We start from the raw sequence: 72,089 nt of genomic DNA, 5'->3' as shown, positions 1-72,089 counted from the left end.
ATTCGTTCCATAACTGGAAGCCTGTATATCTCCTACCCTCCTTCACCCATTTTTTGCACCACCCCCACTCCTCCCCTCTGGGAACCACCAGTTTATTATCTGTGTTTATGGGTCTGTTTCTGCTTTTTGTCTGTTTGTTTATTCATATGTTTTGCTTTTTAGATTCCACATATAAGTGAAATCGTATTTTATTTGTCTTTCTCTGACTTATTTGACTTAGCATAATACCCTCTGGTCCACCATCTTGTTGCAGATGGCTCTTGGAAGTTGACGTTCTTACCATGAAGTATTTTGTGTTGTGGATGGGAGGAAATAAGAATAAGACTAGCTACCTTGGGAAATAGATGAAGAAGAAAATACACCAGGATGAATAAAGACAGTAAGCAATGAGGAGTACCGTGGTTTATCCCCTTGGCCCTGAAGGGAAAACGGTCTCTATGAGGCTCCGGGTGCTCAAGGAAAGCTGAGCTTGGGAAGCAGTGAGCTTCCTTATAAGTAGCACATAGAAGGCTGCGTAGAACTTTTGTCAAGTTGAATATAATATAAGGCTGTGATAGTATCTCTGGGCTAAAGGAGTTCGCAGCAGGACAGCATCAGCAATGACATGTCCTTACTGCTACACATTTCCAAGTGACTTGTTGGAGAACTCTCGACAAGACCGACAGAGCTCCCCATGAACCCAATGGCCAAATTGCTGTCACAGAGTAAATGTGATTATGTTGTAAGTAAAGGCCTGTGCGCTAACCTGTCATGCTGCTGACATCCTTCTGGTAAGCAGCCCAAACCCTGCTGACACAAGGTTGTTCCTAACAGAGAAATTGTCAGCCCTAATGTTTTCTGTGCCTTATATCACAGGCCGACGTGTCCGAAGGGATGCCTCTCCAATTAGCGCCAGTGCTATTTGGCATTTATAGCACACATTTCATTTTTTAAGCATTTTATAATCCTATGCTGTGTTTACTCCATATTCCCTCCCCTCCCTGCCCCTGCCCACATGTGTCTTAGGCTACAACAATGCTTTTACTCACATGACCTCAGTGCTTATTTGATTATAGCATCCAGTTTTGACTCTAAAATTTAAAAGAACTAAGGATGCAGGAGGAGAGCAACACAAATAATCAGAAGGTTAGAAAATAGGACCAGGGATAGAAGGTTAAAGAAATTGAGATTATTTAGCTTTGAAAAGAGCTATAATTCTGGGTGACTTACTAGTGTTCAACAGAGTCCATAAGCGCTGTTTTCTGGGAGGTTATTATTAAAAAAAAATTCAAAACACCCCTACACTCACTTGGCCCATGATCTCTTGGGGTTTTTTTTCATAGGAAATGATTTAAGCATTGTTCTGTAATTTATTCACTTATTTTCGGGAGAGAGGAGAGTAGGAAATGAAGAGGATGAGGTAAAGGGAAGGCAATTCCATTCCACGTTTGAGAACCCTTGGGAGCAGACCTGAAGTAGCAGAACAGGAAAAGAACACTCATGTGGAGCTGGAATTGGGCTCATAGGATATCTGAGCCCTCAAAATAAAATCACCTAATTTCTTTCATTTCTTCCCCCAAAATAGAGCAACCTGCTTCAAAGCAGAGCTCTCCACCTTACCCTCCACTCTGACCCTTCATGAAGGCTAAGAATGTGATTAGGTCAGGAAGGACCAGCCATCTGGACTCTCCTTTCAGTAGTACTCAGGTGGCAACTCATGGAGTTCGCATTTATATCTCTAGCACAATGCCTGACACAGATGAATTTCTCAGTAAAGGTTGGTTGAATTGAATTGACTATCCAAACTTTCCAGTTTTGGAATGAGATTCAGGAAGGTATCAAACAATGGAAATAGTACACTTTCAGGAGTATGTTCCAAGTTCAAGGTCTTGACTCTCTGGAGTGGGTTGAAGGTGAAGAGGTAGAGACACTGTTGGAAATTTCTAATACAGAGTCCTAGATTGCAACAACATGATGTGAACTTTGTAAAGAAAGAGGCTGTAGCTTGCAAACATCCAGAAAATGAGAGGGGCTGGTTTTTCGATGTTAATAATTTCCCAAGGAACAAAAGTGATACCATCAAGTTTACTTTTACATGGCCTGGTCTGTAGTGACAAGATGGAAAAGAGAAGTAACTCTTTGCCCAAGATTACCTGGTGTTACAGATTGAGTCATGTTCCTCCGCAAAAAACATTGAAGTCTTAATTCCCGATACCTGTGCATGTGACCTTATTTGGAAATAGGGTCTTTCTTTGCAGTTGATCAGGTTAAGATGCAGTCATGAGCGTGGCCTTTAACCCAATGTGACTGTGTCTCTATGAAAAGTGGAGATTTGGACAGAAAGAAACATGCACAGAGGGAGAAGGCTGTGTGAAAATCAGAGTTCTGCTGCCATAAGCCAAGGAACACCAATGATTTCCAGCAAAGCACCAGGAGCCATCAGAGATACATGGGACAGGTGAGATACGAAAGAGAGCCCACAGCCCTCAGAAGGAACCAACTCTACCAACGCTTCGATTTTGTGCCTCCAGACTCTGGTACTGTGAGACAACACACTTCTGTTGTTTAAGCCATCCAGTATGTGGCATTGGTTACAGCAGCCCGGGAAAGTAATACATCTGGATCAGTCCCTAACTTCTTTGGTAAATGTGACTCCGGTCATGGGTCTCAGCATTAGCACTAGCATCATCAAGGCTCTCTCTTCAAGGAAAGGTAAGTGTTTCATGCTCAAGTTTCAGAGCTTTGCAGCACATGCCAGACAGAATTCCCTCCCTTTCCTCTTTCCATCCTTCACCCCACACTGAACCATAATTTCAGGGCTGGGTGTTTATTTACTTACTTAAAAGCCCTAGATAGCAATAGATCTTACTCTCCAAATGTGTTCTCAAACTTCTCTTTGCCATCTCCTCATTTTGAAATAGCCATTAACACGATCATTGATGCAACATATCAGTTTGGTGTTTCAGCCTCCAGATGTCTTTTTGGGGATGAGTTTACATCTGTTAGAGATGAAATAACTAAGTGTCATCGTTGCTTTTCCTTGTGGAAAATTACTTACGGGCAAACAAATTGTCCTCCTTGTCTCCTGATGCGTTTAAAACTAAGTCATCCTTTTGTTCTATCAACAGCAAAAAACAAGCATCTGTCAAAAACTGGAGTCAGGCAAAGGGGTAGTGACAATAGGGGAAAGATGTAAGCTCATTGCCTTCTGTCTTTACAGATTTATATATAACTATTTTTTGTTTTCCTGTAAGACTAGCCAGGGACAAAATGTTGAAACACTGTTTGTCTGCCCTCCTGTAGCTGCGGCCCCTTCATCTTGCTCACTATCATCCCAAGACAGCCGCTTAATGCCTGTGCAGGCTGCCAGATGTTTGTTACGTCTCATTTTTATGCCACTAAAACTTGAATTCATTACTGTAGGAGTTTAGGACTTTGTCAGCCCGGGGCCTGAAAGCTCTCTGCAGCTTTCTTTCTGCTATTGGATCCATAGGGCGAGCACTCCTGTGCCATGCACAGCCAGAGCCCAGCAAAAGTGCGCATCTCATCAAGGGGGTCTGTAAGGAGGTGCACTTCAGAGGCCATATTGGACCATACGGCCACCCCAGAGAAGTTGGCTCTTGCCCACTCGGCCAGTAGCTAAGTCTGCCTCACTGTTCGCTCCACGGGGCAGACCATGGGCTGCCCAGCCCCACAGCACAGCCGCTCTCTTTGCTCACCAGTCTGCAGTTGTTGTACTGCAACTGGTGAAGGCCTGAGGGTTCAAGAACCAGGGCTCTTTCTGGACAAGCTTAGATGAATACTTTTCTGTCTCCATTTTTTTTTTTTCCGGCTTCATTGTCCACTCATTCCTGCAAGGCACTACCAGGTGGCAGTGTTCACTGACTTACTGCCTTTGCATGCCCAGGGCCCCACATCTGCGCGATGACAGATGTTTACTGCCTGATTTTTCCATTCTGTTTTGGTAAATTGGCCTAATTTAAAGCACAACTCACATGTGATGCTGAGTCTGCCAAAGACAGCTACTTACTTAGCCAGTCAAGTATTCTGTCCTCTTCCTTACCTACAGCTCCCATTTTAGTGGAGGGTAGACATAGGCCCGCTTCACAAAATTCCCTTTGCATCTAGGACTGATCAAGTGATATAATTCTGACCAAATAAGTGAAAGCAGAATTCCACTGGGTAAGGACTCCATGAGAGCTGTTGTTTTCTCATTGAGAGGGAACAGCCCCACTTGGCACTCAGATCTTTTCTCCCCTTCCTCATTTTCCTGCCACGTTCGCAGATGTGATGTCTAGAGCAGTGCTGTGTAATAATACTTCCAGTGATGACGGAAACGAGCTACAGTCAATATAGTAGCCACCTGCCCATGTGACTGCCGAGCACTTGAGATGTGGCTAGTGTGACTGAGGAGCTGAATTTTGGATTTAACTTAATTTAAACATAAATAGCCGCATGTGGCCAAGTCGCTGCCTATCGGATGGCATAGAGACGCACAGAATTCGTTCTTCAAGCAAGAGTGTGAAAGCACCTGTTTTAGGGGCAGCGGCCGGGAAAGGCGAGCTGAGCCCTTTGCACAGGTCCCTAAGCCAGTGTGGCAGCTTTGCAGCCCTGCACTGCTTGTTATATGAGAAGAATAGACCTCGATTCAGTTAAGCCACTGTTGTTGGGTTTCTGTTAAATGGCAGTTTTAGGTGATCATAGCAGGTGCTCTGACCAAAATGTTCGGATACTCAAGTATAGTCTCTCACAGAAGCCAAAGTGAAATGATACAATAATGACACTGTGTAGAACTTCCCTCTGTGCAGCATCTGGCTTTTCATTGAAGACTTTCTCCCCTAATCTAGTTTTTGGATTTGCGTTTCTGAATGCTCATCTAGCCACACACACACATGCCTTGTACTCTAAGCAGAATGGTTAAGCACTTGTGAACCTGCAGTCAGGTTCCCTGGTTTTACATTCCAGCTCTGCCACTTACCCTGCAGTCTTGGGGAGGCCACATCACTTTTAGGCGCTCTGCTTTCCTCATCCACAAAATGGGTTTACCTTTTCAGGTTGTCAGAAGGACGCAAATGAAGCAAGGTCGGGTACAGTGCTCTAAACGGTACCCAGCACAACACAAACATCTCAAGAATGTTAGCTACTGTTAGTGTTACTTTCTAGCCTGTGGGCAGAACTGCTACTGATTTAGAGCATGCATTTAAAAATGTATTTGCTCTAACATCAAGGACCAGAAGTCTGCTGTCTTGCCTCTTAGATCAGTGCTTTTTCTGCTTCCACGGCATTTCAGTTGGACAGAATTTGGGAATAGGGGACCATAAAATCTATATTCTCAGTCCTGTGACGGCTCATTACCTGAGGGGTTCAACCTTCCACATTACTTTTTTTGTTATTTAAGGAATAATGCTTCATCTTTGTCCGTATTCCTCATCTTTCGCCTGTCCATTATCAAAATAGCTTTATGGAAAGAGAACAGGGGCTTTGAAAGCAAATAGGTTGAATCCTAACTCTGTCAATAATAGCTTTTGTGATGTTGTACCAACTAGTCAGTTTCTCAGCACCTGTTTTTCTTCCTCCTCTAATATAAAAATAATAAGATATTGTGAGGGTTAGATTGAATGAGATATATATAAACTAGCAGCATAGGCAATTATAAATTTTAACTCTCTTCCCTTTTGTGAAGCCCCTTTCAGGATAGCTTTTCCCAAGAAGAAAAGTATCTTAATAGTAGTAATTTCTGGCTGGGGTAGAGGAGGGGGGGTTCTAGCTATCATAACTCAAAGAAGATTTAGGGATCATAACTATCATCACAGAATCTTAAGCTCAGAATAGGCCTGAAAGATCTTCTAATTGAGACCTTCTGTACTGATGAGAAAAACTTTACCCAAAGAAGTCAGGGACTCTGAATCTTAGAACTCTAACAGACGGGAGTAGCCAGTCTAATTCAACTTGCTGTCTGTTCTGTAGAAGAGAAATTCTCAGCGACGTACCGCATTACAAAATTCTCATTTCAGGAGATTTCATCTCTTTTTTTTTTTTTAAGTTTATTGAGATATTTATTTTTTTATTTTTTTTCAGTATATTATCTTTATTTTTATTATATTAATTCAACAACTGGCCAGACAATGGATGAGCTTAAGCCAAAATAAACTCGCTATAAAAAAGAAAGATGCAACATTTTTGGCCCATCTGATAATTTCCAGAAACATCTTAAATATATTATCACTAATATCAGCATTTCCATTTTTCTTTTTTTTAAAGTAAAGCTGTCTTTATTCTTTTTTTTTTCAATATATGAAGTTTATTGTCAAATTGGTTTCCATACAACACCCAGTGCTCATCCCAAAAGGTGCCTTCCTCAATACCCATCACCCACCCTCCCCTCCCTCCCACCCCCCATCAGAGATATTTATTTTGAGAGAGAGAGAGAGAGAGAGAGCAAGAAAGCCTGAGAGAGCGTGAACAAGGGAGGGGCAGAGAGAGAGCAAGAAAGAGAATCCCAAGCAGGCTCTGTGCTGTCAGCATGGAGCCTGATGTGGGGCTCGAAATTACGAACCATCTGATCATGACCTGAGCCAAAATCAAGAGTCATACACTTAACCAACTGAGCCACCCAGGCTCCCCAAGAGCTTTCATCTTTTTTTTTAATGTTTATTTATTTTTGAGACAGAGAGAGACAGAGCATGAATGGGGAAGGGTCAGAGAGAGGGAGACACAGAATCTGAAACAGGCTCCAGGCTCTGAGCTGTCAGCACAGAGCCGGACGCGGGACTCGAACTCACAGACTGCGAGATCATGACCTGAGCCAAAGTCAGCCGCTTAACCGACTGAGCCACCCAGGCACCCCAGAGATTTCATCTTTTTAAAGATACTTATCTCTACTCCATGGATACACAGAGGTGACTAAATATGCCAGTCGCGAGCTTCTCAGTCATGGAGATGATCTTTCAAGAACACTTTTAAGAACCAAAGGGAGTCAGAGGAGGTGGCAGGGAGAGGCTCTGTCTGATGAAAAGAGCACCATCTAGCAAGGGGAGACTTGGGGTCACCTTGCAGTGCTGCCACTCATAAGGGCATGACCTTGGATAAGTCACTTAAAAATCTCCCATCCTGTGTTCTTCACCTCAAAATGGGGACACTTTCAAGCATAGACATGTGGATCAGATGCTGTCACGTACCTGGAAGCACTTTGTAAAGTGCAGACTGTTCTAGTGGAGTTAAGTTATCACATTTCCTAGGAGGTGTGAATTAAAATTCTCTCTTCAGCAGATTCAGATCTTCTCAAAATTCTGTGCCCAGGCACAATGTGGGAACACTAGAGAAGGCTTAAAACTTCTGTGTATGGATTTGACCTCTCTACTTGAACTCTAGAAAATTGGCAGTGTGAACCTAAGATATGTCTCCATTTCTAGAAGTACCGTGTCCAAGGCTCTTACAAAAATTGCATGTTTCTTTTCTTTTGTATTTTTGGAATCTTAAATCACAAAAGATCACTCAGCTTCTGAAGGAACTCTTGCTGAATTATGATCTTCTGCGAACTTGCTGGCAATGGGCTCTCATATTAGAAGAGTTAGTGGTTGAAAATGACTCAAGAGTTTCTCCACACTGATTTGGGAAAGCTTTCTGAAAAATACCATCACATCTCTCTCCAGCCCTGGAAATTCTTGCTGCCACGTTTTGTCTGATCCCTCTGATGTATTTAGTCCCAAGGGTGACATAATGACATTACTGAGTGAATTCTTTCTAATTAACTGGCTGAGAGTGAACGTAATTGAACTCAACTGTAGCCATATTTTGAAGGGTGTGTACTTTTATCTCTCAATGATGGTGCTGGGACAAGTGGATTCTAAGCACAAACAAATCGTTCTGTGTGCTGGTTTACAGCTTTGCCTCACATTGCCTGATTCAACTTTAGTTACACTTCAGAAGAGAATAAACACAAGTTCATGCTCATAAACACACAATATAGATAGATGTACATATTAGTAGTTCATATGTTAAAATGATGCTTGTAGCATTGATAAAAATATACATATGTGAGAAGAAATGAACATATAATTTTAATTGAAATATCTGTGACAGTATGGTTAACTTTGATCGGTTTTAGGTGAAGAATAGGGCCAAAAACTGCTTTTAGAATTAAAAATTGGATTTTTGTCTCTGTTAGTGAAAACTAAAATGAGGAAATAAAGCAGTAGAGAAAGAAATGACTCATCTAGTATGGGAATACAAGTAGGAATATAACTTACAGGACAGAAATTTCTAGATGGTTCTATTATCTTCTGAACAAAGAAAGGATACTTGGGTAGTTTTTTCAAGCTTCTCCCCTAGTAATTTTGGAATTTATTAAACTGCTCACTTTTTCTTTTAAATGATATCTTAAGCTAGTATTAATTTAGTTATTTATTGTTACACTTCTTGGTGTCTACCCTTTTCTCTTTACAATAGGTTCTCCAGTCAGGCCTTATTGAGTGACAAACTTGCTAAAGACACGTTTTTTTGTTCTACTTTATCCTATTAATTTTAACAGTTACAGCTGTAGTCCCTCTTGAAGTCCCTGGAAATTTATTATTTTCAAAAAAATTTTCCATTAACCTGTTCAGTCTCCTGTGGCTTAACCAAACTCAGGTCTCTTCAAATGAGGTGAAAACAAATTCAGACTGTGAATCAGTAGATGCCCTCCTCTGTGTACAAAAATGACAACTGTCTCTGAGGCTAGAGAACCTTATTCCTACACTCTGTAATGTAATATGCACTGGCTTACAGCTTCTTCTTCCTGTAGGGAGCATGTTCCTTGTAAAAGAAGGTACAGGAAGATGAAGAAGCAGAAACCCTGCCCCAGGATCTGCTATTCTTTTTTTTTTTTTTTAATTTTTTTAATGTTTATTTATTTTTGAGAGAGACAGACCGAGTGCGAGTGGGGGAGGGGCAGAGAGAGACGGAGACACAGAATCTGAAGCAGGTTCCAGGCTCTCAGCTGTCAGCACAGACCCCGACATGGGGCTCGAACCCACAAACCATGAGATCATGACCTGAGCCGAAGTCAGACGAACCGACTGAGCCACCCAGGTGCCCCGGATCTGCAATTCTCAGCCCACTTTTACATCCTACTTGACTGCTGTAGTAAGATGTTCCACTGGTGGTCCTAGATGAACCGTGCATCCTGGCATTTATGTATTCCTCTCCCATATTGAACTGTGCATCCTGACATTTATGTATTCCTCTTCCATACTGACTCTGGGCTTGGCCCATGCAACTTATTTTGGCCACTTAGCAAGTCTTATGCAAGTAGAAGCTTTGTAAGCCCTGATACTTTGGAATGCCCCTTCTTGGAACCCTGAGACCACATGCTGTAGGGAAGCCCATGCTAACCTCATGAATAGAGCACGTGAAGGAGAACTGAGGCTCCAGATATATAACCCCTGGGAAGTCATTTGAGCCGCCCCAGCTGAAGCCCCAGACATTGTGGAACAGAGACGAACAGTCTCTACTGTTTTCTGCTTGTTGTCACCCACAGAATGGTGGACAAAACCAATTTGTATTGTTTTAAGCCGCTAAGTTTGGAGTAGTTTTTACACAGCAGAAGATAATAGGGGTAAGCGTAGGGTAGCACTTAAGGGCATGGACTCTGGGGCCTCATTGCCTGGGTCTGAAAACTAGCTCAGTCACAAACTTGCTCTGTGGCCCTAAGCAAGTTACCTATTACTCTGTGCCTCAATTTTCTCAGTTGCAAAGTGAGAATAATATTAGGACCTAACTACTTAATAGGTTGCTGTTAGCATTACATGGGTTGATACATGCAAAAGCACTTAGATCAGTACTTGGCACCTAACAAACACCATACAGGTGTTGGCTATTATGTTTCTAAAGCCAGGGTCTCAGAGATGTCAGATTAGTCAGACAGCAGCAACCGAAGGCAGGTGAGAGCTGCTAGTAGCTGCCGAGGCGTGAGAACAGAGTGACGTCCCCGTTAAGTGGCTTGTGGCATATAATCACTGGAATTGATGTACTAACAGTGTTCCAATGAAGGGCTGTGATTCCTCCCAGTCCCTTCCCTTTTGGAGACTGCTCTGATTCAAAGGGGAGACCCCTATGTGCTTTGTTAACACTGAAAGGAAGGCCCAAGGCATTGAGTGTGGATTTAGTATTGTTCTGAATTAGCTCCACAGTGTCGAATAAGTCACTTAGTCCCTGTGGACTCGAATGTCACATCTGTTAAAAGAGGAAGGGTCAGAATTGCTGGCCTCAGGGTTTTTGGTGCTCTTTTCTAATGGCATGATGATAGTTCAGACGTCAGGCCCATGAGGAGGTATTTGGGGGCACATGAGCACCCCATACTTCTCAGATAATGCCAGAGGCTCACTCCAGAGCCTATCCCCCGAGCATACAGAGCTGCCCCCTCCGGTCCTACCACTCGTCCCTGCCTTGCTATCCCCACATCCTACTTCAGTATCTGTATCACCTCCTTGCCAGAGGCAGCAACATGTCTTGTTTACCATCGTATTCTCAGGATCTTGGCTTAGTAGGTGTTCAGTAAATACTTGGCAAAAGAACCAAGTAAATCACCTGGGATTGTCAAGAAGACAGGGAGGTCCTAGACTCCTGCTTCACCCCCGTGTCTTTTTGTTAACTCTCGGGAGACAGAAGGTGCTAAGAGGAAGAGTGAACAGCCTTAGAAGGGCTCTAGCAGGGCAAAAAGTTGCTGGAAGATAGGCATCTGCGACTTTGAAGTCGGTGCAGATCGCTCCCACTCTTCAGAATGTTCTAGTTCCCTGCAGGTTTAAGGAAAAGTTCTGGAGTTCTTCAAATACTTTTACCTAAGTTAGGTAAAAGCTCACTGTGAAGTATATTGCAGAGGTGACCACAGAGCTTTAAAGGTCAAGTCCTTCCCCTCCCTCCCATAGGACCATACATACAAGCCTCAGCCTGACCTGGCCTGAAAGAGCAGCAGGCACTTAGCAGCAGGTGCTCTGCGGATTGAGTTACTCTCTTTATGAAGTCTACTTTGAAAGCTTCCATTCAGTGAACTCTAAATAGATACTAAGCCCCATGCTAAGGGTTTATTCATTTATTTATCCACTTATTCATCCATTCCCAGTGTTCCTAGGACTTTTGCTGGGTCCCCTTTGACAATACAGCAAAATGCTATTATGAAACTCTGCACTATTTCACCGACCTGTTCTGTCAAACCCAGTGTTTCCTTGTGGGAATTCCTTCCCAACATTTCTTGGGACATTTTCATGTTTGTCTGAGTCCCCAATATGCTGAGTGCCTATTTTTTTTAATTTTTTTATGTTTATTTATTGTGGGAATTCCTTCCCTCCTTCCCAACATTTCTTGGGACATTTTCATGTTTGTCTGAGTCCCCAACATGCTGAGTGCCTATTTTTTTTTAAATTTTTTATGCTTATTTATTTCTGAGACAGAGACAGAGTGCGAGTGGGGGAGGGGCAGAGAGAGAGAGAGGGAGACACAGAATCCGAAGCAGGTTCCAGGCTCTGAGCTGTCAGCACAGAGCCCGACACGGGGCTCGAACTCACAAACTGTGAGATCATGACCTGAGCTGAAGTCAGTGGCTCAACCTACTGAGCCACCCAGGTGCCCTATGCTGAGCGCCTATTGATCAGGCATTTTGCTAGGCTCTGGGGCAAAGATTGTAAACAAGACATAATCCCTGTTTTCACACAGTGTGTAAGGTATGTTGTTTTACCTGCTTGACAGCCCTGTAAGGAGTTATTCTTCCCATTTCACGGAAGAGGAAATTGAAGCAGCAGCGGACATTGACCCATTGTGTCCCTCTTTATCATTGAAGTTGCAGTTTATTCAACAAGACAGCTTTTGTTTTGAATTCTTCAGTGCATATGTTTGCACAGTCTAATCTGTTCTCTGTGAGACAGTCTTTCATTCCCTTGCTGCTGTGGAGATTCCACATTCCAGGTCACCAGGGCTGGATGGCAAGGAAGTAAGGGGGGCATGCGGTTCCGAGTGACATGCATTGTGTCCCACCCCACGTTCTTGTTGCTGACACAACCTATGAGTTTGCTGCCCTAGGGAGCTATCAGGTTTTTGCTGAGATTTGTTCTGACAACGCTGAGCATAAGATTTGAAAAATTTATAAAATGAGCATCTGTGAAATTTTGAAAAAAAATCTGGAAACATTTTCCGCTTGAATAAAATCCAGGATCTTTTTGTTTCTTTTCATTTTGTACGAGTTAAAATGCATACCATGAAATGAAGACCCAAGACAGCATAACCCTTCTGGGATGTTTAACTCACCTTCTCTTATTTGGTTAGCCAGTCAATAACCTAGCCTGCTACATAAAGAGCATTTTGTGTGTTTGGGGAGTGGGAGGTTCAGTTTGATTACTTCCTTATATTTGTTGAGAATGTGTTATATGTAAGGCAGAGTGTTATGTGCCATGATGGATCATTCCACTTTCAGGAGGACTGAAGTGACTTTGGGGAATATTGGCAGCTCAAGTGTGTGTGAGCAGAGACTTGAGAGCAAGTTGGCTCTCACCAGGTAGAGATTTTGTGTGGAAGGACACCCATTCTCAAGGCTCAGTGTGAGCAAGGGTATGGGGCAGAGAAAGTGCAGTTGTGTCAGTTACTGGCCTGGAACTTCGAAGGAATGGGACCCAGGAGGAAGGGAGAGAGTCTAAGCTGATTGGCTGGCAAAGTAGACTGTGTTCTCGATGACAGCTGAGGAAGTGAAATGATTCTGTTCCTTAGGAAAAAAAAAGCAGAAGCAGAATGAGTTGTAGCAACAGCAGAGGCAAGAAGGAGGAAAAGAAAGAGGAAGGCGGAAGAGAAAGAGGAGGACAAGAAGGATGAGGAGCCCCAGTTTGTAATCCCCATGGAAATGTTTGCAATATCGCATGAAACTCATTTTAGGGGAAAAAGACTTAGAAAAATACAAAGCAATTGAGAGTTTTCAGGCCTTTCTATTTTTGGCTTTGTTCTTGGCCTACTGGAATGGTTCAAGTGGGTAATGCATGGCCAGAAAGACCAAGAAGGTCTGGTTCAGTCCATGGTGGGTCTTGTGAAGTCCTTCCATGCTTATCACCCAGGTTTGAGTAGAGAGGAGATCGCCCTGGCTGGGCTCTGGTACCCACACACTACTTTCCTATGGCCCAATTCTGCCCTGGATTTGTAAGCTTTGCTCTGAAACTGACTTCAGTCTCCCAGAGATGTGTCCCACCATGGGTCACTAAAGCCTTCTGTGATACTCTGAGTCAGCGTCTATGGTTTCTTTTTTAGCAGTAGAACTGTTCCTTTAAACAAACAATAAATCCTTGCAAAATCCAACTATGTGAAACTGATAGATGTAGTGCGGCTGGCTGAAAGCAGAGACGAGGGGCTGCGTGTGCCCTACCCCCAAGCATTTCTCTGGTGTTCTCTAAGTTCAGAGGGTACTGTGGAGCATGGTTTGGACCCCAAGTTCTGGGCCTCGTCTTGCCAGAATCAGTTTAGTGACTAGAAATGAGTTGGATCCAAGTGAAGTTCCCAGGGGATCTAGTATTAGGGAAGAGAGATGCTGTCTGTATGGTGCTGAAGGGGGTGAGGGTTAGAAAGCTAGTGGTGAAGTTTAAGAGAAAAGATGGCTGAAGACTCATTTTCCATGACTCTTGTAGTTTTCCTGGGTACCATTTAAAAGTACTGCAAAATGCCATTATGAAACCCTGCATTACTTCACTGACCTGTTTCTCCTGTCAAACCTAGTGTGTCCATGTGGGAATTCTGTTGGAACGTTATTCAGGAAACTAATGTTTTTCTAAATCCACAGAAAATCCTGTCAAGAATTTGGGAATAAGGAAAAAAGTGTAATTCTCCTGTGAGAATTAAAGCTTAATGATGAACATAGAGCAGCTACCAATCAGAAAGAATCCACTGACATCAAATTGAAAGCAAGAGCAAGAAACGTTAGCATGTAAATTCTAAGGTTAAAGTTGATATTTCTCGGAACCTGGTTAGGAGCACAGAGGAGAAGTGTCACAATCTAATCAGCCAGGCTCGCTTGTAGCTGAGGTCATGATTAGTATGTGCTCATGGGCCAGCCTGCTGCTAACGGTGATTCATTCTTGCAAATAAAATAAATATTAATCCCATAGTATACTTTATACAAATCCTATGAGTAACGGTGTTCCAAGAAATAATGAGTTTGGGAAGCAAACTATGATCTTGAATTGGCAATTTAGTCTTTGATTCTGTTTAGTGCTATTGATTTTCCTAAGAGATCTGAATTTTATTTAAAAATATTAACCAATAATGTTTGCTGGTGTTTTCTAATGTTCTAATATTTTCTGTAGGCTACAGTTCTTCATAAATACTGCTAAAGGTAATATTTCTTATTAATTAAACAATTTTTAAGATATCCATGATAATGAGCCAAGTATATGAGGAATATTGAAAGGATTTTAAGAATAGTTTATGATTTGTGGGAATTCCACAGAATTTCTGGAATTCTAATTTCATATCCTGAATTATGATTAATATCTATAGGGAATTTGGAAACACTACCTGGTTCAGTCTTGGACTTAAGGTATCACTAATAATTTAGGTGGTCTCAAATCATTGAGATGGATCAAACTTGATCCATAGTATGACAATGACTTAGCAAATGTTTCTCTTTAAGCTTTTAACTTGAAGCTTACATAAGTATTCACAGTTGACTTCAGAAATAAGGATCGTTTAACTATTAAAAATGGAAGGTTCAGGATTTTTTCCTAAAGAATGCATGAATTCTGTAATACATCTTTCTAAATGAGCTCCTGAAGTCACTTGGGAAGTATATATAGAGTTAGCTGTGATGTGGGGTGTGTGTGTGTGTGTGTGTGTGTGTTCGCAATGTGAATAGAGGCAGCCAACCTCCCTCCATCTGAAGTAAGAAAAGCAATACTTTTTAAAAAAATATGTCGATTCCTCCTTAGTTCTGAGTATGATATGGAGTTTCAACATATAAATGGTGAACACAGGAACAATTCAAGCATTGGGTTGAATTATCCTTATGATTTGATTATAATGTGCACGTTTGAAGTAAAACATTTATCATATGTCATTGCTTTTGACTGGCTTTAAACCACAGCTCTACTAAAGGCTTTTTATTAAATAGGGTTTAGTTTGATCATAAAGCAATTCTGCTTCCTGAAATCTCATTTGTCCAGAGGAGCATCACATATTTATACTTAACATTTTGGGGTCAAACAATGGAAGGAAGGTGAATGCTTGAATTATTGCACTATTTATAATCAATGCTTGCAATAAAACATTATCTCTAAACTTGACTATCATTGAATATGGTCTTCAAAAACATATTGGTCTGTCTATTTTATAACTGGGGAGAGAAGCTGTGTTGACTTTTGTTTCCGCCAGAAAAGGAAGGAAGAGATTTCTATGATCCAAGTTGGAGTCTGGATTAGATGGAGAGGATGAGCTTAAAAATAAATTAACTGGAACTATGATTTTTGGCACCGTTCACCCAATATCCCACCCAAAGTTCTAATACTCATCTCCCTGAGACCCATTGTATCAGTCTATAATATGATATGAGATTTAGGTAGTGTCAGCTCCTTATATTATGCAAAATCCAATCATTAAATTTTGGGAGGATAATTAACCTGATTAAAGTCAGTCAAAAGTGTTGTCTCTACATAAGGGATAGTTTTAAGACAGAATTGAGTGAGGAAAAAAAAAAGTTTTTCACAGACTTGCTCACTATTACAAAGCAATCAAATAATGGTGTCCTTAACTGCTGTTTCTTTGAAGATATGCCAGTCAATTCAGCCTTTAAACTAATATAAACAGATTGTGAACAGAATTCTATTACAAATTATTATTTTTTGCCTGTCATACCACAGTCTTAAAAATGTTTCAGTATCATCTCATTTTCAAAACACGGAATTAGCGATTATTGGTGGGTACTGACTGGGCCAGTAGTAGCAGCAGGAGAAGGTTATATTCTGTGAAGAACTTTCAATTCCTTTAGACAGTGATTGGAAAGTTCCTGAACATCCCTGGATCAGAGTAGAAAAACTTAAAAAGAGCTAAGAAATCCTTTCCCTATAGTTTGAGGTGGCAGTTTCTCTATTACATATTTCTGCACTTAGACGGGAGCAATGGACCAAAATTGACTCAGTCTGTCTGTTTCACATGTTGGGAGGGGGGTATGGGAACACATTTACAATAGCAATTCTTTTTTTGTTTGTTTGTTTAATTTTTTAAAAAATGTTTATTTATTTTTGAGAGAGAGAGAGAGAGAGAGAGAGAGAGAGAAAGAAAGCGAGTGGGAGAAGGGCAGAGAGAAGAGGGAGACACAGAATCTGAAACAAGCTCCAGGCTCTGTGCTGCTGACACAGGGACTGCGAGATCTGATGACCTGAGCCGAAGTTGGACGCTCAACCAACTGAGCCACCCAGTGCCCCCCCCACCCCGCTTTTTTTAAATGACAAAGACAGACTGTGGATTTCAGATCAACTAATTTCAAATCACTAACTTAAAAACAGGACATTAGCTGAATGTTTGGACAAGGACAAAAAGAGGTACTCTGTGTTAAAGAGCACTCAATCACCTTCAGTTCTTTGGGGAACAATGGGAGTTATAAATAGGCTGAGAAAGAGAGATTCAGATAGACAGAGCAGATGGGGGGAGCAGTCTTATTCCCCATTGGAGAGAAAAAAATATCCAATTAGAAATATGGAAGTATGAGATTTTTAAGCTGGAAAGGAATAGGAGGCTTCATTTAATGTTCGTTTATTTTTGAGAGAGAGAGAGAAACAGAGCACGAGTGGGGAATGGGCAGAGAGAGAGGGAGACACAGAATCTGAAGCAGGCTCCAGACTCCTAGCTGTCAGCACAGAGCCCAATGCGTGGCTCAAACCCAACAACCGCAAGATCATGAGCTGAGCTGGTCAGTCACCCAACAACTGAGTCACCCAGGCACCCCTAGGAGGCTTCATTTAATCCATCGTCCCTGGAGATGTCCAGTGGGTAGGGGTGGTGCTTTCCAGGGTAAGAGTGGACCTTGGTTTTGGTTTTACTTTGTAAGATGGAGAAAGAGAGGAAAGGAGAGGTGAACATCTCTATAGAGATGGGCTCTGTAGAGCTTCCCATCCTCACATCAATTTGGTGGCTGGCAGGGGCATTAAAAGCATTGCTTTCAGGCTCTTGTGTCCTTGAGAAGAGGGGTCACCAGGGAACACTTTATTTCTCAGGAAGACCTGGGCACCCAAATTTATTTATAGGCCCTCTTCTCCCAATTCAACTGTGGCTGGGTATGAGTTCAGATACAAGGTCAGATTGGGCATTCAAGGATGTGGCAAAGGGGAAAGGGACCTAGAATTCCCTATCTCCTTCCCAGAAGGCCTATTACAAAGCTCCCTTAGTGTAAAGGAGGGAGTAGCAAGAGTAGTTTAAAAGATCAACATGAAAATATTTTAATAATGACAAATATGTTTTAAATTAGTGTCTTTGTATCAAGATTTTAGAAGTATAAATATTTTTTCAATGAAATGCACAACAGGGTTCTCATGTTTTTTTTTTTTTCTCTGCCTGCTCACATAATTCTCTCACTAGGAATTATGAAAACAGGAGGAGAGTTTTTTTGTTTTTTGGGGGGTTCTTTTTTTCTTTTTTAATGTTTGTTAGGTGATGGAGATCCCTAAAATACGGGTTAGACATCTATGGCTTACTTTTATAACATGAATCAGACCCACCCTTTTGATCCAAAAACACAGAGTTGACATTTTTCTCCCTCAGTCAGATACTGTACAGACTAATCTGAAATTAAATATATCTTGTCCAGTGGGGCAAGCTGATGATTTAATTTTTTTCCTCATTGCCCACACAGGGCAAAAGAATTTTCTAACTGTATAAGTTATAGTAGAGACAGAATGATTATAACAAAGTGTCCCCAAAGTACGAGTGACATGGGCCAAAGCTTTAATAATCCAGGCTGATGGGCAGTTATGCTCCATGCAGCCACCAGATACCTTGGTGCCTGGCCTATTTTTGCTCTACCATAATGTGGGGGCATTAATTTTGTCTGCTAAACCAAAGCCGTGTCAGAGGTGTTCATATGCCAGCTAATGGGAAGGAGAAAAGTCAGAAAAAAAAATCCAAAAAAAGAAATCTCCTTCCAAGCAAGTGAAGCACACGTCACTTTTGTTCACATTCTATTGACAGTACTTGGTCACATTAATTTCACAGACACGCGTGGCCACAGGGAGGCTGGGAAATGTGGTCTCTACCAGGGTAAGTATATGCTTGCAAGAGAGAACAGCAGGTCATAATCATGGAGACTTTGTTGTCATTGTCCTAAGGTGGCTTACAAAGAAAAAAAGGCATTTTTTCCATTATAAGTGTTTTTTTTTTAATTTTTTTCAATGTTTTTATTTACTTTTGAAGGAGAGAGAGACAGAGCATGAGCGGGGGAGGAGCAGAGAGAGAGGGAGACATAGAATTTGAAGCAGACTCCAGGCTCTAAGCCATCAGCACAGAGCCTGATGTGGGGCTCGAACCCACGAACTGTGAGATCATGACCTGAGCCGAAGTCGGACACTCAACCTACCGAGCCACCCAGGCGTCCCTTCCATTATAAGTGTTTTAAGAAAATCTAATAATAATTATTTTCTGAAGACCAGCTGTTTTTTCAGCTTCTCTAGGATATTTGTGTTTAGCTATCACTAATTACACACACACACACACACACACACCAAAAACCAAAAACCAAAAACCAAAAAACCCACGTCAAATGAAGCCAATCTGAAAGCATAAAGCCATGTTTTGAGTTTGACATTCCTTAGAAAGGAATCTAGTAGAAAAAGCCTTTGATGTATAATCAGGAGTACAAATATTTAGATCCATCCCAGTTATTAATTCAATAAGTGACCCTAAGTAAGTCACTTAACTTACCCAGGCCTCATCTATAAAATGAAGGGATTGGACGAGATCAATTTTGGCTTTGAAGATTTCATTTACTCTTAAAAAGATGTCATGTACTCCCACATGATAATTCTTGGGCTTTTAGAATCTGTTGATTGTAAAGACACAGAATGAGAAAACACTAGGTTTAATTTAGTAGCGTTTTATTTTTTTTTATTTTTTTTTATTTTTTAAATTTTTTTTCAACGTTTTTTATTTATTTTTGGGACAGAGAGAGACAGAGCATGAACGGGGGAGGGGCAGAGAGAGAGGGAGACACAGAATCGGAAACAGGCTCCAGGCTCCGAGCCATCGGCCCAGAGCCTGACGCGGGGCTCGAACTCACAGACCGCGAGATCGTGACCTGACTGAAGTCGGATGCTTAACCGACTGCGCCACCCAGGCGCCCCTAATTTAGTAGCGTTTTAAAATGCTGTTTATTCAGTCCGCACTTAGTTTCGAGGACAGAGAGAGAGGGAGACACAAAATCTGAAGCAGGCTCCAGGCTCTGAGCTGTCAGCACAGCAGGACTCGAACTCATGAACTGTGAGATCATGACCTGAGCTGAAGTCAGATGCTTAACTGACTGAGCCACCCAGGCACCCCTGTGCACTGGTTAATTTTACCACCCAAAGCTAAGATCATTGATAAAGGCACAGGGTCAGACTGCGTGGTAGGATTACACACTGCAAACATATGGTGGAGTCCAAATACCAGGAAGGAAAGGTCTTCCTTTGTACAGTTTCATAAGATCAAAATTTCTATTTCAGACCAACAAGCAACATCTTGCTAAACGCACTACACAGGAGACATTCCCATTATAATCAAGAACAAGAAAATGGTGCACACTGTTCCTATTATTTATCCTTCTTCTAAAACAGACAAAAGAATTGGTGTGATAATATTGTGGGTTTGAAAGGCCTGTGAGCATTGGAGTGGGAGAAGTCCAGGAATCTAGGGTGTGCATTTTAGATGCCGAAGAGGGAGCCGGGACAGATGTTTTAATTGGGGATTTTAGAGATAGGAACTGTTAGTGAAATCCTGAGAGTAGATAGACTCAGAGAAAGTATAGATACAGAGGAGGAGAGGGCATAGGATGGAAACCCAAGGAACTTCAACGCTGACGGTGAGACAGAGGAGGGGACCCAGAAAGTGACTGTGAGCAAGAGGTAAGTGGGAATTGGGAAAACTTGGTGTCACAGAGCAAAGGAGGAAAGGAGTAGTGGTCAACTACTCCTTGTAGTGTTGGGAGTTGCTGAGAGGCCAACAAGGATGAGGATTTAAGGGTGGTGGATTTAACATGGGAGCTCTAAAATTCTTCACACCCCAGGCCCAGGAATGCCATTCTAGGAATATGTCCTAATAGAAAGTGAAACTGGGCAGAAGGTTTATGGACAATTGTTTGTTATAGCTTTGTTTGTAATTGAAAACAAAATTAAAAACCTAAATGTTCAACCTCAGAAGTTTTAAAAAATCATTTTAGGGGCGCCTGGGTGGCGCAGTCGGTTGAGCCTCCGACTTCAGCCAGGTCACGATCTCGCGGTCCGTGAGTTCGAGCCCCGCGTCGGGCTCTGGGCTGATGGCTCGGAGCCTGGAGCCTGTTTCCGATTCTGTGTCTCCCTCTCTCTCTGCCCCTCCCCCGTTCATGCTCTGTCTCTCTCTGTCCCAAAAATAAATAAAAAACGTTGAAAAATTTTTTAAAAAAATCATTTTATATAGCAATTAAAATCCTATGTTTGAAGGCTATTTAATGGTATGTGAAAGAGATATAAATATGCTAAAATATTAATAGTGGTATCTCTGAGCATAGAGGTTATAAACGATTTTGCATTTTCTCCTTTGTGCTGTCCTGTGTTTTCTAAAATTTTCTCTAATGAACATATCTAATTTTATAGTTGAGGGAAAACATTATTGAGATAGTTGGCATTTTCTTGTTTGTTTTTGTTTTTGTTTGTAAGCAGCTAGGGGATACATTCTTGCTGACCAGACACAATAAGCTTTAATTAGTTTCTTTCTGGCAGGATAGAAACAGAAATCCAAGCTACAGGGAGAAGGATTGAGTCCAAGAAATGACTGTCAGTTTACGTAATACATCATTTCTAAAGCTTAATTCTGAGGGAAGGATGGTCAGAATCTTTGCTAGTATTTCTGTTCTACCCACTTCTCTTTGCTCCCTGATTTTGCCTTCTATTTGGAGAATAATTTTGCTAGTTGTTCTGCAGAATGACAAGGGCATGGCTCTCACAGATGCATGTCCCACCAACTCTTACCTACAACTGGAATCTTCACTTATTTACTGCTGGTTCAAAGCACAAATAAGAGAATTCTTTGGGTCGCCACAATGCAGCAGTCTGAGTGAGCAAAGTCATGCTGGTTGAAGTTGGTGTTCAAAAAGTACAACCAAAAGGTTTTCAGATGGGGGCAGGCGAGTGGGAAATGAGAAATGTTCTCCTATATTGTTACAGCATAATGATGAATTGCTTTTGCTTTTCCAAAACCAGGCTGGAGCTCCTCTGTTCACCTCCATTATCTGCTGCTGGTCTCCAAAGGCGTATTACCATATTAATTCATTGTGTTATACAATTTGGTCAACTAAATGAGCTTACCTTATGCCCTCTTAATGGCATTGGCTTTTAATGTTGGTTTCGTGGGATACATTTAACAAAACAGATGTGTCAAGGAAATGTATTTAAACTCAATTTGGTTTTAAAATGACTCGTGGTCTCTTTAATGAGCCAGGTACTGGAAAAAAAGAAGAGAGGGAGAGAGAGAAAAAAAACATTGCAGGCAACATATTGTGATAAATGTAGAGTATAAATGCTGAAATACCCCCAATGTCCAGGGTGATCAGATGTGTTCTGGAAAGAAAGTTGTGCACTACAATTGTACCATTACTAGATCTGAAGCCTACTCCATTCTTTCTGCAGAAAGGATATAACACTGGTGACTCAGAGGAATTGGCCTGCATGTGAGTGAGACTGAGGTTTAACTGTGTGTTATAAATGCTGCCATGTCATTGACTCAGTGAGACAGCCTCTGAAGAAAGAAATGTGTGATAGTGGCAAGAATGGTGAATGGCCCATGGCATTAGTTCATGCTTGCAATTCAAGTCTAACCGTATAGTAGCAATATGAGCTTAGAGCCTCATATACTTAGGCATGAATTCTCACTTCTTCATTTTATTAGTTGAGTGATCACAAGAGAATCAATTCACTGATTAAGAAGTCAGTTTCCTTGTCTGTAAAATGGGTCGAGCATACTTTAAGCTATAGTTGTGAAACCTAGCAATGCTGTTAAGGACACTGCTTGGCAGATGATAGCATTTAATGAATTATATGTATAACTTTCTCTGTGTGTGTATGCATGTGTGTGCATAAAACCTTTCCATAATCTCTATATCATCAGCTTACCTACCTTCTAATAAATATTGTTAAACCAATAACTGAATTCATGAATTCCATTCCCATTATAGTGTTGGGTTGTCTCCACACATTTGGAGTGGCTGACCACAGAAAAACTCATCTGTATCATATCTCCAAATGCTGAGATCAGGATGGATTGCTGGCCAGTGAGGCAGCCCCAACAATTGGCCTGACCTTAAGGGCAGCCAAGACCATTAGTCTGGACTTAAAACATCCTGATCCAATGGCTACATATTGACAAAACTAATGATTGCTGCTTGGAAAAATAGCAGAGTCAATGTTCTTTCTAGGATGATATGATCAATATTTTTTCTCATGGAAGTTTATAACATCCAAGGTAGATTTTACCATATTCTCTTTTCATCCTGACTATAACAATGGCTAGAGGAAAAATTGTTTCCTGGGTGATGACAAAAAAGAAACAATTCACATTTTCAACTTTTTTTTGGCCACTTCTCCCCTGTAATACATGCACCTTAGGTCATTTGAACTACTCTCTCCCCCTCAGACAGCCTAAGTTTAGATCCCACCTCTAAACTGTTATGGTACCATTCACTTATCAACAACTACATGCATATTTACACACACCAGACATTGTGCCAGGGGCTGGAAGATATGATGATAAACAGCATAGTTGCTTTCAAGGTGCTTATGGACCAGGAGTAAGCCACTTCTCTTTAGCAGAATTCTGCTCACCCTTTTATAGGTCATTCAAACTCTTACCCATCTTTTAAAGTGCAGATAAAGTTGTGTCTCTTCAACACATTGCTGGAGGGCAAATTAGTGAATCTATGGAGGGCAATAGGACAGTATCTAATAAAGTTAAAATACACACATACAATTTAGCCTAAGAGTTTCATTTCAAAGTATTTATCCTATAAATATATTGCACATGGTTAAAATACCATATCCACAAGGGAATTCATTGCAAGAATGTTCATACTAGGAAGATACTGAAACCACTTAAATGTACATCAATGGTTGACTAAATTATGGTAGATACATATAATATAAAACAATGGAGCCAATAGAAATAATCTATTTACTATAATCTATCTACTAATGAGGAATGATCTACAAGATACGTTGGTAAATGAAAAAATAAAGAGGGGCACCTGGGTGGCTTGGTCAGTTAAACGTCTGACTTCAGCTCAGGTCATGATCTCACAGTTTGTGGGTTCAACCCCCACATCAAGCTCTGTGCTGACAGCTCAGAGCCTGGAGCCTGCTTCAAATTCTGTCTCTCCCTCTCTCTGTGCCCCTCCCTCACTCGTGCTCTGTCTCTGTCTCTGCCTCTCTCAAAAATAAATAAACATTAAGAAAATTAAGAGCAGAAGAATATACAGAGTGGGAACAAGCTAAGGAAAAAAATAAACAAATATCTATGTTTGTAAATGCACAGAAAATCTTTGGGAGGATGCAGAAGAAACTGTTACCTGGGCTTGCCTCTGGGAAGGGGGGCTAGAAAATTGTGAGACAAGACAGAGAAGAGTTATTTTTCACTCTATACCCTTTTGTACCTTTTGAATTTTATACCTTGTGCATATATTATCTATTGCAAATAATAAATTCAGTTATAAAAAGTTCTAACTCAAAAAAACCCCCACCCACAAATAAACAAATGATTCTTTTGATCTCTTCAATCTAGGGATCTCTTCCTTCCTCTCTGAACAGGCTCAGTGGTATTCCATATTGGAATCTATAATTTTCTGCCGTGAGATATCTCTTTTACTGTTGGGACATTTAAAATCATGAATATATCAGTGTTCAAGAGGGATGCATACAATATAGTTTGGATGGAGTTCAGCATGGATGATGTCACTTCTGCTAGACATGAAGTGGATATCATGTCCACGGATGACAAGCAGGCACTGGCTGGTTGAAGTACCTCACCAGGAAGTGGCAAGGAAAGAAAAGTACCTGGTGCCTAGGACTCCCTCCAAAGGCCTTAGGTGGTTGCAGTGTGGTCAAGGCTTCTGCATGTGAGGCAACAGAATCTTTTTTGGGAAAAGAATTATTTTCATTCCTTTCTGGAACAGATGGTTTTAATCAGGAAAACACCTTGATAACTTGCATCAAGGATGGAAGATGATGCTTTGAGAGCCTGGATCAGAAGGGGATCACAAAGAAGTAGCTGAACAGCTCTGTATAGAAAATGAATAGGAGTTTGGAAGTAGGAAAGAGAAGAGGAGAAGGGAGGCAGAGGAGGGCAGAGACAGACCCTGGAGCCAAGTGGCATTGCAGGAGACTGAAACTTAAGGAGGAAAGTGGCCAATGGGCAATTCTTGGTGCTAGGGTGACTGGGGAACTCTGGGGACAGGAGTATCTATTAATGTAATTTCAAATTGTCTTTGTTTCTGTCAGTTAAATGCCATTTGTTTGCCCAACTGCCCAGTAAAATGTGCTGCTACCCATTGAATGCTTTAGGTCAGCAGGCTTTGGAGAAGTCCAGGAAAAGACCTAGACTCCATGGCTAGATTGGTGAGGATGGGAGGTAAATAGCAGCAGAAGACTGAGGGAGGATCAAGGTACAACAGGAGCTCACAGCTAAAGGAGACCACGAAGACTCAGCCCCTGGGAAGTCACAGAGAGCTATTTAGGGTGGCAGACCCTGTAAAAACGGTGATAGGAGACTTGAGATGAGGCAATTTTATACAGATTTCAAAGGATGAGATCTCAGACTCACATTTTACAAAGTGAAAACTTCCAGGTGAAAAAGCAAAAAACAAAATCAGTCATCTGGAAGCCTCGCTGAGACTTGCAGGCATTTAGAAACAACCAGGAGATTGACTGCATTCTCCACTATCCATGACAACATCAAACATTGTGGGGAAACAGCCTGTAATCCTATCATTGCCTCTGGCTTAGTCTGTACTTCCCCAACAGAGAATCCCTTAACATTCTCCATCTTTGGCATTTGCCTATTACACACACCACCAGCGGGGTGGTGGGGGGGTGGCGGGGCTGGGGGGTAAGGATAAGTTCGTTCTGAATTGGTTCTTGCTGTTGCTCCAGTGTTTCTTTCATAAACTACAACACAATGTTGAGATTCTCAGATGAGCTTACATTACTTTTCGTAGAACTTTGCAAAGTAGACACTTGCATCTACCCATATATTTTGCTAAATGAAGTATTTGGATTGCTAAGTGTAATATAAAATACAACAATCAGTAAAAAAAAAAAAAAAAATCTGTTTTAAGTTCTTCCATTGCTTTCTCCATGTTTCCCCAGAGTCAGGTACAAGGTCTTGATATAGCTACAATCTGTAAATGCCAGCCCTACCCCCACTTTCAACAATGCCATTCATCCAAGAATCCCAAAGCGTTTTTTAATAACGGACTCATTAATCCTCATAACACTCCTTCATTTGACACATGTAACTCTCACTACATGATATGTTGGTACTTACTCTGGATTTAATTTAACAGGTTTTTCCCCCGTTGTGGGTAGTCATTTACATTGACCTCATTTTAGCTGAGTTATCGCTCAGATTTGAGTAAGTTTGAATGGCCTCATCCCAAAATGACATCTTCTGGCAGATAGAGGAAAACCATCTTGAGAAGCAATTATTATTTTTTTTTAAGGAGAGGTTTCAGCAACAAATGGCCCTATAAATAAACAACTGGATTTTAATCATGGGCTAAGAGGCTGAGACATTTTGCCATTTTATAAAAATGTGAAACTGAATGAATTTCAGAACTCATGGGAGAGAGAAACAGACTTAACTGGCACTGGAAGGTGCTGTGTAGCAAGAGCTTAACCTCTTGTCTTCTCAAAGAATTTCATTGTTTTCATATTTCTGCTTTTTATACTTGCCCTCTTTGATCTCCAGTTTTTTCTGTGGTCGGGTGTCAAGGTCGTTTTCTAGAGCTAAAGTCCAGCTATAGTAGAGCTCCAAACCAGGGTGGGCTGGGGTCAAGTGTCCAGGAAAGTGTGGCTAGTAGAGTGGGTTTGGAAGTGGGATGTGATAATCTGTTGATTCAAGCAAGGAAACAAGTCCAAGGAGAAAAAGCATATGTACAGGAGTTGGCGGGCAAATGGGAGATTAGAGTCAGAGATTGACAATGACGTAGCATATTGCTGGGAAACTTTGGACAAACTTTCATAAGCAGCATTCTTTTGGGACATCTTCTACCCAGTGGTTAATTCTTCCATCACTTTTTTTTTCTTCTTTTTTTTTTTAAATTTTTTAATGTTTATTTATTTTTGAGACAGAGACAGAGCATGAATGGGGGAGGGTCAGAGAGAGAGGAGACACAGGATCTGAAACAGGCTCCGGGCTCTGAGCTGTCAGCACAGAGCCCGACGCGGGGCTCGAACTCACAGACTGTGAGATCATGACCCGAGCTGAAGTCAGACGCTCAACTGACTGAGCCACCCAGGGGCCCCCTTCCACAACTTTTAAAGGCATGGAACTCTGAATGAGACATATCATAAGATGACTCCTCCCTGTGGCTTCATCTATCCACTCTATGAAGATAATCCTCAAATCTCTCATACCAGCCTCTGAGCAGTGATTCTCAACATACCAGACCCAATGCCCCTTTCATAACAAATATTTTCTAATGTCCTTTTTACTATTATGAAATTCATAAACAATGTAAATTATCTACATACATGATTTAAAAATGTCTTAACTGTATTATAAAATATAAGGAAAATTAATAATACAGTATGTATTTCAGTATGCAAATCCTTGGGCACAACTATATCGGAAGACAAAATGAAGTGTCTTAAGTTGTGCCTTACCAAACAATCACAGGGATGACACAACTACAAAGCCAGAAAATACAGGTGTACTGTGTCAGCAGCTCTAATATCATGACTCGTGTTGCCCTTGGTGGTGTGACTTTATGAAATGGTCAGAAGATCTTGGTCAAGTTTTAAAGCAAGAAACATACAATCCGCCACTGATTCACTTGCTAGTTGCATTCCAGGAAGTTGGTATGCTTTAGGAGATACAGAAGTACTTGGCATTTATATATAAAATAGAGTCAAATTCTAGGCTTACATAATTGAATGTTTTCCTGTGTCAGTGGTTTGCAAACTTTTTGGTCTCAGAAGCTCTTTGAGGACCTCAGGAGCATTTGCTCATGTGGGTTATAGATATTGATATTTACTGTATTAGAAATTAAAACAAAATTTTAACAATATTTATGATTTATTTTAAAATAGCAATAATACAATTACATGTTAACATAAATAACATTTTATTAGAAGTAATTACATCTCCCCAAACAAAAGAGAATTTGGTGACAAGAGTAGCATATTTGACAGTTTTGCAAATCTCTGTGATACCTAGCTTAATCAAACACAACTATATTCCTTTATCTGCTTATGTATCCAATCTATTGCAATATGGTATTTTGCTTGAAGTTTATTTTTTTTATGTTTATTTATTTCTGAGACAGAGAGAGACAGAGCATGAGTGGGGGAGGGGCAGAGAGACAGGGAAACACAGAATCTGAAGCAGGCTCCAGGCTCTGAGCTGTCAGCATAGAGCCCAACGCGGGGCTCCAACTCACAAACCGTGAGATCATGACCTGAGCTGAAGTCGGTCGCTCAACCGACAGAGCCACCTAGGCGCCCCATTGCTTGAAGTTTTTGAAGAAAATCCAGACTTAAACTGATATGTATTTGGATTTATTGTAGAAGTGCTATAGTAGACTTTTCAGGTATTGTGGGTAATTTTCTTTGATAAGAAAGATAGTGGTAGTTTCTTAAAGGCTATTCAAAGTGGGATCTGAAATCATATCAATGAATATTTTGTACTCTGTTCCATTAAATTCCGTTGGTCTATCTTGTACTTTCAATCGATCTTTTTTTTTTTTTTTTTTTTTTTTTTAACCAAGCATGATTTTGTAACATTGTACACTGGTCATTTGTGAAGTATTAGCTCACTAGGTTATACAGATCTTCCAAGTGGTGACACATTTCATCATACAAAATCAATAAATCACATTCACTAATATTGCCACCAATCTTAGCAGATCAAGTGCTGAAAAGGTATCAAGCTCATGGTGGCGGGTACGAATTTCCCACAATTCTAATTCTTTCTTGAATGTTTAAAAGTTATTTTCTGTAACATGTACTTTTTTGTCTTCTTGGAAATAAGCAAGAAAGTATTGGTTTTTGAGAAAATGGTCTGCAGGATACCTATCTAAATGATCCTAGTTTGTCTTCCTGTTGGTTTCTCAAGTAAAAATTCCATGAAAAACATGGCTAGTTCAGCTTGCAACTCAAACAAATTGTATTTTGATCTGTAGCATTTTGTCAGACAAAATAGTATAAAGTGTGTACTCAAGAGTCTAGAGTTAATGAAGTTAATAAATTAGAGTTAATAAATTTTATTATTTCACCAAGGACATTCGAAAATGAAAATGGAGGGTTTTGTTGTTTTTGTTTGTTAGTTTAACTACAAGTGCATGGTAGTGAAGAATGCAGTGATCACTAGTGCAATACAGCTTAGTGCTATTACCTTGATTTGTGCAAGGCACCAACATTTTTATCCACAGTTCCTTTTTGTCTCATCACTGTAAGTGTCAACTCAGTAAAAACTGCAAATAATATGATGGTATCACTGTGAAAACAATTTAGACCATGATCATGCCTGAGATGGTCTAAGGGCTCTCCAGAGGTCCCCAGACCATGCTTTGAGAACCGATATCCTACTTGTCTATGTAGGGAAACATGTGAAAGCCACACAGGACAATTCATTGTTGCATTTGTACTGCACACATAGCACACATCATGGCATCTCTTGTTCCTGTCCTCTAAAGTCAGTAGTGTCTTGCCATAATTTTTGGCAACTAAGACTACCCATTGATTTCCTCAGTACCCCCCACCCAGGACTGGAGTGACCCTTTGAGAACTACTTCTTTAGAGACTTGATCTGTGTTAACAACTTGACCAGGAAACTTTTGCATTTGACATGTACAAACCAAATTCACCACTTCCTCATAGATACAAACATGTTAGAGCTGGAAAGACCTTCAGGGTTCACTTAGGTCCAACCTTTACACATGAATAAATTGAGGCGCAAGAAAGATAAGTGACTTCAAGGTCAGAGTAAGATTTAAAGTGACCATTATGGAATAATGGTCCATTCTATCATGTTTCAGGCATTTTATGCAGCTTCTCACTTAATTTGTAGCTATTTCCAGTTTGCTTGTTTGTTTGTTTGTTTGTTTGTTCTTGCAAAAGACAAAAATGAGAATTACAAGTGAGGGGCTTCTCAGAGTTTATGAAATTGGTAAGTGGTAGAACAAAGACCTTGAATCCAGGTCTCTTGGTTCCAAGTGCAGTGTTCTTCCTTCCCTGCCATGGCTGATCTTCTCTTGTGCTTTCAGCATGCACTTCCAATGAGATCCTGCCTTCATTACATTTTCCATATTCACCCTCTATTTTTGATGTTATTCTTTAGTTTGGGTCCTCATTTCCTCTGATTTGGACTTACTTCTTTTAGCAAGGCACCCTGACTCTGCTTTGTTCTCTCTTCCATTCATCCTGAATACTTCCTCCGTGCTCAAGTCATGGATCAGGGCAGGATCCCCAGAAGGGAGAAAATAGAGCACAGGAACCAGGAGGATAGGTGGATCTGGGGACTTGTACCTTATGATTTAGGGGAAAAGGATGTCCTAGGTGTTTGCATTTCTTCTTATCTTGTTGGCAATTCATGAAGCCAGCACTGTGTCTTCATTTTGACAGGAGGAAATTGAGACTGAGAGATGGTAAATAGCTTGCACAAGATCGCACAGCTTGTCACTGACCATAGGGAACTTAGACCTTGACCTCTTGTCTCAAAAGCTCTCTTCCATTCACATCTCCTTCCAGGAACGTATGGGGAATGATGTTTAGGAAAGCATTAGGATTCCTGCCAGGCCTAAAAGTGGGACAAACCCAACTTGACTTCTGGCTGAGAGATGGAGCATGTTTGTTTAGCCAGAAGAGGGCAAGGAGAAGACTCTGGGACTGGCTCTCCAGGATCTGTGCCAGCAAAGCCAAATTTGGTTGGAAGTGAGTTAAGTCAGCTGAGCCTATATTGAATTATGGATTTCTCATGCTTCTATGTGTTTATGGCAAATTGGCTCTGTTTTTCCTTAGTTTGCTAGGAAAACTCCCTTTGGAAAAGTCAAACACTGCCTTCCTAGCACTGAGAGGAAACAGAGCATCCCCACACCTTGGCAGGCCAGAGAGGAGTCTTGCAGAGTCTCTAGAGGCTTGCATGTTAGAGTCATCAAAAGGCAGCTCCAAGGCAAGCAGAGCTTAAGGGGGAGTTGGGATGGTTATGAGATGGATACCACTGAGCTAACCTTGCCATTACATAACCCAACACACCTACTACATATGCCAACTATTTTATTCCTCTCCTTTGCTCCAGTAATGCATACTCCCTCCCAACTCTCTATTTCTCCTGTTGCTGATCTTTATAGATTTAGAACTATTGAGTGAGAACAAAATGTGATGTTAAGCCTTTTGATTGCCTCCTTTCTGTAGTGTCTTTAAAATGGACAAAAAGGCAAAACACCATACAAATATATTTGGGCTAGTCCATTCAAGAGAAAAGAAGTATAAAAGTCAGTCCATCAACAGTTCAATTACTCTTCATACACTTGGGACTGCCTCTTGTTCTTACCTTTATCACACCACAGGCTCTTCTGGAATCACACTGCCCATAGTGAGCCCACTCGGGGGGTTTCATGGTAAAAACTCTCGTGTTTTAAAGAGTAGGAAACTGGGGCAGCTCAGTCAGTTAAGCGATCAACTTCAGCTCAGGTCATGATCTCACAGCTTGTGAGTTCAAGACCCACGTTGGGCTCTGTGCTGACAGCTCAGAGCCTGGAGCCTGCTTCAGATTCTGTGTCTCCTTCTCTCTCTGCCCCTCCCTCACTTGCACTCTGTGTCTCTCTATCTCTCAAAAATAAATACACATTAAAAAAAAAATTAAAGAGTAGGAAACTTTGAGCTTAAGGGAGAAAAGACACTAGAAAGTTCTACAGTTGGAAGTCCTTCTCGTTTCATTTTCTCCAACTACTGGAAAAGAGTGTTAACTAGACAAGAATACTATACAGACTTCTCACTTTTCCTTTTCTCTGCCTTCCACTTCCTTCTTTACTAGCCAGTGTTAGAGAAGTTAAACCACGAGATGGTACAAATTGGAGTTTGAGAAGCTCAAGTTATGAGGAAACTGGTGTTCAGAGCAGTAGAAGGACTTCATCAAGGCTACAGAGGCCTTCTGGGTACCATCCCTGTGCTCCTGCTGGAACATCAACTGCCGCCTAGGTGAGGGGAGACCCTGCTGCAAAGGTTCCGAGGAAGGGAGAGAGAACACAGCCGTAGGAGGAAAGAGCTTATCTGAAGAACAGTGAAAACAAAGAAATGGAAAATTAAAGTGACTTTTTCTCTAAGGAAATTAATATAATAGATAATAGATGCATTCATTTTAACGTAGCAAGCATTCATGGGTCCACACTTGTGCCTGGCCCTGTGGTCAAAAATGCAGATTTCTGGGCTCCGCTTTTCGAGATTAAGGTTTAATGTGTGGCTTTCCAAACAAAAAGGATCAGCTGGTGACATTTGCTAAGTTGATTAAGTCCTCTCTCTTCTGGGAGCTCCCATTCGGTATGTGTCAGTTGTGCTGGAGGATCTGAATCTCAACATCACCAGTGATTCTGAATTTCCGATGCAAGCAGTCCTTGAACCTACTTTGAGAAACTATGAATCGACTTCATTTGTTTATAGACCCTTTTCAATTGTTTCCTTCTGACTATTCAAACCATTTGGAGTATGCAGACATGGATTAGTGGGATTTTCTAGAAAAATCCAGAGGTGGCTATATCCAAGGATGAGAAAGACCTGGTAGAGTATTGGGATAAATGTAATCCCCTCTTGGCCTCACTTCAGAAGGCTTGAAAAAAATCTTTAATAGTCCTTCAACAAGAATTGTTTGAAGGCTCAGAGGGAAGCGGGAATCTCCTATTCCAGTGTGACTTGAGCAGCAATCAGAACCCCACTGCAGCCCTCAGCTCTGATTATGGGATGATGTGGTTCTAGGAATGTGTGGGATTTATAGCTTGAAAAATGCCAGAAAATCAGGAATTTAAATCCCCCCTGATATGCCTTGCTTGTCAAAGGCTCTACAGCTTTAGGAATGGTAAGCATTTGAGCGAAGCGCTGAAGGGTGAGCTGTGTTCTGATTCCAGCTGATTATTATTACCAGTGGTTGCTCCTAAAGCTTTAGTGACTCTCAGCTGTAACCTTTAGACTTGGTCCATTCCTGTTTTGTGAGGTGTTATAAATCCCATGATTAAAAAAAATTCTAATAGGAACATTCTCTGACTTTTTAAGCCAATATTTCTGAGACTGGTTACCTGGGAGATGGAAGGTTAAGGTAAGCATCCTTTATCTCTGCTCACACATCTGAGCTGCTTTTTTTTTGTTAGATGCTGAAAGTATGTAATAAGCTTTTTTGCTAAAGAATAATTCTTCACCCAAGGAGAGACAAATACAAGCACATTCATTTGTTGTCTGTAATTCTGGCTGCTTATTATGGATCCAAGAGCATCTGGTGCAGAAAACGGGACCCTCCTCCTCCACACGGTTACTGTAAGTGATTTAAATCAATCCCTTTTATGCAGCCTCGGGTACAGGAAGCACAACATGTAGTGACTAAATATGCCATTTAAATTCTTCTCAGGCAAAGGTTAAAAGAGAGGTGGGAGGCAAGAGTGGGGAAAGCTGAGATTGGTGAGGTAGCTGTATTCACATATTTTTGATAGGTTTCTAAGATACACGTCTCTTTTTCCAAAGCAAATGCATTCATGCCTGAGAAAGAAAACAAACAGGGAAAATGTTAGTTCTTGTGCTGGTGAGCTCATGAGAAATGCCAAAAGAGTTGTTTGTGCCCAGCCACAAATATCAGGGTTTCTTTATTGTTGAGCTTTGATGCTCGGAATCAGGCGGAACGTTTCCATGGCAACTAATAGATGTTATGTTTATTTACTGACTGGCAGGGAATGACAGTGTCAGCAACTGACATTTTAGTTTCTCTCTCTTTTCTCCCCTGTAAAGATTTGTTTTAGTCGATGAAAATGGCAATAGCATCTTCCATTTTATTTGTCAGAGCTTCTATGGCAAAAGTAAACAGCAGTTTAATTGGATTCAGTTATTCCATGAAACATCCTTTATAGGCCCATTGCCTTATGGGCTTTGGAGAGTACTTACAGTGGACAGTTGCTGGCGAGATGATTTGCAAAGCGAAAATCAAGTCTCAGGTTTTATTCACTTGAAAATGATCTAACAACCGCATTCCGAGCCGTCTAAATTCACGTAGGTCTCTTTAACGTCCTCTACATGTCACGTGACCTTGTTTATGCTCCTACTGATCTATTCATACAAAGGGTTATGAAGACTTGTAAAGCGACTACAACCTCAGCAGAGACTGGAGATGGCGCTACAGGGTGGGCCGGGACCATACCTTGCTGGCTATCGATAACGATGTATTTCCACTCTTATCTGCCTGTGGCTTGTCGGCCCTATAAATTATCTGCGGTCAATTTTTAATGCTGAACCGGCTTCCTCCTACTGTCCAGCTGGTGTGTGCTCAAGGGATATAAACCAGTGTTAGCATTTGCTTTAAGAAAACACAATTAGCAAGGCAAGCTGCTGTTGCCGGCCGTGGGGGAAGGGGAGTGTATCACATGATTCATGCTAAAGCAGAGAATTGGCTTCTTCCTCGGTCCCTGTTTGTGTTCCGTGTGCTGCTGCTCTGATTAATTTTGAACAATTGACTCTGTACACACGTCCGGCTTTTAAGACAAGATCTCCAAAAGCTTTAGGAAACGTCAATATGTGACTCCAGGTGCTCAAAATTTTGTTGCTTGAAACAACCTTCCCTGATTTCCTCTGTCTCAGGTAGAAATTAGCTTCTCTCACAGAAGCTCTTATCACTTCCTTACATTCATCTGTTCCAGACCTGTTTCTCAGGCTAGAACGTAAGCAGCTTGAAGGCAGCGGTTGAGTCTTACTGGATTTTTGTATCCACAGAAGCTAGCATGGTTTCTGGCACAGCAGGCATTCAGGAAACTGATGTGGAATAAATGAATAATGAATGAGTGATTCATCACAACCCAGCTCCTGAGTGGAGTCAGGCATTCTGTCCTCTGAGCAAACTGCCGTTACAGCACCCCTCACTTTATTGGCTGTTTCTGGTTCTGTGGAATGAATGCATAACATATTGTCCAGTTAAAGATGAGAGAGCTAACATTTTTCAAGTGGATGTTCTTTCGTTTTCTGGTGTGTGCATGCATGCACACATACAGAGAATAATACAACAAAAATAACAAATGAAAGGAGCAGATTCTGATGAGATCTACATCGAGCCACAAGGAGACTGTGGGAGATAAGGAGGAGCACCAAAGATCTGGACTCTGGTTTTCTTTCATTAGATAGACAACATCTCTGGGTCTCAATGACCTTAGCTCTCAAATGAGGGGTTTGGGTCAGATAAGGTTTTCCCAAATTGCATTCCACTGGACACCAATGTCTACCATGTGTTATCTCTTCTGGAGTAACCAAAAACCAACCGAACAACCAACTCTGTAAAGCTAAATTAAACAGGAATACCGAGAGTCCAAAGAGTAAGTGTAGATGGAGTCTGAGAGGCCTTGGGAAATATGTGACTTCTATGATTGTTCAATCAGGAATGCAACAGAAGAAGCCCATGGACAAAAATGACTTTGTCCAGCCTTATTTAATAACCAAAATACTTTGCTCAGAGACACTTTAGACATCCATGGGTCACTGGGGTACTGGACGACTGGTGGTTCTTTCCCCAGAGGAAAATGAGTTTGAGTTGACGGGAATTCTGGCTCATGCTCTTATTTCGTTAAGGTGTTACTTCATCAGCTTAAAAAAAAACTCATCATATTTCACCAACATAATAGAAATAGGGCAGAGACTTAGAAATTTGAGGTAACGATTGTAAATAAACAATCAATAACTAAAGCCCTGCACCAGTCACTTGTGGTTTATCTATACTTAAATTCACTGATAATGGTCAGGTAACCAATTCACCTTAAGTGTAGGCCAAGTCAGACAGAGGCTTTGGATAACAGATGACTTCTGCAACATCTTTTGTGATTATTCAATCAGGAGTCCTATCAGAGGAGGCCCATAGGATCTTCCAATACGAAGATCTTAAAGGAGGAAAAAGATAAAGAGCAGTATATTTATCTTTTATTTGCACAAGCCCTCCTCCTCTCTGGTTCAGATATACTGTTATCAGAATCAGCAGCAGCAGCAGCAGCAGCAGCAAAGAATTAACAACTTTACAGGGTAAAAAAATGCCCTAGATACAAATACATGGAATTTGTCAGGGAAAGGAGGAAGGAGAGGAAGGTAACTAGTATTTATTGAGTAGCTGCTACATGCTAAGCATTATAGTGAGCATTCTGCAACTGCACTGGGAGGTATCATCATATTCCTTTTACACATGAGAAAACTGAGGCTCATGGTGCCATGAGGATCATCAGATAGTAAGTGGCAGAGCTTAGATTCAAACCCTGATAAGCTATGATACCAAAGTCTATGAGCTTTCTATTTTGTTCTGCCGAGAGGAAAGGATACACACCTAGAGAGAGTTAGTACTAGCAACCCTTAATAAGTCCTGATGAAGTCACAGAGACAGTAAGGAAAGAGGAGAAGGCATCATGGTTTTGATGGTCAGCAGACTCAAACAAGATGTAGAGTTTGAGCTGGTCTTTGAATAAGTAGAAGATCCCATTTAGAATTGTGATTAAACAAAACACCCACACTACTCCCGGTGCTTTGCAGATCTGTGACCACATGGTGATCTCTGAGAGGGATCAGAAGAGTGGAAGGGCTAACTAAGTTGAGAGCTTCAGGGGGCATGTCATGGCCACTAGAAACTCATGGCCCTCAGGATGCAGCTGCTATAAACTGAGTGTGTTTCTCTCCAACCCCCACCCCCACCAAATTCCTGTGTTGATACCTAATCCTTACTGTGTGGGTATTTGTAGGTGAAGCTTTGGGAGGTGATTAGGTCATGAGGATGAAGCCCTCGTGAATGGGATTAGTGCCCTTACAGAAGAGACTCCAGAGAGGTCCCTTGTCACTTCTGTCATATGAGGATATAGCAAAAAGATGGCTATCTATGAACCAGGATACAGACTCTCACCAGACATGGAATCTTCTGGTTCCTTGATCTTGGGCTTCCTGATCTCTAGAATTATGAGAAATAAATTTCTGTTGTCTATAAACCATCTAGTCTATAGTATTTTTGCTATAGCAGCTCAAACAGACTAAGACAATAATAAAAATTATAGACAGTCTTGGGCTCTCGGTTGTTGCTGCAATGGGCTTACTTCTAACTGAGCTGTCTGTGGCAGAGTTCACGATATGATTATGGAGTGCCTCAAATAATAAGGTCATACAGTGAAAAACAAAGACATGGAAGCTCAGTTGGAAAATAGGCAAAAAAAAAAAAAATAGAATTGTCAAGAAAACTCTAGTAATCATACATTTTTGTTCCCTCTGCTTTCTTGCATTGACTATAGTTTAAATTACTCCAAAATGGACCCTAACCATAGCTGGTCTTCTTAATATAGCTGAGAAGGTCTGGTGAATGCTCTGGAATTCTTTCTCCCCCCCTTGGAAATAATATTGGTTTTGTTTCCATATGACAACATCAGTAGGCTCTGGTTAAGCCAAATTGTTGTCCCTTAAGTGGTACCTGTTCATTTTTCTGTTACAGTGCTTATGGACACTGGACACTCTTCTGTGACACTATTCCAGTTATCAGAGTATCATGTAAAGAATGCCACATCAGAACTTTAAGTAAATCTTACAGCATTTGGAATCTGAGTTTTGGGGCACAAATATACTTTCAAAATGTTGAACCTCTTCCACTCTAAAGACCTCCAGTCACCACCTCTTTTTTTTCAATATATGAAGTTTATTGTCAAATTGGTTTCCATACAACACCCAGTGCTCATCCCAAAAGGTGCCCTCCTCAATACCCATCACCCACCCTCCCCTCCCTCCCACCCCCCATCAACCCTCAGTTTGTTCTCAGTTTTTAAGAGTCTCTTCTGCTTTGGCTCTCTCCCACTCTAACCTCCTTTTTTTTTCTTTTTTTTTTCTTTTTTTTTCTTCTTTTTCCTTCCCCTCCCCTATTCACCATCTCTTTTTTTGAGTACAAATACAAATTAGTCTTGGAGCTTTGCTGGATATAAATATTTTTTTTAATGAGCATTTGGCATTACCACCAACAGAGTCAAGGCTTGGGAAATTATTACATCATATGACTTTAGAAGTAGATGGGATATTTTTCAGACAATCTCATCCCAGGAGTTTTTAAACTGTGCACCATGGAAATAAAGGAGTTATCTGGAGCTTCCATGGGGAATACTGGACTCCAGCTCTCCATCCTACTACAAAGCAGCAAGTCCTACCTTATCTATTTTAGTTACTGGAACTCCTTGTGAGATTTTATTTGAAGAATGACTCCATAGCTATATGAAAGCCTGAAAACTACATATGTAGTCTAATATTTAGCCTGGCCGTTTATTCAAAATCAGAAAAAAATGAGGTCAGAGAAGGCATAGAACTTTCTTTCAGGTGGAGTACTAGTAGCAAACTCTGGACTGGACCCCACTGGGCTCATTCCCCACTGGCCTGGACCCCACTTTACTGCTCTGCAATATTTTTTTTAGCAAAGGCCAGATTTATTGGAGGCTCTTGGATCAGTCGCTCAATTTTCGACCCAAAAGGAAACTTTTTCTCATGGTACTGTCCCCAAATGATTTGTTTGGTGCTCACATGTGCTGTGAACATACAAAACAAGATACACAGAACAGGCTAAGATGGTCAGGAAAAGGAAGATGGTAAATGGCTGTGGCTTTTAATAATTTCTGTGAACTTTATTATGAAAAATATTATTTTTGATTTTTTAAATATTATCACCACCCTTCTTAAACAGTCTTCTCTGAACTGCAGAATGACAAATCATAGAAGCTTCATGTCTCAGACCTCCTTGCCAAGGATTCCTGGTTAGATTCTACCCAAGGAGACATTCCTCAGAGATTTGGAAGGCAGAAGGAAAAGAGAAGCTATTTTCCTCTTACAAGCATGAGCAGACAGCTGATGTGGGATTTTGCTAGTGGCTTAGTTTAGAAAATCTTCCTAGGAATAATTCACTTCCATGCTGTAGGCAGCTGAGGGAATTGGCAATGACTACTAACTGCATTTCAGGTCTTTCTGAGAATCAGCTATGTTCGTGCTGTAGAAGCAGAGACCATTGGTAGTGGCTTCCCAACAATCCTGTATTTTCTGGATTTCCTGAAAGTGGTCTTCCTGAGCTATGCTCTCTTGACTGTAATAGCTGCATGTCCTCTGATTCCCTGGATTAAGCATCTTCCTACTCAGAATGTTCAAAGCAGTTCTGTTTTCTGGATTGAAGCCTGGTAGTTTCAGAAATTGATTTCTTCAATGGAAGTGGCATAGTGGAAGGGGGTGGAAGTGTGTGGCAAGGAAGTTGATGTCAGAAGCTGGAAGGAGACAGCTTCAAATGTTTCATTTTCATAACGCCATCCTCGGACACGGCCAAGGACAATAATAAACCAGGAGGAGTGCCCGTGGGTGGAGCCAAAGGCCCTGGAGATCAGTGGTCAGAGGAGTTCCTTCCAGAAAGCAGAACCTGGCCTAGTCCAGGGACTTCATCCACCCCAGGGATGGGGGTCCTTTAGAGAATTTGCTCAGCGGGACCTCAGAATTCTTATAGTTCAGTGATTGACATGAGACGTTCCTTCTTCTTCTTCCAAATGAGAAGGTTTATTAAGGCTGTTCTTGATGTGTTTGCTCACTGTTGGGATGTATGGCAGGGGTTGGGGGGGACAGGCAGCTTTTCCTTTTAGTTCATAGCTTATCAGGTCTATAGGAATCTCGTTTGGATCTGATAGAGAATTCTGCACATCTCCCAGAGACCCAGTACTCCAACTTCAGACTCTGTGAGTGGGTAAGACTTTGAATTATCCCTCTTGGGAGAAGTGAGTGAGTTGTGTGTGTTGGAGAAAGAATGAAATGGATATTTAGTGACTAGAAGGTAAAACTGAGGGAGGGGCCCTCTATATGATTGCCAGTTTTTGGTTTTTTTTTTCTTCAGTAAAGAGAAGATTCCAGTTTCCTTTTCAGTTTGGTCAGTGCATCTAATTGGTTTCTGGAGAATGGAATGTGGGCTGAAGTGATGTAAACTGGTATCACTTCCAGGTATTGCATGAAGTCCCTGTGTAATCATTCGTTCTCTAACCCCCCACCCCCCACCCCTTATGGCAACTGTTGTGTCACTGTTGAAAAAGTTCCTATCTCAAGATGAAAGGAATCTGGATTTGGGGTCATCACTTTAAGGAGAGCCATTCAGGAGAGCCTCTTGACCCACATCAGCCTATGATATCAGTGAGAGGTAAACCTTTATAGGGACAAGTTACCAAGGTTTTTGGATTGTTTGTTATAGCACATAGTGTTTCTTGTTCTGAGTCATGAAGGAGTTTAACAACATAATTAGCACAATTTTTAGGGATTTAAAAATGGAATCAGGACGAATGAGAATACCCACCACAGGTCATGGCCTCATTCTTGGTCTTTTCAAGTAGGGATTCCAAGATGTTTTAATTCTTGCATTCACTGTTAGTTTCCTGATACATCTAGAAGAAAGAGGAATTTCTTCTACTCCCATCCCCACAGATAGAGTTTTTTGCATTTGATGGTGAAGGAACAGGAGAAAAGAGTGCCTCTGACTGTGATTGCCAGATGGTGAAACAAGAGAAGGATGTGTTCACAGAACTCCTAAGAAGGATTGAGGTTCGTCTGTGCCCGGTGAGTGTTAGTTTTGTATACCACCACACTGCCAACAGGGACTTCAGGACACCATGGTTAAGTCCTGACCTGGGGGAGTAAGTGCAAGACTGTGGGTTGAGGGGAAGCAAGGAGGAAGGGGCACAGGAGGCCAGCTGGAGTTAGTGATGCAGATCTTAGGGTTATATTTAAAGATGTTACTCTTGTCACCCAAGTCTCATACCTAATGGTGAGTGCTGAAATTCACAACTGAACTTTCAGTCTGGGCGTGGCTTGATACTTTGCCTTTTACAGAACATAATATTTATGTTTTCCTTAGTAATAAATGCAGTATTGTTTGACTATAGAAGATTTAGAAATTGGCTTAGTCAGTTAAGACTTTGGCTCAGGTCATGATCTCACGGTTCATGAGTCTGAGCCCCGCATTGGGCTCTGTGCTAACGGTTCAGAGCCTGTAGTCTGCTTTGGATTCTGTGTCTCCTTCTCTCTCTGCCCCTCTCCTGCTTGTGCTCTCTCTCAAAAGTAAATAAACATTTAAAATTTTTTTAATTAAAAAAAAAAGGTTTAGGAATTATAGAGAAGCATTAAGTAGAAAAAAAGTCATAATCCCCAACTCAGGAAATAATAGCTATTATTTTGCTTTGGTTCTTAACCAATCTTTTAAATTAATATACATGTATTATATTTATTTCTTTTAATTTTTTAAATGTTTTTATTCATTTTTGAGAGACAAAGAGAGAACATTAGCGGGATAAGGGCAGAGAGAGAGGGAGACACAGGATCCGGAGCAGGGTCCAGGCTCTGAGCTGTCAGCACAGAGCCCGGCACAGGGCCTGAACTTGTGAACCGCGAGATTATGACCTGAGCCGAAGTTGGACGCTTAACCGACCAAGCCACCCAGGTGCCCTTACATGTGTTGTATTTAAAAACAAAGTTGATGTATATCCTTTAAGGGCGCTTTTATTAATTAGTTTATGGCAGGTTATGCCACCATAATAAAAGATCTTCAAGTCTCAGTGGCTTTCTCATTCATGCTACGTGTCCATTGGATATCAGCTCCAGCATTGCCTCACATTATCTTCATTCCAAGGACCCAAGGTGAAGGAGCAGGCTCTGTTTGGAGCAATCAGCTAGCAGAGAGGAAAGAGAATATGGCAGACCATGTACTGGCCCTTAAGCTTCTGCATGGAAGTGACACATGACATATGTCATTTCTGCTTTCATTTCATTTTGGAAAGCAAATCATATGGCCAAGTTTAATATCATTGGGTGAGAAATATAATACTCACAGGCAAATACCTGTGAACAATAATTAATACTTATGCCACGGACCTAGTTTAATGTTCCACACTCCTTTGCCAGTACTGGAATTGTTATAAAATTAACGTGGTGTTCCTGTCTCAGTGTGAGAATTTTTGCACATCTCCTACTTTTGGTTCTTCCCATCTTTGTTCTCGTTGCCATAGGAAGGGAATGGTGGGGGATGCATTGGAGACACTTCCACCAGTGGAAGTGAATTTGTTATCAGTAAATGACAGTAGTATCTACAGAAAAATTCTAGAAGTTTATAGAAATCCAAAGCATAGAAATGTGGTCAGAAGAAAATTTAAATTACATTCTCAATTTAAGAATTAACCTATTCAACAGAAATCGTCAGTAAATGATGATCCTTACCTGGCTTCTCCATGCTGAGAGAGGGACAGTTTCCTGGCACCATGGCAACTCTTTCTAGCAGCTGGTTCAAGGGTCCATATGTAATGAGAGCTACTGTTTTGGGTTCAGATGCCCACATCTACCTATCTCTGTCAGCCTCCCACCTTCTGTTCTCAAAGGCTCTGCCTAGGGGGTCAGGATGCAGCTTCGTAAATCTGAAATCACCTGCTCATTTTCTCGGTGCCCAGCTGCTCACAGAATGGTTTAAGAACAGAAGGAAACTGTCCATTTTCGAATCCTCCATGCGCTTCTGGCCCTTGGCTTCGTGGGCATCACCTCCTGTGCCGAGGAGGGCGCGAAGCTCACTCACCATCCATTATGTCCTCACCAGGGCCCGCAAGTGTCTGTCCAGAGACAGGGGAACATTCATAAAACTACACGGCACCTCGTCATGCTGCCCCTACCCCTGGTTTTCTAATTGGCATGCTGAATGCCTGGGCAGCAGAGACTGTCCCTTCTCTACATTCATTTTCAGTGTAGTAGAGGTCCAATTATTTGCAGACAATAACAAATCATGCTTTTCCTTATCTCGCAAGTGTGGTTTGACTTCCAAGTACACCTCTGGTGTGCCCCCACTGAGCCTTCTTTGCTCGACTTGTCAGGAAGTCACCTTTGTGCGGAGCCCTAGGTTCGGACGGCCAACAACCACCTCTGGCTTTGCACCATGCTTTGTTTTTAGCCTGTGTCCTGTGTTCACTGTCCCTGCTGTCTCTCTCCCTAGTCAGCCTCAGGGGATGTTTGCTTCTTCTATTTAGTATTCAGTAAAGAGTGTACACATTTTGCATTTAATAAGCCACAGAACACACAAGGCTCCTTACTGAGTGAGAGTGAACTGTGGTGTTTGCTAGATCAGCTGCCCTCTCCAGAGGCAATGATTAGCCTTCTTGTCTCCTACTGCCTCTGCTGGACGCTCCCAAATGGAACACAGCTCTAAAACACAACAGTGTCCTTTAGCATCTTGTTTTTAGTCCTATAAAAAAATTCCAATGTCCTTTTACTTTTTTAATATACCAAAAGCCAAAGAAAGACTTCCCAAGATGTAGGATTTCTTGATTTGAACACAAACATCAGAAATGGAGACAGAGTTCCGGTCCACAGTACATACCCATAAATTTGACTTTTTTTTTTTTTTTTCAAATGTCTTGCCTTCAGTGAAGGTGGGGGAAGAAGAGAATGTGAATAACATTGCCTGCAAATACGGGCACTTTTAGGGAGACAGTAAATTTGGTGTCAATGTCACATAATGTCCAGAAGATAGATCTGGAATTGTGTGAATATGGTTTCAAGGATTAAACGGAGTTAGCCTTGATGCACTTATGTTACTTTTCAACCGTGAGTTTTTATGAATCCATGTACACTGTGTTGCCTCATCAGAATGAGCTATGAAGGAAAAAACAAATGGGAAAGCAATACCTAAGACAAATTGTTCCTCTCCCTTAGGCAGTGCTCTATTCGGGTATCTAAAGAGTAGCCTTCTGAATGCCTGGAGTTTATCTTTGGCTGCAAGACAAGCAAATACTGGGCCTGAAATCAGGAGAGAAGGAGGGGGAATAACAACAAAAAGACCCCTTGCCAGGAGTGTAGAGGAGGAGACAGGCAGAGCCAGCCCCCTGACTGGCACCATAGGGTTCTGAGGCCTGGGACAGCTGTGGAGCCCATCACCTCAGGAGGGAGGGTTTGCTTTGCCCCTGGCTTCCTGGCTCCCACCCTTTCTGCACATTTTCTCCAGCTGAGTTCATTCTTGGCTGGTCCTCATTCAAAGGCAAGAGAGCCAGGTGCTGGGGTGGAGCCAGGTTGGAGACTGGAAGTTTGTCCACCTTTGTGATATTAAAGAAAAGGGGGAGAATGGGAGATGGAAAACTCAGAAGAGTCTTGATTCCATTCTGAAGTGAGCTCTGGAGGGACTGGCTTTTAAGGGAACAAGGTGGTAGCTTCAAGAATAGGTTTTTGAAAGTTGGGGAGTTTTGGCCTTTGCCAAAGCAACACACCCCTGTGTATTGGTGGATGTTTGCTATTAGCTCTTCTTTGGCTGTGTGTAGGAGAAACAAATGGCTTTTGTTGCCTGCAAAAAATTTTTCAAGCTCCTTGGACACCCTGTTGCATAAGGACCGTACTCCAGGATTTGTGTAGCCGATAAAGAACAGGCTTGATCTCTTTAACTCTGTTAGTGTAGGGAAGATAGGGAATAAAGCTGTGTATAAAATGTCAGAAGCTAAAGAGCTTACTGGTGTCACTGGAGAATTGAGGATAAGGGTCTGACCACTCTGGATCTCTCTCTCTCTCTCTCTCTCTCTCTCTCAAGCCTCCCAAAATGTGGCTTATGCAGGCTCTTCCCTGGCCACCAACTTAACCAGATCTTGTATTGACCTACCGCTCATTCCCAGGGTTAACTCTTCCCAGTATAAATGAATCTATGCTCTCTGATTACACCAGTTGGCACGGCTATATCTTAAACAGAACACAAGCCTCAGCACCCAGTAATCCAAGATTGTTCTTGAAAGTCTGAGTGGGGGATACATTATTTTCTATTTTTTATAGGTATTTTCAGGGAAAGAGAGGCATGAGTTTTATAGCAGTAGTCCAGAAAGGTTGAATTACTAATATAGGATTAATATTGATTATGTTTAAAAGCTCTAAGCAGAAAAAAAAAGGTTTTGATTGGATTTTAATATATCCAATGAGCATAAATAAGACAAGGATAGAAGTTACAGAAAGACATATTTTGGATCAAACAAAGAATAGTTTTTGATGATGAGGCTGTTCCAAGATAATGGACTGATTTGACTGATGGTGGCTCTCCTCATTCAAGGTGTTCCAGCAAAGGCTAGAGAAGTATTTGTACATTAACTAGTTTTAAGGTGTGAAAGCAGCAATTAACATTTTGCTTCACAAACTAAGGATTTCTTATTTTTAAGTTTATTTATTTATTTTGAGGGAGGGGGAGAGGCAAAGAGAGAGAGAGAGAGAGAGAGAGAGAGAGAATCTCAAGCAGGCTCCACATTGTCAGCACAGACCCTGACACAGGGCTCAAACTCATTAACCTTAAGATCATGACCTGAGCTGAAATCAGGAGTTGGATGCTTAACTGACTGAACCACCCAGGTGCCTCCTAAGGAGTTCTTAATCTGTGAACCTCATAAACATGAATGTAAAACTATTTTTATGTGCACATCTTTAGTGGAGATTTTTTTTAATTACAACTTTTTTTATATGACAAACCAATTAATTAGCTGTCCATGTAAAGAATTAACTTCTCTTAAGCTGTCTTTATGGCTCCACCCATAAACATGTAAGGGATAAATAGACATTTGAGGATAACTCCTAATGTAAAAGATAGAAATAAAAATAAGGAATAGAGACAATAATGCAGGGGAAAGAAAAAAGATAACAAAAACAATAGCAACAATAATAAATAACTCAATATTCTCAGAGAACTAAGAAGATATTTCATGCCACAAAGAACTGGGGACTATATCAAAAGAACATTTAAAGACAAAAAAGAGCTCTTAGACATTAAAATTATGACTGCAGACACGAAAAATTAACAAGAGGAATTTCAAGACAAGGTAGTCTTGAGAAAGTTGAAAAGGAGGACTAAGAAATGGAAAACAGGGAAGAAAAGAATAGTGAGAATTAGTCCAGGAGAATCAACATTTGAATAAAAGAGACACCTGGATAAAATAGAGGACATCATCAAATAATTCAAGGAAAAATTTCCAGACCCAAAGAACATGAATTTCCAGGAGAAAGGGTTTGGCAACTGTGCCGTTTCATCTGTTTTTAATAGATTAAAAAAATACCAATGCCAAGGTATGTAAGTATGAAATTTCAGAATACTGGGTCAAAGGGAGGATCCTAAGTTGATAGAAAGAGGGAAAGAAAGAAAGAAAGAAAGAAAGAAAGAAAGAAAGAAAGAAAGAAAAAAGAAAGAAGGAAAGGAAGGAAGAGAGAGAAAGGAAGGAAGGAGGAAGAAAGAAGAAAAGAAAGAAAGAACGAAAGAAAGAAGGAAAGAAAATGAAAAAGAGATGGTGGAAGAGAGGGAGGGAGAAAGGAAGGATATCCAAATAGATCACATACAAAAGACTGGAAATCAGAGTGGAATTGAACTGTTGAACAGTAGAAGTGAGTGAACAATGGATTAATGGGTTTATTATAAAAGGAAAATTATTTCAACTCAGGATTTTATGCCCAACCAGACTATCATTTAGATAGTGGTAGGGGTGATGTGAGTGGTAGAGGTAGTAGGGGTGGGGTGGGAGCAGGAGAATGGAGATTTTTTTCTTACATTCAAGATACTGTGTGAACAATGAAAATATCTAGACAGCATAACACACCAGGGCTCCTGAAGCAGTGTTCACTAGGGAATTCCTAGTAACAGCACCAGTAGCAGCTGTAAAGTTCTCCCACTGCCCACCACACTCTGGGGAAGAACACAGTCTGACAGAGCTAGGTGTCAGACTCTGGAGAAGGTACTCAGTTACTTGGGCTTTGAGTCTTTTAAATTGCATAATTACGGAAGCATCAGTACATCCTCTGTATAATCAGAGGTCAGGATATAACAGTAATAGTACTTGGCAGAAACTGATTTCCAGCCCTCTTCTGCCAAGACACCATTTTTTAATTGGAGACAGCACCAGCCTCTCCTTTGGAATGATCAGGGGGCTGGGATCCAAGCCTTGAGGTTGCAGCTGTATGAAGAGGCCAGTAGTGGTGGGTCTTATGTCATCAGTGTTCATGGTTAATAAAGCGTCAGCCCTTTTCCTTGGGTCTAAATGTTGAGGATTAAAATTGATTGCCTGAAGGGGCACCTGGATTCTGTGTCTCCCTCTCTCTCTGCCCCTAACCCACTCATATTCTGTCTCTGTCTCCTTCAAAAATAAATAAACATTAAATTTTTTTTTTAAAAAATTGATTGCCTGAAGCACAAGGCATACCCATTTTAAATTGAGCTTTGAAGGAAGTCAGTACTTCCTGGGAGGTCAGTTTGAAGGATATGAATTATTATTTTCCTCTCAGAAATTATCCTTTTCCTCTCAGAAGAACCCAAGACATTTACTTCACATGCACCATTTATGAGGCAACTACTAGATGATGTGCTCTGCCATATTGAGGAAGTAAACTAAGAAAGAGGAAGACACACAATCCAAGAAAAAGGGGATACACATAGGAGAGGCCAAGATAATTGCCAGGATGACAGTGAAGGGAGATCCCCAGAAGGACAGCTAGGAACAGCTAGAAATGTTCATATCCTACATAGAGATTCATAGGGGCGAAAAGTAAAATGAGACCATGGGTTTGGAGTTGTTTGTTTTACTACCATTTGAAAAATAAATATATTTTCTGTCTAGAGTCATGAGCCATATATTTTTTTAATCCTTTCAGCTCTTAAATAACTAACATGGATGGAATAAAGAGGGAAAAACCAAAGCTAAATACAAATCCAGCTATGTGTCAGGAGGCTCATTTCTTGGTCCCCAAAGTTCTTAGAGCTTGTACAGAGCCTTGGCTCCCTTCACAACCCCAGTCCCTGAGAGGAGCTCCATATCCTTTGTAGTTCACCTTTTCAAGGAAATTTGGGGAGAATGACATCAGCAAAAGAGTAAGATTAGATAATGTGAACCAGCTGCCTCTCTACCCCTTCAGATCAACTCCTTTCTGAGTAGAGTTTTGCAACCCTCTGCATGCACAAAAATAATCTGGGGAAAATTTAAAAATGTGTATATGCAGATTCCTGGCCTCTACTGCAGACAGTCTAAGTTAGTCTGAGTTGAAGCCCAATTGTCTGCATTTTTGACATATAGCTGGTTGAACTATGGACCCACTTGGAGAAAACTTGCTCTGGAGACTGGGCTCCCAGGATTCAGAAGATCCACCTATGATGGAATTCTATGAACATGCTCCCTTCTCATTAAACCCCAGCTGCATGGAACCTACTCTCAGTGAATGAGTTGTCTTTCTTTAAGGATAATATGGAGCTTTCCTAGTTTGGGAACAAGCTTGTGAGGAAGAGAAATATCTCATATGTCTGCTAAGAACTGTTTTGTAGTCCTAGGGTAAGCTTCAAAAATATTATGCCACTTGCAAATAGATAATTTAATGACCTAAAAGTGATCAAACAGATTTACAAGTAGAATTCCTGGGAGATATAATCTTGCTTTCAGTCCAGGTATCTGAATAATATTCATTTGGTTTTAACAGAGGGCTCAATTCTCTCCTTGTGAAAATCTAAGTCCCCCCAAATCAATTTTTTTGTGTGAAGCCATCACCATTGCTATCAGCCTCCCCCAGCACCCCCAACCCTCATTCTCCCTTGGATCTAGTTATTTAAGTTAAAGTACTTCTCTTCTGCTTTGTATCATAAGGACTCTGTATGTGTGTTTATCTCTCTAATCAGATTATAGATGCCACAGAGATGGAAAATATCTTTTGAATCAATATCAACTATACAAAGTGCCTGGTGGGTGATGACCTAGAAGGTGATCTACCACTATTTACTCAGTTAAATTACGTATTTTCTAAGCATTCAACCTCATAAACCACAATGAACATAATTCATAATATTTTGAATTATTTTAAAATATTTTATATTTGAAAATTAATATTTTCTCTAGTAGTAAACTTCCTCTAGTAAAAATTATGAGGAATTGAAGTGTTTTTGTTTTTGTTTTTGTTTTTACCAAGAGTAGAGTTTCAAAATGAAAGTGAATTTTGAAATAACTACTTACAGAAATCTACAGGATTATATTTACCCTTTCATTATGAAAAAAAAAGATAATAATGAATCACTTTTCAATTTTTGTTATGCTCCTAGAACCCCTTTTCTCCACTTTTATTAATACAATAATAATATATTGTAACAGTATTATGTACAACTAATACTATATACCCAAGGTAAATTTGAAACTGAGGAACTTAGATAACTCATGCTTCCAAACTTTTCTTTAGCTCCAAATACGGGGATCCCAGGTGAAAGGTGTTCTTTATTTTATTTTCTTAGGCCTTAGGCTTTTCTGCATTGGCACATCTAAAAGATCTAGTTTGCCATATAGTAGTCAATCCTCAATATTTACGCATATCCGACTGCCTTGCACAATACTTCAGAGCCTCTCAGGCTCACCTTCATGGGTTCATACCCCAGCACCGTCTGTATTAAGGGAATCACTATGGAACTGCTCAGGGCTTACACATGTGTAACTCCATTAATAATATCAGAGTAATTAATATCCTCAGGGCAAACTCCCGACCAATGGAGGGTGGGATCTGAAGCATAAATTCTTCCCTGTGTTCCTCTTGAATGGATAGTTCTGAAATACCAGTTCCATGGCTGGTTATTTGGTCCTGGAGGATCAAGTCACCAGTTGCTTCTATGATGCATCCTTATATTGGCACTTCCTCTTTCCTTCCTCTCTCCCCTTGTCCTTTGTTCTTGTCCCCAGGGATTATACCAATCAAGTACTCACACGTATACCTTTGTCCCAGGCTTTACTTTCTGAGGCGCCTAAGCAAGGATGTTATAACAGTTGAGAGGATTGGTGGTGAGATAAACTGAAATAAACTGTTGGGGTTCTAAAGTTCATTTGATATTTGATCTGCAACAAGTGATATTCTTCTTAGGCTAATATAAAAACAATATACTGATATTACCTGGGCATACTTGCTTGGTGCCAAAAACAACCACAACCATAACCACAATAAAACACAGTCCACTTTGGATTAGAATTTTGTCCCAGACCATCCACAAAGTGGCTAATTCACGTTCAGATAATCTATGGATGGCCATATTCATACTAAGAAAAGAGCTACCTAGAGAAACAAATATGCAATATGGTAATGCAGGACCATGAACAAAGGACACAATCACTTCATCCACAAATATTTCAGTATGGCTCTCTAATATAACAAGCAGGTACTTAGAAAGATACCACAAGGCCATTATGACACCTACAGAATTAACAATAATGGATCACAAAATAATGCTTGTATTAAAAAAGATTGTCTTACAGTTTAAATGTAAACAAGGCCCATACATTGCATTTCATATGTCTTGGATTTCTCTTAATCTATGTCAACCCCTTTTCTCTTTTAAATGCTACTGTTAGTTCAAGAAACATAGTCATTTGTCCCAAAGAGTGTCCAAATTCTGAATATGTGAGCAATTGTCCTCTTGTCCTTCAAAATAAAATGGAATACAAAAGAAAACTTTTTTAAAGTATTGTCAGATGGCATTTATTTTTAGTTGATAACGATTCTGTACACTCTATTCCTTTGGGGATTAGTAGTCATACTTAGTGAAAGTTATACTTAGTAGGTCAGTAATGAAATCTATATTTTTCTATTATTGGGAAGTAATGGAAATTTTAGCTCAACCTTGACAGCTATACATTTACAATTTTTAAATAATTTTTCTGCTTACATTTCAAATGGAGAACCAATATTTCTTGTACCAATAAGGTGATGATTTTTGTTGTTGTCATCAGAATCCTAGAATCCTAGACAATGGTTCCTGGAGGTCAATTACTCTAACACTTTCACTTTGCAGGTGAATAAACGTGGGCTCAGAGATGCCAACTGAATCCACATCAACATCATACTAGCAGGTTAAGGGCACCGGGCCCCAAACCCTACACTCCTGATTACCCAGTCCTGTGCCCATTCTAGTGGCCATTGTACTCACCCACTGGTTGCAGACTTACTTGGCATAGGTTGGCAACACTTCTGAAGCCAGGATGACTCTCTTTCTTTTGCCGAAGGCCATCCTGTGTATAATAAGACATTAAGCATAAGTGTGAGTTTAATTCACAGCTATGCTGAACTAATACTAAAATGTATTTGAAAGGTTGCTGAATTCTTGGAAGCCTGACTCTTGCTATGGGCAATACACTGTTCTTTTCATCATTATTTCAAAATATAGATCATGAACTCAGTTATTCTACCATGCTGACTTTCATCATTTCCAGTTAATATTTCTGAAGATTCATACAATTTAAGAGAGAAACATAGGAGTGTAAGCTACCACGAAACATGCATAAGTAATGGTAATGATGATTTAATGAATAAAATAGCCTGGACTTAGAGTAAGGGTATTTCCCATTTTTATAGGAATTGATGATAAATTTTAAAGCTTTTGTCAGCAACATTAGACTTCTTGCTAATTTATTTGAAGCAAATTAACAAATAGGTCCTTTAGAAGGCAGCTTCAGCTGAATCCTTGTCTGAAGGATATATCAAGGCTGCCATTAGTAGTAGTAAGGGTTTCTTTTTCTCTTAAAGCTTATTTAGTTATTTTAAGAGAGAGAGGGAGAGAAGGAGAGAGAATGAATGGGGTTGGAACAGAGAGAGAATCCCAAGCAGACTCCTCGCTGTCAGCACAGAACCTCGTGCGGGGCTTGATCTCACGAACTGTGAGGTCATGACTTGGGCTGAAATTAAGAGTTGGATGTTTAACTGACTGAGCCACCCAGATGCTCCAGTAGTAAGGGTTTCTTTACCCCACTCTCTATGACATTCTGTCCTAGAATGGGGGCATTTGGGTTTAGCCTTTAGTGAAAAGTGAATCCAAGGAGAGTGATGTTCTAGAGAACAGTCGAGTTCAATCTTTAGCTCTTCTATTTATTGATTATGTGACTTGGGACAGAAGTTTTGAAACTATTTCAAGCTTTAGTCTCTTCATCTAGAAATGAGCTTTTTTAGAGAATCCAATGAAATAATAACTGTAAAACTCTTAGCATAACATCTGGCATACAGGAAACACTCTACTACAATGAACTCTTACTATAATCATCTTTTACAATGAGTGAGACTTTTCTGTTTATTCAAGTAAAATATCACGATGGCCCATTCATGGGAGAGCTGAACAGCACTTCAAATTTTGATGAGCTAAAATGAGAGATGAGATGCATCCAAAATAAGTGCTAAGTGACACAGGTTCATTCCCCCCACCCAAAGGATCACAGAATCAAAGAAGTGTTCTGCTGGTTAAGAGGAAATATTTTAAATGATCATGGAGGTGTCTTTTTATTTTATAGAGCAAGAACTCAGATCTACTCTTTCAAAAAATCTTAGCAAAACCTATAATCCCTACAATCATCAAAATGCGTGGGGCTATTGATTTATTTAGTTTGATTTATTGGTTTGGGTTAATTAGTTGGTGAGAGTGTATTGAGGGGAAATTAATCTCTTGATAAGAACAGTGCTAATGTTAACAGATAAAATATTACATACACACTCTTATCCATTAAGAGAAACTGAAGAAACCTGGGTAGAAGCATATTACTTGAGGGTTGAGAAGAAGCAGCAGCACTTACTTGAAGCAAACTAATCTAATTACATAAGAAAGAAGAAAGGAAAAGAGAATGAACAATGGTGATGAGTGGGGTGTGTGTGAGGGGTGGTCATGAAGCCTGACCATTTATCACATGAAATATTGGACTGCGCTGAGGTTGGGTAACTTTGGACACTGCGAAGGCCCTATCCTTACTCCCTGAACCTTGGGGTAATCTTTAGACATTACCATTAATTATTTAGACTCAGAAGACTGCAAAAACATCTTGATTCATTGGCAAAGTGACAAGCATATGGTGTGTTTTGCAAAGCCCTCGCTTTCTGTTGAGAGGAAGCTAACATTAATTTCTTACAAATCCTACAGGGAGTTTCCAAGCCAGCCGTTGTTAACATAGTTTGACATCGAAGTTGGAGAGCTTGGAGGAGTTTTGAAAAATAAGTTAGATACAAATTAGTAGCTTTTTTCGGGCTGGTGACAAGGAAGCTTCTGAGGCACCATAGCTTTCCTACAAAGAGCGACAGAGCATCGGACAGCTTTGCAGCTTGATTGATAATCAAGGTGGCAGGTCTATTTAGTGGGTCCTACAAGATGGTACGCGGAATCTGGTGTTTCCTGCAGTGCTTGGCACTCTCACAATCTTGGCGCAGGCAAGAGTCCCAGTTCAGATTCACTAAGCATGTGGTGTGATCATGGTCAGGGCTGCCCTCTGGTTGAGGGAGGTGGGCAGCCGGCCCTCTGCCAATACACAAGCTGTTGGAGGGAAGCCCCCAGGGAAATATGAGAGGTGGGAGAGAAAGGGGAGGGCTGTGGTTATATGCAACAAAAGAGATGCAAAGAACCCCTCATCGTCTGTAGCCCAGATACTTATTGTTGTTTGGACTGCTTCTGACAGGGCCTCAAACTTAAGCTGCAAAGTTCCCCATGTTCTAGGGACAGATGTGTTCTATCTTCCATCCAGCGCTGGACTCTTTTTCAGTGACTTCATGGGCAGATCATTCATTTCTTGCCCTCAGCTTCTGGACTTCCTCAAACCCTCCATCAGAAAGGCATGGTAACATTTGAATTTTATTTATTGAACAAGTTGATAGAATACAGTTTGCACAAGAGTTCTGTCTCTTTTGGCAATAAGGGCTAGCAATTAAGGCGCAAATCAACAGCATTATTAGAAAGTAACAGGAAAAAAGGCTTTGATAATACCAGCAGACAACAGATGAAGATGTGAACTATTTGGTTGACTCAGTCTGAAATAGAGTGGGAAAGTAGGAGGGAGCACAGTCCATTCAGTAGGTTCACCTTCTTTTTAACTGGTTGGGGATCAAGGAAGAGAGTGTGGGCAGGTATAAACAGGGTTTAGGTAAAAAATATTTCTGGCAAGAGAATCTGAAGTGTCTATCATGAGCTGAAATGACCAATTCTGGATTATTAATGGACAATTTGACCTCTTCAGCCCAGGAATAAAAATTCTTCCTTGAGAAGGGGTCACCTGGTCCTTTTCGGCATGCTTCAAGCAAATCCACCCATAAATTATGTCAGGGATACAAGCATTGGCCGTATTTTTAAAAAGACCTTCTTGTCTGGAAAACTCTTTTTTATATTCAGTCAAAACCCCTGTGGTTACAAGTAACCATTTTCCTTCTGTCCCTAGTGAAAAGAAAATATAAACAAGATCAGCTCTCTTTTCATTGTAAAGCCTTTCATATGTTGTGGTCATATAATCATTCTCCCATCTTCCCCAAACTGTACAAATCCAGTTTTGTTAATATTTCCCTACAGGTGCTATTTTCCAATTGTGTAATCGTGTGTTAAATGGATTCTCTCCATATTTCAGTCCCCTTCGTATTGAAAGTCTCATACGTGGTCCAGGAGATTCTAGGAAAGTGCTAACTACCGAGAGCAAGATGTCCATATAGTTTCATGACTCTAATTTCTCAGTTTTTCTTGTTTGTGCTTTATCTGTCCTGATAAACTATTTTGGGATCATTGCCACAACGTTCTTGGTACTCCCCTGGGTTCAAACCCCCCTCCTTTTCATGTGTGGACTTTGCTTTCCAGCTGTCTGAGTGTCTTCTTCATAGACCTGTACTCACCATCATTGGAGTGGTGTTTCATGATTTCTCTTGAGACCTTGACACACCCATCCAACAGATTTGGGGCCCAGTAGGTAGGATATAAAGAGCCACTCCTGGTCTCTTAATTTCCTCTTCTCTGCCTTGTAAATGCAGTTTCTTTGTCTTGGTGTTTCACCCACAGCCCCTCTTCTCAATGGAAATCTACTCTTCCTTGGGGACCCAGCTCAAATGTCATCCCATTAAACCCCTATGATGGATGACATACTCCTCTCCACTTTCTACTCTTGCAGATGCCCTTAATTTCTAATCCCCAAGTAGAGGTCTAAGAGGGCAAGGCAAGGGTTTTATTTAATTTTTTTATATTCCCAGAAGTTTACAGAACACTTGGCACATCGTAAGTGTTTATAAATGTTTACTGAATTAATTAATCAATTACTGAAATACAGGAGCTTGGAGAGCAGACAGAATTGGAAGTCACTAACATAGAGGTATGTTATGCTGCAGGATGCCACAAGATTGGCTCAGAGAGAGAGAGGAGAAAGAGCAAGTGGCCAAGAATTCAGCCAAAAGGATCCCTCGATAGTGTATATGTGTGGGGGCGCCTGGGTGGCTCAGTTAGGCAATAGACTTCAGCTCAGGTCATGATCTCACCATTTGTGAGCGTGGCTCTGGGGGAATGGTTGTCCCTTAAGGGTTGCGTGCTCACAAGTGAATTTTCTCCAGAAGATTTTTCAAAACCACTTCCTGGGGCACCTGGGTGGCTCGGTGGGTTAATTGTCCAACTTCGGCTCAGGTCATGATCTCGCATTTATCGAGTTTAAGCCCTGTATCAGGCTCTGTGCCGACAGCTCAAAGCGTAGAGCCTGCTTCAGATTCTGTCTCCCTCTCTCTCTGCCCCTACCCCACTCACACTGTGTCTCTCTCAAAAATAAATAAACATTAAAAAAATTAAAAAAACTGTGTGTGTATATGAGTGTGTTTATGTGTGTATATATGTGTACATATGTGTATGTGTGTACGTGTGCATGTGTGTATGTGTGTATGCGTGTACGTGTGTGTGTGTGTGTGTATGTGTAGGAAGATGAGCTGGCAAAGGAAGCCATGGCCTTGTTAGAGTTCTTGGAGAAGCACTGCTCTGATGGTATTGCTATTTTACAGATGTAGATAAAAAGAATTTCAAGAAAGAAAGTTAAAAAAATAAAATTTAAACGCCGTGGCAGGGCTCTGGTGTTGGAGCCCCTTCCCACCTCTACAACTTAATATCATGCCTCTCTTCTTTGCTCACTGGCTTTCTTTCACTGCTCGAGGAATCAGAGCTATCTCTTGGCTCACAGATTGGTTCTCACTGCTCCTCTGCCTGGGAAGCCCCTCTGTTTCTGCCTCTCTCGGAGGCCGCATGTTCATCTTCTGAGGGCTTCGCTGAGATGCCCCCACCCAGGCTCTTCTCACTGCTCTCCCCATGCCGGCTCCCTCTTTCCCCTCCTTTTCAGCCGCCTGCATTTTTCCTTCATAGAACTGATCAGAATTTTAATTTTATTCACGTATATGCATATTTTAATTTTTTATCTGCCCCAGCATGTGAATTCCATGAAGTCTTGAGACTTACACAAGAAGAGAGAAATAACAATGAAATAAGACAGATTTGGATCTAGTTCCCTATCAGAGCTGTGTACTTGTTGGCAAGAGATTTTTCTGCTCACTTCACCCGTCACCCCCACCAGTTCCCCTGCAGGGCCAGGAACTGGACACTTTCTATTCTCTCTTATCATGGATTTTCATAGGCCACCCTCATGACTTCTCTGCCAGGATAGGACCCTTTCAAATCCATTGTAAACAGTTAGAGATGAAGGCTCCTTCCCCAAGGAGAGCTTAACTGTGCCTTCCTGTTCTTTCCTTCTTAGCAGAGCTAAGCTGTAGGGCAAAGATCTCAAGGATGGTTCCAGTCCCAGGAGATCCCCACACGGAGGGGCACAATGGGGTGGCTTCATTGCTATTCTGGGCTCTGGAAATGGAATAGCAGTTGCATTGCTCCCCCTCAGCTGCTCTGTGGGGAGCATGTAAAAATCTCTGCAAACAGTCCCAGTGTGCTTATAAAACCTCAGGTCACTGACAATTGTGGTGCTCATTTGCTGTGGCCAATTTAGCGCTAATAAGCTGAAACTGGGCTTCGGGGATTTGTTTCCATGGCATGTAAACTCCCTTTAGAAACACATTCCCCGAAAAGAGATTGCAACCTAATGGATTTTTTTTTCCTTTTCCATTTTTGTAAACTGACTTGTAGCCCATTTCGGAAGCATTTCCCTGTGAGCTGCATCACTGCCTCCATCTTTGTCCGTGTCTGTGCTCCACCAGGGGGCACCTGCCTGCCATCTGACTCAGGGACAAGGGGTGGAGAAGTACCAGAGTCCCAGATTTCTCGTGTCTGGGGACTGTGGGGAGCGACTGTGTCTTCCCCGGGCAAATCCAGTTGCTTTCACATCTGTGCAGCAGACCTGGGTGGCTGGGGGGCAAGGCCCGGGCCAGGGTCCCCAGGTGGGCCTTCATGCTCTCCTCTCTGAGGTCCTCCACGGGGCCACCCCCCGAGAAGCCCAGTTGAGGCACACCCACTGCCTCACAGATGGCTGACAGCCTCCCCCCAACTCCACCCTGCTGGGAATGAGCCCTCTTGGAAGCCATGGATCATTCCCAAGGCCTCAAGTCAGAAGAAAGTGCTCCATTTGCGACTCCATTCCCAGTGATTTGGAGGCAGGCACCAGGCCCACAGAGCATCACACTCACTTCTCCCTCCTAGTAGGAGAGCTGATCAAGGCCTCACAGCTTCCATACATTTGGAACAAAATAGAAAAGGGCTCTTTTCTTACCAGCATGAGTGTGCCTGTCTCCCAACAGACAGCCCACGTGGGTTTTTGAGGCCTCCCAGACGAACACATTTGCCAACGTGACACTCCTCTGTAAATACTGACGTGTCACATTTGCCTGGAATCAGAGGTCCCGGTGTTCCTTCTAGCCTCCTTGAGGCCTGGGGACGCTGAAGGAAAAGCACCCTAGTTCCAAGGAAAGCAACGTTTTACCAGAAATCTGGCAGGCACGTGGCCTCCCTATCCCCATGGGCTGATTACGGAGTGCAGTCGCCTAATTGTTTGCGATCTGCCAAACCCTGTTAGGAGTTTGCTTGTACTTTGGAAGTTCTGCCAAAAATTTCTCTCTAGTTCTGGGCAGAGACACCCAGAGACACCTTTGGGGCCAACTTTCTTTCATTCCCTTCAACTAAAATGCAAGCGGTCCTGGGAGAGAGTGGGGAGTGACGGGGGAGTGGGGAAGGGGAGATGGGGTGACCAAGGGAAAAGTGTCAGCTGAGAGTCAGCTCCCTTTTCTCAGCAACTCTGTTAGAAAATCACCACTTTGCAGCCCACACTTCATTATCTAGGAGAGGTGGCTGACAGACTCAGGGTTCAGGCTAGTTACTCAGACACCAGAAGCCATGAGGACAGTGGCCAGTCACCCAGGCACCACAGTGGCCACAGGAATCTATTCTTGCTGGGTGGTGCTCTTCCTTAGGGGTAGGAGATTGCCATGAGATTGGCAACTGCAAGTTTCTTCCTAGAAGGAAGTTTTCATCATGTGCAGTGTGTGTGTATGTGGTGTGTGTGTGTGTGTGTGTGTCCTTTTCTCTCTCTCTCTCTCTCTTTCTCTCTCTCTCTCTATCTCACACACACACACACACACACACACACACACACACACACGGATTGGTGATAACTTTGGTGTGCGGGTCACTGTGATTCTTAACCCAACCATTTCCCAACCCCCTAAATTTGATGTAAACTACATAGACTACACTGGAATCAAATTGTTGGCAGTGGACTAGCCCTGCCAGGTGTTTGGCCTCCGTCTGGTCTGTGCTTCAGGCCCCCTCTCATTGCTCACGGTTCTTATCCTCCTCCATTGGACAAGCCCCCACCACTTCCAAGGCACAAGCTGCCTTCTTCTTCTGTAATGAATGATAGCATGTACCGTATCCATTTATGCCCATCAAGGGCATAACTCACATCCTGGCTGCTGCTGAAAGGGAATTGGCAAATAAAACAAACACCTGGTGGCCAGATCCCCCCTTGCTCGGGTGTTCTGTCTCTGACCCAGCTGGGAGGCGGGCACTAGGTGGTTGCTGGGTGAGTGGACAGATCCCTGCACAGAGAGGAAGTCCAAGTCTGCCCCAGGAACTCAGGCTGTCTCCCCCTGATCCCCAGTTGCCAGACTATCTTCACAAGCAGTGTGGTCTCATTTAAGGGGAAAAAATGAATCCTCCTGGGTAAGAAGTTGGGAGGACTGGGTGTTATTAATTCCTTGGCCACTGGCTAGCAGTGTTAGCCAGGTAAATTATTTCCCACATTTTTGTTTCATTTTTCTCCAGTTTCTGCTCTATTCCATCCCCGCTCATCTGTGAAAAATGGTGGCAGCAAACACTTCCTTATGAGAATGTGGTGAAAATGGATTATGTGGTTGGTGCATTTGGAATCCCGAAAAGGAAATGGGCTGCAAATCCAGATCTCATCACAGGGAGACCAGAGAGACAGGTAAATACCACTGCTGAGAGGCGATCAATCTGGTGGTAGTTATGAAATGCTCATGAGATGTGGCTTGGCTTCATTAAGGCCCCTGGTTTTGGATGTTCTTTTATTTAAAGGTGGCCATTGGCCAAGCGACAAGAACCAGTGGAGTGATGGGTCCGCAGTAGGGCACATGGAAATATTAAAGAATTGAGGGTATTTATTCTGTAGGAGACAAGAGAAAGGCAGGGACCAGTGTTTGAGCCTTCGGAGGTCTGTCACTTAGAAGAAAGATAACAGTTCTGAGTAATCCTGAATGGGTGGAGGCTGAAAGGAGCCAATATTTGAAAACAGCTAAAGGAAGATATTTCTAACCATTAGAATTGCCTGATTGTCCAGTTGAATTCAAATGAATATGAACTGAACACTGACTATACAGAGATGAATAAAACCTTGATGGTCTATGATTTATAATTCAGTGATTTCCTGTGTTAAGCCTAAATCTCCCAATGATTATATTTAAATCGCCACCTGTCTAACAGGGGATCTCCATTTTTACTCCTCAAATTCGCTGGGATACTCGGCAGGCAACTTAATTTACCATTCTCAACACTCTGTTCCTGCCCCTTTCCTCTACTCTTCACCAGGAATGCCTTTGCCCCTTTCGGGTATGATTTTTAGAATCTGATTTAAAACCTTCGTTTAACCCCAATGACTTTTACTTGCTCAATTTCAGCCAGCTCCATAGCCATTCTGTTTAGAGTTGAGTCTATCTGGTTGCCACATCTTTGATTTTACTGGTCGGCTCTATTTATTAGGAGTACCGCAGTAGAGAGGACATCTCCCACCTCCACCCACCCCTAAACAGAGGGGGCCATCCGTGAGACGTGGCCTGGGGCAAATTCTATAGGAGCCATGACACCTGCTGATACGGAACCCTTAGGCTTCTAGCCATCAAAGCCATTGCAAGATTTTTAGTTTCCAAAGACTTCACAGAGAAAAGTTGCAACACCAAGACCCCATACTGGATTTTACAGATTTTGATGAGTATCTAAAACTATAGCCCATTCAGATATTGGATCTAAACCCACTTAGAATGTTGGCCAAGTGAGGTGACTTGTATACTCAACTTAATACTATATAATAAGGTTGCACGAAAATAAGTAATTGATGTTCTGTTTTGATCTGTTTTGATCATTCATTCAACAAATATGTACAGGGTTCCTACCATGTTTAATGACCTGGGGCAGATTAAAAACATCATGCAATGTGGCAGGTGCCCTGAAGAAGGGTTTGTAAGATGGGCACTTCTGGAATGACTTTGAAGGCACCATAACGTAATGGATATGAAAACATTTTCTTAACTGTGAAGCACTGCACAAGGTACATCTCTTATTTGTCACTAGGAAATCCAAATCACAAAGTGTGACATTTGCAACATTTCTGTGTTTCATTTTAAGGGACCTAAAGTCTATTCACACATAACTATTGTTATTTACCGCAACCAGTAAATAACTTTTTGAGGGCTGAGGCTCCCAGTTTTCCTTTCCTAATATCACCAGACCATGAGAGCATTTAAGCTCACCTCTGAGTCTCTCTGAGACCATCACTTCTTCTCTCCCTGTAGTCACACGTCACTGCTTAAGCAAATCCAGGCCCAGGTCTCTTTTGGCCTGCTCTGATGATCATTTTAGTCTTTTTTTATGTCACTGAGAATGTGATGTCATCATCCCATCCCTCTTCTACACACTGCATCCTTCTACTTCTCTAGCCAGAGGGTGTTTAGCTGGATCTCGGCACATAGAATTTAAGTGAAGAAAACTCCATAAGCAGAACAGTGATCAAATTGCTTCAGTGTAGCTCTTAATGGACAATATGGAATAATAACATTAAAACAAAGTGTCACCATAAAATGTTCCGCTATTTTAACTCTAATGATGCAGCCCGTGCGTAACTTAGAAGTCAGGCCAGGGGTCAGTAGGAATTCAGTCTGTCCTTGAGTGACCTCTGCTGGTGATTTTAGGGTAAAGTTGCATTTAAACCTTTGGATTAAAAAAGGAAAGAATGCTAGGGAATTCTGAAATGATGGCCAAAGGTGCAGTGGGAGGAATCTCCAAACACCCTTGTTCTCTTCTGGCACACTTGTTTGGCCCTTAGCATGTGTGCTAAGGCACCATGAAAATCATCTACTCCACAACCCTGTGTGGGATTATTGTGATCATCTCACAGACAGGAAAGTGACTATCAGAGAGGTAAACAACTCACCTGGGTCACACTTATCCTGGGTTTCCCCACCTATCTCCAGGTGCCTTCTCTAACCCCCCAGAGAGATGCTAGGATGGTTAATAAGGATGCACAAATAGGTCCCTACACAAGGGGCTGCTTGGGGGAAAGAACAGTTATACATAGGGAGATGTCACTACCATTTTATTATCTCCATAAGGAAACAACAGATTTTCTCTTTTCTTCCTGTTCATGTGGCTCAGGAACTAAGCCCTCATGTTTAATAATGTGAACAGTTGTTCTTTATTAATTTAGATCAGGGATTTTGGTTTCATGTCCATAATCAATTTGGGTCAAAGCTTTGGTAGATCATCAAGCTGCAGCTATCAAACTGTATTTTCATCACTGTGATTAATAGCATTAAAACAAACATCCAGCCACTTTTCCGGGTGCAGTGATGTTTAGCATCCTGTGCTTGCTGGTCCGGAGTTTGCAGCTGTGCAAAGGCAAGGTGGAAACAGGGGGAAAAGGAATAACCACCAGTACTAACACTTCCCCGGCAAGGAATGGTTGGGTGATAGGGATGAGACGGAAGGATGGAGTCACAGAAAGGGTGAAACCTAAGCCTCCAAGAAAGGGCCTTCAATGAACAGAGAGAGGTGGAATGCGCAGGTAAAGGGATGGGGCGAGGAGATAGATGGAGTCAGAGGCAGGTGGCCTGCTCGGGAGGCTGCAAGTAAAGCCAGTGGGTGTGGGTAGCAGGTAGGCAGAGGTCAGTGGTTCTGGGGGGCAAGACCGAGGCCAGGCTGCAGGAGGTGGTAAACCTGGCCAAGGGGTTCCCTTAGTAAGAGGATAGCAGATCTTTATTTTCTCATGATTTTAAAGAAAAGCGTGGAAGCTTTCTTTGTGGGACAGGAGATGGACCTGATACCGTTTTGCAGTCCTTGCCAACACTCTGAATGTTCATTCGGATGCTTTAAAAGGAGTAAAATAGCTATCCGTTTTAATGATACCTCCCATTATTCACTGATAGTGTGTGCCAGGCACTGTGCTGAGCACTTTACAGGCATTGTCTCATTTTATTCTCCAACCGTTTTGTGAGGTAGATTCTCTTTTTTACCCTCATTTTACAGAGGAGAAATTTTAATGTCCATGTGCGCTAACCGTGTATGTGTCTAAGTTGCAAGTTACAGCGTTGGAATTGAGCTTTTCTTCATGTCTTGCCCCTCTATTTATGAGCGGTCTTTCATTCTTCAGACGTCTAGGAAAGCATCCTCTCCGATGTGGAGCGAATCTATCTTTTCTATGTAGAGGTAATGGTACAGAAAAAGAGTTAAATGTTGCATTGAGTATTCTTAGGACACTTAGGTAAAGTGAACAAGTTTCTTTCCCAAAGAGAAGTGTTATGTTTGACAAGAGCTCACTTTGTAAGGAAAAGGAACGTATAGTTGCCATTCTGAAAATTTCCAGATGGTGGCGCTACTTCACCAGTGATTCCACACCCTTCCCCTAGCATTTGATGGGTTTGAATGAAATCCAAGTTCAGGAAAGCTTAATATGCACGTATTTTCTAATCTATGATTTTATCGGGATCCATAATTTTTCAAGACTAGATTTCATTAAGTAATACAAATCAAAATAAATGAGGAACTAAAAAAAAATTAAGTCCCTGATTTCAACAACATTCAGCTGATTGTTCAAAACTGCTCTGAAGCAATTGTTAAAAATTAAAAACTATCACAGTTTGGGGTGAATTCTCTCTTATTGGAAATGGAGTGTCATATAGAACAAAATTATAATGTTGGAACATAAGAAACAATACCAAACAAATATTTTATGAATTAAAGAGGGAAAGTTAACCCTCTCAGCCTAAGTATAAAATGAACTCTAATCTTTCAAAAATCAGATGAAAACGTTCCTGACAAAACGAAAGCTTTCTCTTCAGATATATAGCCACAAACTTCACCAAGAGATTTTTCTCTTTGATTTTAGCCATATCTTTCCCCCTGAAAAGCCTTTGAAGGGGTATTTCAGTATTTGTTGTATTAATGGTTCAGACCTGATTTTGGTCCTCGTACATGTTTCCAGGCCAAATGGTCGAATATTTGATGTTTTTGTATCACTCCTTTCTGAGGACCGTGTCTCTCCTTTGTTTTACTAGCAAGACCCAGCATACCCACGGCCCCGGAGAAGGGGAACGACGTTGTTTATTCTCTTGAAGGTAGCACTAACGCATTATTTCCCTCCTCAAACAATGTTTCTAAACGCTCGCTCTGATTACACAAAATTTTTAGTCTGCCCAGCAAAACCATATATTTTAAGAGACGTTTTCAAACAAGTATGTTCAGGAACTCCAGTGTTCAGGGACAAACTACAGCTCTCTGTGCAACGTCTAGAAGTTAAGTTGCCTCCTAGTAAATATACAGCATGTGGAACTGCAGGCTTGGGAGGTCTGTTCATATCCGTGGGAGTTAACAGCATAAAATCCAAGGGAATTCAGAGAACAGACACTTAGAATAACACCCGTAAAGTCACACCAAGTGCAGTATACTCAACAGAGTCTGTTTAATGTGGTGTGATTTTTATTAGGTAATGTGTTGTACTTTAAGCCAGAAAACAAAAACAACTAAATAAGCAAAACTTGGGATAATCTCTTTCTAAATGTTTAATGGAAGCAAAGCTGAGGAAACCACTCCTCTGAATTGGATAACCAAGAGATTTTGTGGAGGGTTTTTCCCAGCCGAGCTCTGTGCTCAGATAACTGATATCAACCGTCAGGTTTTCCAGAATTCCTCGTCTGCTGCTCTTAGCTGACACTCTCTTCACATTCATGATGAGCACAACTGATGCCAGGGGGACGCTTGCTCTCTGCCAGAATCCCCCACTGTCACCCTGGGACCAGTTTGTATTTCCTGGCAAAGGTTATCTTTATTTACCCATGTTGTGGGTCAGCAGAAGAAAACCCAATGCATTAAAATGTTATAGGGCCATCGGCTTCTGTGACATGCCAGTCTGGGATTCTACAGTGGATCTTGCTCTAATCAGAAGTTCAACAGCTGCCACGCTCTCAGCGGAAACGAGGGGTGGCCTTGGTGGGCTATTTTGTACTCATTGTCAGTAAAAAATTAAATGCAGGGCTATGCCCGCCCTCCCCTTGCTTCATCAACTGAGATGAAAAATCCAAAGTGGGTCTATGAGGAATATATACAAAAAGCCTTCTTCTCTTTTATGTTCTCTCCATATCCCACTCCCCTTCATTAAAAGTGGCTAGGTATCCTGAAAACTTCCTTTCATTTAATGGTAACTATGTAAAACTTTCCCACTGTTAATATTCTGCATCAAAACCATTATTCCAGTGTCCTTTCTGGAATAAACCCTTGTAAACCTACCTCCCACGAAGGCCATAAACTTAGGATATTGAGATTTGAAAAAAATATATATATAGATGGTTCACTCTACTGCATTTATTTAATGAGATCTCTGTTTCATAATAAAGGAGACTCTAAGAAGTGGATACATCTTTGTGGATACTTTGATAGAGGACAAATACATCATTTTGTGTTCTACATTTTTTTTTCTTTTAGGAAAATACTTCCTAGGAGACAGAAAAGCACTATTTACTTTTCCAACATCCAGTTAATGCACATTATCCTCAAGTGGGAAAAAGTAACTATTAATGACCCCACTGTGAGCGGTGACGGCGGTAGGCATTTTTACTCTTAGCTGCACTGAATGGAACTCACTACTAGTGAGGCCATTATTTTGCCCTTTCCAAAGTAATCATAATAACCTGGTATAATTGCTTAGTATGCAATTATACAACACACACAAAATGCAACGATATAGTAGCTGCTTGCTATCAAAGGTATCCATAGTCCCACAGCATAAAATTCACGAACTCTTAAAATCTCTCAACATTGCCCGCCCTTAAAGAAAGTTTACATCAGATCTCTTAACTGCTGCTGTATTTTTCTCTTACAGTTTTCGCTTAAATAACGAGGGGTGGTCATCAGACAGTAAATTCTCTCTGATATCCCTTCCAATTTCCTTCAAGATGGAGTGCAGCTTGCCCCTGAGAAATTTTAAATACTTTGGTTTGTTGTGGCTTAAATTGCCTCCTGATTTTTTCCCCCCTCTGGGTAGTTGCCGCTGATAATAGTAAGAACAAAATGAGACCTGCTCTAGAGACTATGCCATTTAAAAATGTATTTTCACCACCCTAATTCCCTTTCGAAATAATGTTTCTGTTAGTGATTAAATAAGGAGTTTAAGAGTGGGTGTCATAGTGTCTATAAATAAACTTGAGAACATGCATTATAAAGAGCCATATTTTTACGATCTCATCTCCACTAAACAAAACAATATTTTCTGGCACCTGTACACTCAATGTTTCATGTAGTTCTTATTATGGAATTTCCTTTCTCCTTTTGAGATTGAAGATAATTACTGAATGTGATAGAAACTTTATAGCCATTAAAAATAGAACAGAAAAATGTTACCAGACGGCAAGTTGTTTAAAATAAATATGAAACAGGACTTGAGTCCTGTCTCAAACTCTGCCTTGCTTTGCTGGATTCCAAAAAGACATAGGTTTCTTTCCTCTTGATTCTTTAAAAAAAATGTTTTTGGAGAGCTTAGGGAAATATGAATAAATCATTGCTTAAGTTTTAACTTAGTAGGGAATCTGACTATATGTAGTTGTTGTTGTTGTTGTTGTTGTTTTAAATGGCTGAATATTAGGATTTTCAAATGGCTTAACCTGTCCTCGTCCTTTTCCGATTAATTTTGGCTCTGCTATTATTGAGATTTGGGTTGGTTTAAGTAGAGGGAATGGCATCCAGAAAATAATGGTGAAAGCAATAATCATGGGCCCCTGTGAACCTTCTCATTCATCACGAATTATCAGCTTCTTGATTACTGGGTGAAGAAGATGAGATTGGAAATGAAATCGGACGTGTGGAGTATCTGTGGGTGCTTGTTCCACTTAAGTTTGCTCTGGCTTTCAAAAATCTTGATCCCTTCTATGATTATACCTGGACTGTGGTGATGGTAACATGAGTGTATTCACATGTCCAATTGCACAAAACTGTTTACATGAATTATGTGAAGTTTCCTATAGACCAACCGTATTTCAATAAAGCTGGAAAAAACTCCTGATATCTTTTCCTTAAAGTGACCAAAAATGCTCATATCTTAGAAGGAAGCAAAAGAGTGATAGCATATGGTAAATCTGCAGAGATTTTTGCAATTTAATTCTGAATTAGATTAGCTTTGATCATCTCCAAATTCATCCTTTTGTGGTTCAGAAATAAGGCCTTTCTTTAAGATTTTATAAAAACACTGCTTTTATTTTATTTTATTTCACTTTACCATTGTAAGTATAGCATATCCACCAACCTTTTGCAGGATTCTAGTAGTCGATTTTAGAATTGCTATATGAAAATAAGGCCCAGCTCCTGGTCAAATTTGAAAAAGGTAAATTGTGTTCCTTTTCACCAGAGTCAATGAGCCTCAGTCTATTAAGTTTCAAATTCAGAAAGAACAGGCCAAACTGTCCTTCACCAAACACAGAAACGCTTTTCTGCTTTTCTTAGCTCGCCGTTTTTGAGCATTTACTTTGTGCCAAAAGTTTGCTGAGCAATTTAAAGTGCATGTCATGAAATGCTTAAAAACTTGGAATATGCAACTCAGCATTCCTATTTTACAGATATGGAAGCTGGGTGTCGTGTGCCTAAGTAATGCGTGCAGTACTGCACAGCTAATAAGGAGCCGGAATTTGGACTCAGATTAAGTGTGACACTTGTGCCAAATGCTGTTCCGGGTGATTTACCTGCATTTATCTCATTTGATCCTCAGTAAAAATGATCCCCAGAGGTACTCTTCTATTCCCATTTCACAGATAAGAAAATCAAAGAGCAGGAGCTACTCGTGTGGGGCAAGGGGCAGACCCAACAAGCAGGGAGGTGGGAGGTGATGCTCGCTTCTGCACTCAGCGGGCATGCTCAGGTGGACGCAAGTCTCCATTAGACTTCATCCCGCCTGTTGCCATGGCCTCACCCTGGACCATGACTCTCACCCTGGAAAAGAGTGATGCGGGAACATGGGAGCCTTTCAGGGGCATCTCTATGGCCTCCCGGTTCAGGTCTCTGCTTGCTAAGCCTGGTTGTCAACACCCAGAAGCTCAGCTTGGGAAGAGTTTGTGAAGTTCGGAAGTCATGGGCAGGTGTGTTCTTGAGAAAGCGGGACCCGGCTTCGCCTACTGGTAAAACTTGCATCACCCACTGATGGCGATGCTTATGCCGGTGAGGCTGCGAAAGGGAAAAGGGCCCTGGGAGTTTTGTCGAATAAGGACAGTAGGAGCAGCTCCTTGGCAAAAAAAGAAAAAACCTGGGAGTGAGGGGTGGGATGTTTTTTGAATGATGAGAGGGGAATGTTTTTTGAATAATGACAGTGGCTTTCAAGAAAATGTTAACATTTATCTTACTGCGACATTTGCCTCGTTGAAGCTGAGCTGTTTTTCTCTTTTCAATGAGATATTGAGGGAGCGCTGAACTCTGTGGCAAATGTTAACTTTTTAATGAAAACCCTTGCACACTGTGTCCCAGAGGCAGGGCCTGTGCGGGGCTGTTGTGAAAAGCAAGCTAAACGAACCGCTGCTCAAAATTCCAGGAGGTTAATAGGCAAATCAGTCTAGAAATGGAGAAACCAGCTGTAGTTCTTCTCCTTCCCTGCTTTTCTTACAATTCAAGGCATCTGGGCACCATCTTAGTGCACAAATATCCCATTTTTCAACTTCTGGGGGGTTTTTGGCTAAAGGAGCCATTTGTTTTTTATTATTATTAATGGCATCCTCTTTCTGACAGGCTCCAGACAGCCTTGCCAGTGCAGGCCACTGAGGTGGGCTGGGAGGTAGGAATTGTGATCTGATCCCTTCCCTGACTGAAGCCGAAAGGTCACATCACCCCTTCATCCTGCTTCCTACCGCCAGTCCTTGAACGGAATGGAATATGGTAGGGGATGAAAAGTCCGAGAGCTTTACTTTACAATTTAAGATCTGAAAAACACGTCAAGGTGATCGAACCCACTGGTCCTCAGCCTTTGCTACACAGCTGCATCACCTGGGGGTTTTCAAAATACTGACCCTGGTTATGCCCCCAGAGATTCTCATTCAGTTGGTTTGGGGTGCTGCCTGGTCATGGGGATTTAAAAGAGCTCTCCAGGGGATTTTAAATTGCAGCCAAGTCTGAGAACCATTGGTGCAACCAAAGTGCATTCTCCAGCTCCATGCAATGATGATGATAGGTATTTCCCTCTCCTAAACATCATTGACCCCTCCCCCCCATCCCCCACCATCCCTCATCAACTTCTACTCCAAAATAAGCCAAATACATGACACCATCAGGACAAACTAGGTTAAAGGTGTTTTTGTCTCCTTTTACCATGGAATTTCCCAGAGGTTTGAATATAGTAACCTGTGCTTTTAATCCTCAGGAGGGTGTAGGGAGGGAAGTACTACCCACATCGGTTGGGACTGAATCTGAATCATATTTTTCAGTTGAAGTTTATCCCTTTAAAATTTTTTATTGTTTTACAACTAAAGAAAGATCAACGAAATAATGATGATAAAATGTATTATTAAATTTCATGGAGGGACTCAGGGAACTAGTAAAGTAGTGACCTACAGATCTCTGCTCCTTGGGAAATGCTGCTTCTAATCTAAGAAATGAACATTGGTGGGTTCACAGGCTTCACGTGTACCCAGAGCATGCCACTTTTAACACCTCCTCCTTTTGTAATACAATTGCTTTCCATAACAACGGGGAGAATCAGTCAACATTATTTTGTTGTTATTTTATTTAGTTGTAAAACAATTATACATTTTAAAAGGATAAATTTCAATGGAAAGATAGGATTCAAATTCAGTTAAATATTTTATGATCGAACTAAACTTACCAAACAAAAATTTTACCCTTCACAATGCACACCATTTAAACTCCAAGTAATCATACAGGATGACAGAACTGAAGTCATCAAGTTCCCTTTGTTGTCTTCTAAGTCACTTGCTATTGTTTATTCCAAATCTCTGTTTAGGGGATCATGGAGCTGAAGGTATAAACTGAGCTCGAATCATTACAAGTCTAAATGATTACAAGTATTACAAATATTCTAAGGGATGACAAATACTACAAATATTCCAGGAACAAATGCATGTAGTATGTCTTTGAATCCATGTTTGTTGGAGCCCAACTTGGCATTTTACATTTTAACTTTCATGCAGAATACAGTGTTTATCAAATGAGAAGTAATAAAGATGGGCTCATTTGTAGCATGTGATTTATTTATGTATTTATTCATTAAAGTCAATTGCCTAGGCTTAGACCAACAAAAGATCTGAGGGGCGGTGGTGGAGAACATTTTATTGCTGACCTTGCTGAGGATGGATGGAGCATAACAAAAAGTGGACTGACTTTAGTGAGTCTTATTATTGTTCGAAATGCACCGCCTTCTTCCTTATCCCCCAGGGCAGATGAGTCACACTGCTTCACCCTTGTTCATCACTCTATATATCCAAAGTCGCTAAATCTGACGGTGAAAATTGGAACTAAAACCCAGATCTCCTGAGTCCTACATCAGTACGTTTCTGTGTCCAACATATTGTGAGTAATACATTTGTTTCGAAGAAGGTTTCAGAAACATTAGGTGAAACTTCCAAACCACTCCGTAATGAAAAATAACAGCAACACGATCTGAAATGTAAGAGTCAGCCAAAATGCCTATTAGTCAGTTTGGTCCTGTGTGTATTGAGTTTCAAATCATTTCAGCCCAGAGGTCTGGGTGACATGTGTCCCTTTAGAAAATAGAGATTGCTTTAGCTTTAATACGAAGAAAATTGTTATTCCATTTTATTAACAAGAACTTGTATCATCCTGAAAAATTCATTGTGTTCAGCTTGAATATTGTATTCATTATGTTTCCTAATCTGTGTGATTACTACCTGTGTAATTTGATGTCTGGCATTTGCTATCGGAGTTCTTTCAGCCCATTATATTTCCCATCTTTTTTTGTAATGGGGGATAAGATCGGGACATGGAAAATTGCAGCAGACTGCCTAAGGCGAATTGCAACCAGCCGGCAGCTGGATGCAGCCACAAAAGAGGCGAAGTTACATGGCGAATTCGAAAAAGGTGGCCTGTAGGTCTACAGTCTACCGTGACAACCCTGAATACGAAATAGAATTGGCCAGTGTTCCAATGCAGCGGTTGGCCATTCCCAAATTATCTCCAATAATTAGGGTTGGCGTTACCCACTCAGTGAAAGTATTAGGATAAAATATGTGGGGTGTAAGCGGATAGTGCGCTGCTAACAGATTGTCATTTGGAGTATCAGAGGTAAAAGTAGGTATTGAAACAAAACCAACAAACTTGCAGCAAATAGCTTTTAGCTAAAGTGTACACATACAAATCACAGAACAACACACAAAACAGATGCAAACTATTCATTTCTCTCCATCGTAACGACAAGCAGCCATTTCATTTAACACATGATATGAGTCAGGTTGTAAATGATAGTGGTAAGAGAATGAGCACTGAAACCAGATAGAACTGGATGCGAATCTGTAGTCTGATCCATACCATAAGCAAATTAGAACTCGCATTTCCTTTTTTTTTTTTTTTTTTTATTTAAATTTTTTTTTTCAACGTTTTTTATTTATTTTTGGGACAGAGAGAGACATAGCATGAACGGGGGAGGGGCAGAGAGAGAGGGAGACACAGAACCGGAAACAGGCTCCAGGCTCCGAGCCATCAGCCCAGAGCCTGACGCGGGGCTCGAACTCACGGACCGCGAGATCGTGACCTGGCTGAAGTCGGACGCTTAACCGACTGCGCCACCCAGGCGCCCCCCGCATTTCCTTTATTTAAAGGGAGACTATAGTATCTACCTCATTGAGCTGTTACTAAATTATATTATGTTAAGCTCTATATGATTATGTGTGAGACATGTCTCCTCAGGCCGTGGGTCATGAATGGTCCTTAATAATTGATTAGAATTATTTAATTTTTGTATCCTAGAGGCAAGCTGGACATCAGTTGCAGAGCATATATGTGGCAGTGCATTGCCTCATTGAGATTTAAGTATAATATCCAAAAATGTCCTGATCTGTATAGCAATCTGGTCAAGAGTGCAGCCTCTTGAATCATACACACCTAGATTTAAGCTTGCTTTGCCTTTTCCCATCTATGACCTCAGGAAATTTCCTGAATCTTTTGAAACTTAGATTCCCACTCCCCCACCCCCACCCCCACTCTGTACAATGAGGAGTGATGGCATCTAGACTGCGGAGCTGCTGTAAGGATTAAATGAGTTAATATGTGGGAACTGTTCGGCATAGTACCTCATGCATATTTGTTATCTATCATTTTAGCATAATTATGTGACTTTAATCGCTAGGTTTTTTGGTTTTGTTTATTTGCTTGTTTTGTTTGTTTGTTTTGTTTTGTTTTGTTTTTTTTGATGAACTGGTTCATCCCCTAGGGATGGCCAAAGAAATTCCCTTCCCTTCTCTGTTTAATTTGGCTGCTGAAATCCCAATAGTCCCTGGCATTAATGACATCAGTAGGAATGCCTGTGTCTTCTCTTCCTCATTTCTCATTTCTTACTTCTCCCTGTACCTTTACTGCCCTGATTGCCTTTTTCCCTGCACATCCAGGATGTGGTTTTCCATGGGATCCAGGATTCATAACAAATGCTGGGAAAAACAAGGAGCATGGCTTTTCTTTCACATCAAGATCACAATTCTCCATGACAATGTGAACTCCTGCAGACCCAGCCTGGTTGCACACAGGAGTCCAGTTCTGGGCCTTGTCTCTGCTTGGGGCCCTTAGGTTAAGAGCCGCCTCTGCCTGAACCTTACTGGGGGACCCTTCCCCATTAGCAAGATAGCCAGCCCTCTTCACAGGCCCAGGCTCTGATCTCCCACTTTCTTCCCTCCTGAAGAGGGTGGGAGGGGACATGTTCATGCCCTCTGCTTGGAGCAGACTTCCTTTCAGTGAGATTGTGAAGGGTC

This window comes from Neofelis nebulosa, chromosome 4 (assembly GCF_028018385.1).
Source record: "Neofelis nebulosa isolate mNeoNeb1 chromosome 4, mNeoNeb1.pri, whole genome shotgun sequence".
Lineage (NCBI taxonomy): Eukaryota > Metazoa > Chordata > Mammalia > Carnivora > Felidae > Neofelis > Neofelis nebulosa.
This window is presented reverse-complemented; position numbering follows the sequence as displayed.